General features: G+C 46.3%; 2 long non-coding RNA genes across 3 annotated transcripts in view; both read left to right on the top strand.

Moving 5' to 3' along the window:
• Positions 1-16,109: 16,109 nt before the first annotated feature.
• LOC149859548 (uncharacterized) lies at positions 16,110-44,895 on the top strand. Of its 2 annotated transcripts, XR_016443494.1 has the most exons (4): positions 16,110-16,166; positions 30,478-30,565; positions 38,811-38,987; positions 44,251-44,895. It is a non-coding gene; the product is annotated as an uncharacterized LOC149859548 (long non-coding RNA). The 2 variants fall into 2 exon arrangements; XR_016443493.1 differs by lacking the exon at positions 30,478-30,565 and having other exon boundaries at positions 16,121-16,166.
• A 23,762-nt stretch (positions 44,896-68,657) lies between these two features.
• Positions 68,658-71,881, top strand: part of LOC149859547 (uncharacterized) — a 14,753-nt gene continuing 11,529 nt past the window's right edge. Inside the window, exon 1 of the long non-coding RNA XR_016443545.1 lies at positions 68,658-69,657. This is a non-coding gene — a long non-coding RNA (uncharacterized LOC149859547). The remainder of the gene's footprint in view (positions 69,658-71,881) is intronic.

The following is a 71,881-nucleotide window of genomic DNA, read 5'->3' as shown; positions in this document are numbered from 1 at the left end:
GATAACTATAAAAGCTCTTTCTTATATATATGTATATGAAAGAGCTAAGTTTTTCACATTCCCAAAACACAGCCTTTAAGAACAATGCCAAAAATCATGAGTTTGCAACACTGTGAAAGACCACAGAGAGAACATCCAAATGAGTCCAAGCTTCTTGACTTCAGCTCAGCCAAAGAGAAAATGCCGGGACTTTCATGGGAAGGAACTGGGACCACAAAGGAATGCTCTGAGATTTCTACAGTTCTACCTCCCTGAATTATACAACATTTGGATGCTTTGTTTGGCACTAGGCATTGCAGTTGCTGCTGATCTGAAGACATGACACCTGCTGATCACCTACAGTTACCAAAGGTTTCTGCTGCAGTTGCAGGTGTTTAGCACTGCTAAATATCAGGCCCATGCCTGATTCCAGGGTTTGGACTGTAGTGGCTCTTATGCTGCATGGTTCTTGCCTGCAGCAACTCAGCGAGCCGTGCAGCTGTCTGGTGATGGCCTTTTACACCAGATCAGCCGCACTGCTATAAAGCTGTGCTGAGTGGCATGTGCCTGTTACCCCTGGAGCTACTGTCCATCACTCTCAGAGGAGTTGTGTCGCTATCACCTGGCAAGAAACTCAAGTGTTGCTTATTCTGCAGCAACACTTGCACTTTGCGTTGCTTCAGCTCCAGGTAAGTGATGAAACAGAGGATTTTTCTGAACTAAATGTGAACCAGAAGGATGCTGTCAGTGACCCTTGGGCTGGCTGGTTTGATATCTAGTGCAGTTTGCATTACCCTATTTTACCCATGCCAACGCGTTGATGTTGACAGTGTCTGAAAGTATTACTAGAGTTGTCAAAAGGGGGTTGGAGGCTTTGGCAGCTGACGGGGCAGTTGAGCTTTTGATGTCTGGAGATGTTACTGGATGCAGCTTGAGATTGTGGAATAAGCACATTAGCTGGATGTTGCTGCTGAAATTACCAGTAGTGAAATTCTCAGCAGTGTTTCTGAGGCCATGTTCTATTGTGAATGGGACCAGTGCACACCCTTCTGAATTCTGGTTTCACGCTCTCTGGAAATATGACCACACTGATTTACACTCACTTCTCTTGGAAAAATTCTCCTTCATAACTATGGGTTTATTTCTTGTGGGGGATGAAGGGAAGGACCCCAAATTGAAGGCTGTGGTGGACAACCCAAAATGTATGTTGAACTTGTCTGCTCCTTTGTCCCCTGGAAAAGCTGTAGAACTGTAGGCTTGCTGTGTTTCCTAAGTGCAGAAATTCATAGATTTTAAGGCCAGAATATATATATTAATGTGATCCCTTGTGTATTACAAGGCAGAGACATTACTTGTACTAATCTCTATACCTTGTGTTTTGCTCATGCATGTTTTCCAGAAAGGCACCAGTCTGAGTTTGGAGATATCAAAAGGGGCAGAATCCAGCCCTGCCCTTGGTAGTTGATTCCAAAGGCTAATAACTCTTGCTATTAAAAACCCAGGCCTTATTTCTAATTAGGATTTGTCAGGATTCATCTTCCAGCCACTGCTTCTACCTTCCTCTGCCCCTGAGAAAACCATTTAGTACTTGGTATTTTCTCAAAACCCTTGATGGTATACATATGCTGCAATCAACTTCTGCATCCATCTTCTAACCTTTGACCTCTGGGCATTTCTAGGATTATTGCAATCATGCTAGATAAAATAAAATGCCTATCTTCTGTACAACAGTCAGGGTTATTGCATAGTTGTTTAGTTAGGCAGTCATTGCATTGCCAGATGTCACCCTTTGAAAAGTTGTAGAGTTGTTAGGTTATGGTCTACCATTTCTGGAACAACTAACTGTACAGTCTCCACTTGTCATCAGTCCAGTGAGGGAGCTTCTGTCTGTTTCTGTCCTGACTTTCTGTAAGGTATTTACAGTTGATCTCTGCACACCATGTTTTCTATGGGAGATGGTGTTAAGAAGATGTTAGCAATCTATAGCCCACTATCTGGTTACCAGTAGGAGATCTGTTGGCCTTGAAATACAGAGTAACATTGGGTTGCCTGCTAGTAGGCTGTTAGTTACATCCTGGTGCTATAACTAAAGGGATAGGTGGCAATGGGAATTATAGCCCAGTACTGAGCCACAGTGGCTAATTCAGTTCAGTTCTTGGGATTCCTATTCCTTCCTTGGGATTCCTTGGGAAGACCCACTGGTGACTGGAAGGCTGAGTCTAATAATCAGGGTAATAGTTTGGGAACTGTCCTGCCTACATGTGAGGGAGATCTGGGCTTCCAAACCAAGCCTTTTTACTTTTAATACCAAGAAAAAATACATGAAGAAACTGGGACGAATTTAAGTCATCAGGGCTGGTAAAAGAGCAGCAGCAGCTGGTATGAACAAAGGCAAGAACAGAAGGAATATATTTTGGGGAGTGCAAGGCATTTGTAGATATAGCTGCTGCACCACTGAATATCCTGTTGGGAGGATGGGCACTTTGTCCAGGATTATTCAAAAAGTCATTAGAATAAATGTGTGAGCATGAAATTCTTCCATCTGGCCACAGAGTGGCACCTTTGTTCTACACGGTGCTCAACAGGGCAGTATTTGTTTGGGGCAGGAGTGCAGCTACTTAAAGGAGAATTAGGTAGTTTCTTGGTTGGATTCAGTGTGTGTTCTCCCCAGTCCTAGCTAGTTCTGTACCTGGGGGGTCACAGACAGCTGCAAGATGGAGCGGCATGGGTAGAATTGCCTTGTGTGTTCAGATGGAGATTCACACTAAGAGTTAGATACTGAGTCTGCCTTCAGGAAGGGCTTTAGCAAGTTGGTGTTTACGTGCTCAGAGACGTACCGAGAAACCTGCACACTAAAGGATGGCTAAGCCCAGACTCCTGATTTGCCCTCAGCCCTTATGGATGCTGGGGAAGAAAGGGTCCAAAATAAAATCCCTGGTCCTGAACCACTGCTCACTTTGAGCCTGGTCAAGGAACTAGAAAGGGCCTGTCATTTCCAGTCGAGGCTTAAATGCCTGTGAGGCTTCATGAAAACAGCTGTCCCCTATGAAATTCTCCCCAGCTGGGGGCTGGGATGTGCTGACAATGCTGGAATCCTCAGCTGTGTTTAACTGGAAGCCCAGCTCCTACCATTGATTTGAACAATTACCCTAAACTTAATCCTGATCCAAAGCTAAATCCAGGATCTGCCTGTCCCTGAGCGTTAGCAGACCCACTTAGAAATACTGAGCTGTGAGCACTCAGTGAAACAAATATGTACACTCATGCATTGTTATTGGCTCAGTGGTAGCACCTATGCATCCCATTCACATACCATTGTCCTAGGTGGTATATGGATTGGGACCTAGAAGTACATGTTTACTTACGTGTTCTTTGCTTGCTTGGGGGCACCTATACACTGGCATACCAACTCATTCATAGGTGTGCATCATAGGTTCAGACATTCATATATGTCTGTGTATATATAGACTCATAGGTGTGTGCACACAGAAACATAGACATACATGGATAATATGGACATCAGACATTAATGCACACCTGCCATGCACACACTTGTTCTTTCTTCTGCCCTTTCCTCTGCTTTGCTTATATATGCATCAAAGTACCACATGATCTGCCTTTCTTCCATCTTCATTTCCTTCTTTCTCTCTTGCAATTTAAGAAAAAAAAACTCAGACCTCCTCTATCTGCTCCTATGCACGGTATGTTGGCACCAGGGCTGCTCTGCCTGGGGCAGATTGCAGAAACTCTCATGGCCAGTGGTTTCATCAACTGAACTTTCTCTGTTTCACAGTTGGGATAGCTGGAACAAATCCCCAGTGCTATGGAAAGGCTAGGATGAATTTCAGGGCCCAGTGAAGAATTCCAGACCACTGCTGGTATTAGTAGCGGTAGGGATGCCAGGGTGCTAGACACGGTATGTACATACAACAAAGAAAAGGTCCCAGCCCCAAAACACCTGCCATTTAAGCAGCCATGAAACCTAGTGCTGTCCACCCTCTGCCTTACCCAAGTGCCTAAACCTTGATGCAGAGAGACCCCTTCTAGAGCACACATGGTTCTCTCAGTCGTTTGGCTTGACCTCTCTGCTGAGACTTCCAAAGGAGGTTGGGGGTGGGGGGCAGTGAGGCATGAGCTTTGCTATTGGATCTGTCCTGCTGGACTCTGTTTAAAGGAAACTAACTTAGACATTGAATTCACTTAACACAGACACTCTAGCAACCCTCTCAACTGCTCTCTGCAGCTACCAACTTGGGTGAGACTCACAGCAGCAACCTGGCTCCATTTCTCATTACATTTATTTCCCTGGTGAAGTAGTTTGTCCTCTGATATTTGATATGTGAAGGAATGATCTTTGGTTTATGTACTTTTCTGGAGTAACTTTGCCTTATACGCCAATGCACCCATCAGACCCTAGGGGGCAGCAAAATACTGTGGGAAAACTTACCTTAGACAAACTTTCTGGGTCTCTCCTGCAAATGGAAGTGAAAATGGGTGGGGGGGGGGGGTTATAACTAAGGGTTGTACGGTGAGATTTTGTGCTCCAGGAAGAGGCTGCTTGGGAAGTGGAAAAGCATGGAGTGAAAGACAGATGCCCATTCTCCTGTTAGAGAGAGATCCATAATTTCCAGAACTGAAGATCCTTCAGAGTTTAACAAGAAGGAAACTTAACTTGTTTTATGCTTTAAAAGGGTTTACTGGGTATACATCTAATCCCTTGTGTAACCAACTGGTAGGACTAAGAGAAGTGATGTGGGCAAACCAGACTGTGGCTCTACCACAGGTTCTGTGTGCACAGGGTATTGGACCTCCTGTAGAGATGCTACTATACCTGGCCTTCTGTATGTCAAGCTGTTAGCTGTGCTACAAGTTGGACTTGTTCAACAAGTGCATACTGGTACCAAGTTCCCTGCTGCAAAAAATAATAAAACAGTACACAGTTAGTCATTAACCAAGCTAAAGCTTTGCATATGTTTGCACCTTCTTACGTTTGCCTCTGCCTGTGGCTCTGAAAGTGCTTTTCCAGCATCAAATGAATCCTGCAACAAATCTGAACGAGAGGGAAATAGCCCCCCCCACCCCCACACCTGTTTCATTCCACTTTCTTCCCATCCATGGGGAAGCTGAGGGGTAGAGCGATCAGGTAATTCACCCAATGCTCCTCAGCAAGTCAGTGGCAAAGCCAGAAAAAAATGCAGGAAAAACCAAACAAAAGTAAACACAGATTCAACCATTGCTTTTGTGGATGCTATTTCACCCAGGAGTTCCTGAGGCTGAGAAGGGTGGTCACTGGAGTCTAACCTGGGTATTGACTTAAAGCAGGGGTTGGCAACCTATGTCTTGCACAAGCATACCAAGCAATGTCATCCAGCCTATGAAGCTGGGACTTCAGTGGCAATTCAGAAGGGCAAATCAGTGACATTTAGCAGTGTCCAGGTTGCAAACATGTCAGTGGTGATTTGGTGTCAGGGGAAGTGGTGGCAGCAGTCAGGTCACTATCAGACAAAGCTCATTGTTTCAGCCCACTGCTCCTAAAAGTGGCTGATCCCCTGCCTTAGAGAGCAAAGGCAGGAACCAAGCTGAAAGCCCTGGAGCACAATGGAGCTGATGGATCTGGGAGAGGTGGGAGAGGTGTGAAGAACTTGTTCCTGATGTTGACTCCTGAGCACCCCTTCAAGATACCCAGAGTAGATGAGCCCTTCATCCCATAGCCTACTCTAAAAGATGCATCGTCTTTGCGTGCCTGATTACATAATCCACATTCTCCTCGCCAGTACAAGTGAGATTGTCAGCATGTCTTCACTGGAGAGCTAGGGGAAATGATAGGGGTCAGAGATGGACACGTCCTCTTTATCTATTTATTCTAGCCATCTGGGACCGGGGCTTAGTGCCTAGCTGTGCCACAGCTCCCCTATGTGACCTGACATCTGTCATTTAGTCTACCCTCTACCTCAATTCCTCCTCTGTAAAAAAGGGCTGATATTTAGCTACATTGTCTTGGGTGGGGAGGCTTAGGAGGATCAATCCATGCATGTTGGTAAGAGATGTTCACTCCAGTGACAGTACCAGGAGGCTACCCTAAGTCCTGGGAGCACAGACAAAAAGGGTCTCAAATCAGTGGGCTCCTACAGGACAGGAACACAGATAAAGCTAAGGGAGTACCTCTATAGATTCTCCTGTTTCTGGGCCTTGCCAAGTGTCCCAGGACTTTTGCTCATTGTGGGGTGGTGATCTTTCCCCAGCTTCACTCAGCCCCTCCCCCTGCCATTCAGCCACTTTCCAGTCCCTTCGTATCATTCACTTGGAGATGGCAGTAGCTTTCAATCCCAGCACCTCGTGCGACCCATTGATAGCTAGTAATTTATGTAAATCTCCTAACATATGGATTCTGGGATCAGGAGAAAGGAGCTGTGTGAGATGAGATTAATATGTTTGTACATTTCCTTTCCAAAGAGAGAAGGGCAGGGAAGGCACATTCACTGTAGGTCTCTATTAGCTTCTCTACAGTCCCTGTAGTACAGGGCAACAAACATTATCTTATTACACAGACATGGCTGAATTCTGCTTCCCCATGATCAGAAGGTCAGGAAGTGCAAGGCAACTTTTCCCACCTAGTTTGCAAATACCAGTGGCAGCCAGAATACAAGACAATAGGGTTGGTCTGTTGGCTATCTGTCCCAAATGGAAGGGTATCTAGACAGGCTGGCTTGTGAACTGGGCAGAGGGCTAGCTAAGGTCAGTGATGACTGATCCTTCTTCATTTTCTGCCCCAATTACCTGGAGCTTGGCAAAATACTGTTAGCATTTATTGTACGTGTCTATTTTCTTCTTTATGAAGCTCAGCATCCCCAAGAGCTACATAGACCTAGAAGAGTCAAACATTGACATAACCACTGCATTTAACATCTCCTCTGGCCCAGAGAGATGGCACGAAATGCCAGGGATCTGGGAGAGCTGCTGCCCTTGAGAGTTCTAGCCTGGATGCAAGATAGCCCGTGTCTGATCCCTAGCTCAAGTGTCCTTATCATGGCCCATTCAGACCTGGCCTAGGGCTCTGTGGGACTTCTCTGAGCTTTGGTTAGAAGTCAGTGAAGTTGTGGAAAATGCAACAGGGCAAATCTCAGCAGAGTTTAGCACAGTAGGGGAGACAGAAGATTGTCAATAGATGTAAAATAGTGTCAATCTTGGTGCTAATCAGGATTATCACCACTGAAATAACAGGGTAGCCAGGGAGCTCAGTGCTGGGATGGACAGGGCAAGGGAGCCGCTTCTCCTGAGACTCCTCGGTTTGCTGTTATCTCTCCCGTTCTCAACCCTCACATGTAAATTGCCCCCACTTGTTCTAGGTCAGGCCCTTTACACAGTTGTGTTTTCACCACACTGCCTGCATTACTGCTGTTGGGTTAGTAACTTAAGCCCCAAGGTAAAACAAGATGCACCAGCCATCCCTTTGTGGCCCTGACTCTCAGTTTGTCCTGGGGTTTCTAGGAGAAAGAGTAGTTCCAGGAGTAGCTCCTCAGTCATTAGGCTCTCAGTCTCCTTGAGCAGAACCCCCTAATCCATCCATCCCCTCATGTTTTGGCCTTGGTCTTACAAACCAGATCCAGAATGTAGAGTCCATTCTCTGTGGCCTCTGTGTATGTATAACTATAGTTATACACATGATCTACCATTTCATCTCAGCACACCAAGGATAGCATTTCCTGCCACGCTTATCAGGGTGTGGATAACTTTTCCACATCTCTTGTTTGTTGCAAGCCACCTGATGTGAATGTGGTGGTGGATCTGTGGGGGCAGAAATGAGAACATTTGGGGTGATGTTTGTTTCCAAGATAGACCAAGAGGTCTTGGAGACATCTGAAGCAGAAGAATCCACAGGAGGGAGGGGAGCTGCAGTCTGATTCAGATGTTCCCAAGGAGTTCATATTCCACACCTGACATTTAGAAACCAGGAATCCTGCTGATTTATTGGATTCGATGCAGTGAAGTATATTTCACACTGTGTCATTTATCCTGGCTGTGCCAAATGCACGTATTGTGTGAAATGTCAGACGTATGGGAGCTTTTCTGATCGCTCTTTGAAGCACTGGTTTCTGATACACTTGGGGAAGACTCTCTTCATGGGAGGCTGGGGACATTGGAGCATTTCTCTGTCCACCACAGGCCCTAAAACTAATGGTCTGTTGTGGGGACTGCCAGTGATGGGAACTAGTTGCAGTCCATGGTCCAACCCCAAAAGCACTACACCACTTAGATGGTGGGTTTATAATAGTTGGTGCATAGGATCTCAGGATGCCTATCACCTCTGCTGTACATCCCACCCACTTCTATTCTCCTATGACCATGCACCCTCCATTCTACCTCCAGCCCCTTCCATTTTCCTATAGCCAGGTCCCCTTCTTCCAGCCCTGATATGCCGTTTCTACTGGCCAATATTTATGCCCCATTCCTTCAACATCCAATGGCCCCTTTACTCTTCCATAGCCACATTCCCTCTTCTAGCCCTTTTACCCCTTTCCACTGTCCCATTGTCATGTTCCTTCCTTTCCATGGCCAAATACCCTACTCTCACCTTCCAGGCCCATTACAACTCCACCATGGCAGCCTGTTCCCTTGCTCTTACACTCCCTATCTCCCTTTGACAACACCCAGCTCTGCACTCCTGCCTCTTCCTGTGTCACCTCTAAGATTCCTTCCTTTCTCCCATAACCTCCTCTTCCTGCTGGTCCCATATCTGATCCAGCATCCCACTTACCATTGGGCATATTTTTAATTCTCTGTCTCTTGCTCTCTTTTTTTTATTTTTGCAATAGAAATCTATTGTGTTTTATGTGCCTAGAAAATGAATTTCTGTGTCAGGAGAGGAGAGCAATTACCACAAGCAAGAGAGATCAAATTGGCTCTTTAAAGAGAAAATAAAGTTCAGATCTTATCTGATTAATGAGATTTTTCTCCAAACCTTAACAAATCTTAATTACAATTACTCCAATGGAAGGGGTAAGGCAAAGCTAGGGCTGGGCTATCTAAATAGCTCTGCCCAGCTTGGGTTCATCCCAGTATGAAATCAGCAGGGAACAGGAATGGGGAAACTGCCCTGCTTAAAATCAATAAAGAAGGTTTCCCCGTGGATATCTGACTGCCACTTTCTAAAACAGACCCTTGTGTTGTAGATCCATCCTAGGGACCCTCAGCTGACAGGGACCAGTAAGCTTTTGTGAAGAGAAACAGTTCTCTGATCCTCTAGTCTGCTCCCGTTTCAAACCTATAGACTCATTTGTGCTGGAGACATTTTCATTCAAAGCCTTTGTTTCCAGTAGAAATGGCTTTTATATATACATTCTAAATTTTCTGATCTTTATTTGGAAGGAAAAGGGATGAAAGCAAAGGTTTCCCTCCACACATTTTAAAGACAGAAGGATCCACTTGATCATATAAGCTGACCTCCTATATATAACACAGGCCAGAATTTTCCATTCAGCTACCTATATACTGAGCCTAATAACTTGTGTTTGGTTAATATCACACAAAAAGGCATCCAGTCTTGATCTGCCAACATCAAAAGTGGGGGGGTAGTTTGCTCCAATGTTAATCACTTTCACTACTAACAAAATTTACTTTAATTTTAACGGGAAATTGTCTGATTTCAGCCTTCACCATTGCTTCTTGTAGTCCTTTTCCCTGTTTTGTTAAAGAGCCCTTTAGATCCTCATATTTCCTCTCCAGGAAAGAACTTATAAACTGGAATCAAATTGCCTTTTGCTCTTGGTTGATATACTAAACAAATTAAGCCCCTTGAGTGTCTCACTGCAAGGCATTTCTTCCCAGTTTTGAATAAATATTATGCTCCATCTTACCATGGAAAAGAATGAAAAGTGGTAAAACCAGGGAGAATCCCAAGCTCCCTCCTCCCCTAGTTTTGTTTTCTTCTTTATCAAAAAAAATCAGAATTTTAATTTTTTTCCACAGAACGATGAAAAATATTCCAAAAGTTTTCAAAATATGTTGCGCAAGAGACTTAGCAGTTCATCCCAGCCTGTACCTTAGAAGAAACAATTTGTATTGTGTCATGTTGATGTTATTCATCAAGATGAGGGTAGGCTTTTACTAGACTTTCACATTAGATAGTTCTCTATGACCCTAATTGCAATAAACTAGATGAAGATGAGAATTCAAAAACCTCTTTGCAAATGTAACTTATAGTAGGCAACCCCCCACTGCCTGGCTGCTCGCTTCCTTGCTCCCTTTCCCCATAATATTTGATCTGATCAGATTATAACAAATGAGAATGGGTTGGATTTTTCTGTACATTGAAACTGAGCTGGGTGAGATCCAATGACAGATATAATACAATTTGGAGAGAGTTTGGCTTCTTGGCAGAAGAGGCCTGGGTGCTTTCATTTTAACCTGCTGCTTGTTCATTTCAGTGGCCAAGACTATTCCTAAACAGTTTTCCCCCTGAAGCACCCTAGAGTTTCAAAACTCACCATTTTCTGAAACGGAGCCCTGGAAAGAAAGCAAAGCCCTTAAACATGGGCTTAATTTTAAGTATGTGACTCACTCCCATTGAAGTCAACTGTTCTTAAGCATTTGATTAAAAAAAATAAACCCTTGCTTAAGTGCTTTCCTGGATCAGGGCTCAAATCCTGAGTAAATGTACTAAATAGCTCTTGTCTGAATTCTCAGCATCTATTAGCATTCTAATACTTCCTCCAGGCCAATTAAGGGTACAACAGTAAGCAATCTAGGACACTTATCAAGGCCTTTGGTTTCTCTGGAGAGAATTGTTTTTCATGATATTTGTATAAACAAAGTTAATGAAAGCTTTTTTTGTATATCAAAAGAAAATTTCATTCCTAGCACTGGCAACATCAGACCTTCAAAAATTGAGGGTACAGTCTTAAAACTCATGAGATTTTGAAAATAATATCATTTGGCTTCTGCTCATTTGCCTTCTGATGTTGGTACTTTGGAGGAAGGGATCATATTTTCAACCTCTTCTCTGCATCTGTAAGAGCAAAAAGACTTCCTTTTTTGATGAAAGTTGAGCTCATCATCAGCTGAGAGCACCAGGCAAGAGTTGCGTTCTAGTGGCTGAGGACATCATGAATCCTCTCACTAAAGCTTGCAATAAAAACATGTGAGTTGACATTCCCTCTTCAGTGTTGTTACTCTAAACAGCAGCATTGGGTAAAAGTAGGAAAACCAGGCTGCGTCATTCTACAAACTGAACTAGCCTGGACAACCTCAAGTGTTCAAAAAAATGAATCATTATTAGGTTAGATTATGGATTTGTATAGGATGGCTTAGAGAGGTATGATCCTGCCTTAGGGAGGGGGTTGGACTAGATCTATGGAGGTCCCTTCTGGCTCCACTGTATGATTCTGTGCCCCTCATCCTCCACAATCAGCAAACTGGCTTACAAATCAGGCTATTTTTTAAATGAAGAAATATTGGGGTTACTTTCTTTGCCTGTGTTGTAGCCTTAAGGCACATGACATTTCTATTTCCAGTCATTTTGTTTCAGCTACAAGGAATGAAAGCTTTTTCTTTTAACTAAATGAAAGCTGAGATTTCATATAATCCCATGACTCCAAGACCTGGAAATAACACCAAATATCATCAAATTTGTAATAACAATCACAAAGAATTGGGCAGATGAGTCCAAAAAGTAAATAGGCATCAAAATATCAGTTTTTCACAATGAGAGCTCAAACTTGTAACTAGAATCATGTTGGTCCAAGGGAAATCCCTATATAGCTTGTCTCCTCTGAACAACTGGCTGAGAAGAGGAACCATCACCTCCATTTTGGAAACAGCAAAACTGAGGCAGAGAGAGGATTTGCTACATCTGTCTTCCCCCAAAAATCAGCTTTCCATAACTGGGATGTGTGTCTTCCATGCAAAGCTGATTTATTTTACCTTTTTTTGGCCAGAACTTCATTGCATGGAGGCACAGAAGGACAGAACAGTGTGCTACAAGATGGGTACCATCTCAACACTACATATCCCCATACTCTTGTTATGGGATAAAACTTGCCCCAAACTGGTACCAATTTGAGCATGGCTGTGAAATGGTTAATGCTGGACAGTGCCAGCTCTCCCCTCCCCTTGCTTCTTGGCAGGGACAGAAAAGCTGGCAGCCATCTTGTAGCACATTGTCTTTATGAAAGAGCCACCTCTAGGCATTGATTTGGGAAAAATCTGATTTCTACATTCTGCCTTCCAAAAACAATCCATGTATCTTCTTGGGGCACATGTGGTATGCAAGAAAGTACGGTATACTATTTGCTCCAAGCCACATTGGAAACCAGTGCTTGCACAGGGAATAAGAGCCCAAGTGACCTGGCTCCTTTCCGCTGTCCCCCCTGGTTAGACCACAGTAGCCTGTTCTCTAAACTAGTGTGAACAAAATTAGATTCTAAAAATGAGCTGAGTTTTACTTATATAAGGATCCAATACTGCAAATACCACGGCACGTAGCTCTGTGCCACACACACTCCCACTAACTCCCCTGGAGCATCAGTTAACTTTGATCATGCCTAGGGTGCTTTATATGATGCAGAGGTACCATGCGGTTGTAGATTTAATGGAGTCATCTCCCCCCCCACACACACATGCACATGCACACTTTATCATCTCAATAAATGTAGAAATTTTTGGCTGGATTTTTTTGCTGTTTTGTATTTTTGCAGACTGAAATAGTTCTCCAGCATCATTGCCAGCTCTGATTCCTTTATCCGTATGCCTTATAGATTATTACCATTACACAAAATGCCCAGTGCTGTACAAGACACAAAATATAGACAGCCTCAGCAGTGAAGAGTGTATGATCTAACCAAAACAGACAGACGAGACAGGGCTTCATGAGAAGTAGAGAAGAGTGACAATAAGTGCTGTTTTGTTTTTATAAATGTATTACGAACATTATTGAACTAGAAAGAGACACGTTTTTTTCCTCTCTTTAATAAGGAATGTAACACCACCTCCTCGTCCACTTGATCAGTCATATATTACACTGAAATGTAAAAATGCAGTGTAACATAAGTTTGAGACATGAGGCCTGATCCAGCAACGCACTTAAGCATGTGTTTGTTTCTGAACAACAGGACAATCTAGGCTTGTTGTTTTTACGATGGAAACCTTAGATCGCACTGTAGGTTGAAAGAGGCCCTTTTGTTTATATTCACTGGAAATAAAATTGCTCCTAAATCAGTAAGGAAAAGCCTCATTTTCTTTATCCATTTAACATCCCCATCTGTGGTATGAGATTTGTTAAAAATCAGTAAGAAAAATTGCATGTATCCTTACAAATGAAATAATAATTCTCATTTATCTATAAATTCCCTTTTTACCCTGCAGAATCTACTGACATACATTTACAGGGATGGGCAGGCTCCCACAGATTTTGCACTTCTCAAAATCACATAACTTGAAAGGAAGGTTGTTGACTTTATCTATTTTTTAATAACTAATGTAAAAGAATTCCTGCTTCTCATAGCAATCTTATTTTTTTTAATTTTTGCCTCATGAATTATTTTGAGTAATATTCTATTACTTCTTTTAAAAAAAATCCATTTTTTTAAAGGAGTATGTTTTAAGGAGGGTTTTTCTTTTTCCTATTTTTTTTTCCCTCCTAGTCCCCTCCCCCTCCTCCAACTCCCCCAAAAAAACTTCTGCTGTTTTTTTTTTTAATAGGGGCTTTTGCAATAAGGGGGAAACAAGCTAGATAACCCACTGTACCAAAGAAACTGAAGTTGACTCTAAGAAACCAAAGTAGGAGCTTGATTCAAAGCCCACTGAAGTCAAATGGAGGTACTCCAAGAGTAGAATGATTGTCCAGTGGAATGGTAGAGTACTGGGCTGAGATTCGGGAGGCATGGACTTAATGATACTCACCTACTGTGTAACCTAGAGCAAGCATTGGATCTCCCCTATCCTTCAGATTCCTAGCTGTAAAATGGGGACAATACTCCTATAACTCCTGTACATATGCCCACAGGATATGATCTGTTAATGATTGTGAGGCCCTCTGATCTTACAGTGAAAGCTGTTGGGTATATAGACTTAACTAATCTGTTTCCAAAGGAAAGAAGTTGTCATTTATGGCCATAGGAGGAAGTAAATGATCAGACAAGTGGGATTTTCAATTTGATGGTCTCTCTTTAAGCTTTCGTAACTTTGAAACAGCAAAATCTTTCTTCCTGGGGGATCAACACTGTGCTCTGAAGGCTGTCTCGTCTCTTGATGTAGTGCACTGGAAACTCTCAAAGCCCCCAGTTTGTGTGATTTTTGTTGCAAAACACCCAGCTCCTGTAAACCACAGTAAAGAGATTCCAAGAGTGAGGCATCAAAACAGCAATCACAGCACTCTCAGGCTGTTCTTCCCAGCTCTCTTTCCAAACTAAATTAAACACAGGTGCACACTGGAACATGAGTTGCAACAATAGCAATGCTTGTTTGGTTCCCTGGCATGTTTAGCCAGTAGAAACCAGGAGCTCATGGCTTTCTGGACAGTGTTAACTCAGATAGTTAACTCCGTTTGCTGTATTAACTCATTGCAAAAAACCTCTCTTATGCTAGCATGACCCATTGCTCCACCTTCACATTTGGTTTTGAAATTAAGAGAGTAAAATTTAAAATGTAGGGATAATTTGAGAGAGACTAGAAGGTTTTAGAGGGAGGGGGCATCTCTGTAGTTCATTGTAGTGTTCACAAAATGGTATGTGTATATGTACCAGCTTCTGTGTATGTGTGATTTTGGTTTTATTTGTATGTTTTTGCTCCCTAGTCCTATATTATAATGCAGTGTATCTTGAGCTGCTGCAATTCACCTCTGAGGCACTTGCATTTCAGTGCTGGATGAAGAGATTCATTTACATAGGGTTAAATCAGATCCTCCTGTACACAGAGATCACATGAGGTACAAAGACGAGAGTTGGCTGGTCTGTTGACAACTACAACAGTCCTGACGTGGGGGGCATTTCTGGGTGTAGTGGAGACACACCAGAATGGCTACCATGGGAGAAGTTCTAGCTTGGGCAGCCATAGAGGCGTAGCAAAGTTGCCTGTGGTGGCATTTTGGTTTAAGTATGGTTAAGTAAAGGTCTTAGATTAGAAGAGGCTTTAACACAGGGCTGTTCAAAGGCCAAACCCAGATTTTTAGTGAGCGTAAATAACTGTCTGTTTCTCTTCTATTTGTACAGCTCCAAACAGGGCCCCAGTTTCCTCCTGACAACTGCTGCAGAATTAACCAATGGCAATTCACAAGAGTTGTACTAGTATACAATAATGATCAGTCTGACTGGGCATCTCCTGACCCACCAACCAAGCAACATGCATTGAATGAGCCTTTTGTATGTTTAGTCAGCCTGCGTGATGAGTAAAAACCAGCAATTCCACCTGAACCATAGCCACTCACAAACATGCCCTTGTCTCCCCACAGTGGCTCATCTGCGTATGAATTTAATATGGCAGCCGCAGCCTCCATTAGGCTTCTCAAGCTGTAGATGGGACTGCAGGAAGCTTGTGTTCTAATCCCAGCTCTGCCAGTGATCTGCTGTGTGGCCTTGAGCAAGTCACTTTACCCTCTCCTACCTCGTTTCTGCTTTGTCTATTTTGATTATCAGCACTTTGGGGTAGGGACTCCTGGTTGCTACTGAAGTGCAGATAATAACATAATTACCAGTTACAATACCTCATCCTTGAGCTCAGCCAGCAGAAGTCTGTGCTTTTAGTGTGACACAGCTGTACAGCTGATGACCCGAGCGAGGCTGCTTACGTACGCCGTCGCTTGTTAAACAGCTGGGCTGGTTTGGTTGGTGCGTGGCTTCTCCAGTGCTGCACCGACTGTGGCACCAGCCCCTAAATAGCCCCAGCTTCTCTGTGGCTGCTTTGATGTTTCAGTCAGGGTCATTTTCCTGTCTTTCTTCCCTGGACAAGCTACCTTCCTAGAGTTCTTGCCCGTGCCCGGTTTCATTGCCATCACATTCTTCTCCTGAAACTGATACAGCTGTTTTAATTAGTGGGGTTTTCGTTTTCCACCCGGAGGAGCCTCCCACCCTTCAAAGCCCAACTTTCAAATATTAACTCTCCTAAATGCCCGCTTTCCCCTCCCCTCCCCTGTTTGCTCTGTAAATTATGTCCAGTCTTTACTTACAACGAGAAGGTGCCTGGCATGATAAATTCAGGTTAGTATCTCACTCCCCCTTTCTCGTGTGTGTGTGTGTGTGTATGTGTATATGTGTGTGTGTAAAGAATGAACAAAATAAAATTGGATCAAGCCATAAATTACCTTTCAGTCTCCTGGTGTCATAAATTGCCTGGGGAAGGCTCCATTTTTTACTTTTCTTTCAACTAAACAAGATAATTAATGTAAGAAAAAAGAGAGGGGAAGCCACCCCTAAGCACCCTTTGCCTTGATGTTGCTCAAGGAAAGTTCAAGGTTGCATGAGGAGAGGGGTCCCAGAGCTTCAAGCTGAGGGAAATGGCTGAAGGCTGAGTGTTTTCATTTTAGCTGGGAGGTGGGAGGGATCCGAACGTGGGCTGTGACCTATTTAATAAAATGCCCAGGAGAAAGGGGGGTGTCGGGGGTGGTGGTGGAAGGAGGTGGTACTGGGAGGGGGGAGGGGAGAAGGAGACACCAGTGACCCCGGGGCTAGGGGGAGGCTGTCACAAGATGAAAGTGGCCCTTCTTCCATTCCTTTCCCACTTAGTGCTGTCAGCACTTTTTAATGTCAAACTTTGTGAGTGATCGTTGGGGAGCTGGGCTAGTTTCTGTCTAAACTTTCCCAGGACTCCCGCCTGATGAATGCCTTGCTTGGACGCGAGGGCGGAGGCCAGTGTGGGTGGGCTCCAAGACTCTTGGGGGCCTGGCACTGGTGTGACCGGGGGGCTACCTTTCAAGACTTTCCTTTCATCTAAAGCTTGTAGTGTGACCTTCCCTCTCCACCCTGCCACCCTCTATCCTCACCATCCCATGCCAAGAGCAGTTCCCCCTCAGCTGACCCAAGTTTTGCCACAACCAAGCTAAGGAAGACAGAGGTTCCCATCCATACCCAGCAAAGGTCCGGAGACTTGATTCCTAGTGACAAGAGCACTGGCTTGAGCTTCAAGAGACTGGGATTCCTTTCCTAGCTCTACTTCTGGGTGGCCTGGGGCAAGTCACTTTTTTGCCTCAGTTTCCTCCTCTGTAAAATGGGGATAATGATACTGGCCTCTTTGTAAAGCATTTGGAGTGTTACTGAAGAACAGTGCTATCATCCAAAAACTAGATATCATCCAAAAACTCCTATTATGGATCAGGACTTCTTGATGCTAGGTGCTGTACAAGCACAGAACAAACATACAATTCTGCCCTAGAAAACGTCTCATCAAACTTAATCCAAGGCTATAGGACTCCTCTTATTAGCAGGGAAACATTGTTCTGTGGAAGAAAAAAAGCTCAGAGCATGTGTCAAAGAGAACAACAAAGTTACTTAGGAAAGGCAGCTGGCCAAGCAAGGAGTGTCTGTAGCCATACAACATCCCCAGAGCAGGTAGGTATGGTATGCATGACCACAGGTTCAGCGTGCAACTGGGTATTCCTGTGGGTTCAATGTTTTTATGTTTGAGAATTGGTATTCTGAGTCATATTTAGTGTATACGTGTATGACTGATTGTATAGTTGTATGGCATAGTGTTGGGTGTGAGGTGCTGGGTGTACAGCACCTCAGCTGGAATAGCGCACACACTATTAGATGTAAATGTTTTCTCTATACTTGTGAATATAGCAGGGGCAGAACATAAGAAACTCTGTGTGACATCAGGTGCATGTATTTTCTATGTGTGCTGTGCTTGTCTCTTGCAAGTCAGTTCAAGGCTCTTGTTGGTGTGCATGTGTATTGGGTCAGATGTAGTCTGTGTGCAGTCAGGGGATATTGAGTGGGCACTAGCTCAGCAGATGAAGAATGGTGTAGTACAGGGGTTTTCAACCTTTTTTAAGGAGTGTAACCTTTCTGGTGGTGGTGGCTAGATGCAGAGCTGGGCAGGGGGGCTTACACGCAGCGGCAGAACAGGGTGGTGGGTGGTGGCGCTCTATCCCTGCCTGCCCGCACGTACTCCCCAGCACCTTCCAAATACTCCTGGGGGTACGCGTACCCTCAGTTGGCAACCCCTGATCTAGTACTTAGGTCACTAGCATAGATTTGCCTTTCCACTGACTTCCTGTGTGACTTTGGGCAATCACATAAGTCCAGCACTGATAAGGGGCAATATTACTTATGAGTTACGCACTGTAGTACCTACCTCCCCAACCCAAACCTGGGTTTGACATCTGGTGAGGTTCGGCACCTCAGCTTGGCAATCCAAAAAAGGGAGAGGGGGAGTAGGCTCAGCCAGTAGGAGATACCAAGCCCTGTGCCATATATGAACTCCTGACCTCTGGGAATTAGGTTCCTGAGTTGTAGCTGCAAGGCAAGTGGTTCCACCCCACTCCTGCATTGGAGCCTCAGTTCTCTCCTGAGGGTAGGTACCTACAAATGTCTTCCTAAAGAACTGAGTGAGGTTCACTGTTTTCCTCTTAAAACACCAGTGTGATGGCACTGCCACCCATCTTTTATGTAAGAAAAGGGTAGGCCTTGCACCCTTCTATTGAAGTGCGAGATTCATGACAAGCAGTAAGCCTTCTTCTGTGGCCTGGGGGTATGGTACTCAGCTGGGAAATAGGTGTCTTGGATTCTAGTCCCAGAGTTATTTCCCTTTTCTTCCCTCAATCCAGTGACTGTCTCAGTGCACAAATAGTCCCTGGAGCAGGATCTGGAACCCAGAACTAAGTCATTTTTATGGATCTGGCCTGTAGCCTCTCAAGACCTTGGATCCCCAGCTACAATACAGGAGCAAGCATTCATCATGGAGCACTAGAAAGATGAATGCATTAAAGACCATGAGGAGTTCAAACACTCTGGTGACAGGGCCCTGGTATGCGCCAGGTATAGATAGGTGGCTGTTACATACATCCATAGTACCAGGTGAAAGTGTGCTCAGTATGAGGATGTCTTAATAGTTTTCCTTTTTCAAGCCCAGTTGTTGGTAATTGTATTTGGTTCCAACAAAACATGATTAGCTCACACTAAAATAGCAATGAAGCAAGGTAACAGGGCTGACCCTAGTTTACCAACTTGAGTTCAGCCCCCAGGTTCCCCATAGGCTCAAATACCTCTTTCTTCTGCAGTGTAAACATTCCTAAGGTCTCCACTAGCTTTGCTCTGGGGAAGCAGGCAGGCATAGTGTGCTTAAGCTGTGGCATTAATGGAACAAGTTCCCTATACTCCTGTTTTATAGCTGTGCAAAATCCAGTGTCTGATCTTTGTGGCTTGTTTGAACCTGTATGTCTGAAGCTTGAACCCCCTTCTTGGAACCGTGGATCTGGAGCGAGGAAAAGGAGACAAAAACGGACCTCTTTCTATCGCTGTCAGTGTCTCAAGTGTTCTCAGGATGCCCATGCAGGAGTGTCTGTATTTGAGGGTAGCAGTTGGCACACCTGTTCACAGTGGCTTTGCTGCTTAAGGTGAAAGGTTATTTTCCAAACACTCAGCACTCTTTCTGCTCATGCATCCTGCATGCATGTACTGACTGTGTGTGTGTGCGTGTGCGTTCATTGTGGATCACCTGGATGCCGTGTATGTGCATATTCATTATGTCACCTAGATGCAGATTGTTCCTTGTCTGTATGTACAATTTGCACTCACAACATGATACGACTGTGCTGCTGCTTCACAGTGTGTGCACTTGGTGTGTGCTGTGCGCTCAGGGGCGAGCATGGCTGTGTGTTCTGTGTGTGCTCTCTGCTCAGGGGTGTATCTGTGCTGTGTGGTTTCTCTGCTGTGTGTTCTGCCTGGCTCTGCCTGGCTTAAGCACCTTTCGAATACATTGGGCACAGCTCATTGAATCCTTTAACAATCTGACTCCTGTCTTCCTCTTTTTCCCCCCATAGTCAATTTCTCATCTAAGAAGCAGAGAAAATACAGATCCCTTCCCCCTGCTGCTTCCCTGCCATTGCTGGGGTCTAACCCCTGATCCTGCTGCTGGGGACCCTGGCACAGTCTCATAGCTCCCCCCAGAGGAAAAAAAAAAGGATTTGGTTGGGTTTTTTTTTCCCTTTAATGTTCTCTGATTGTGATGATTTTCCAAAACTCAGCAATTCCCTGCTCCCGTACCCCTCGCATGGAGAGAACTAGTTAATGGGCCATTAACTAGAGGAGGGGAGCACTGTAGCAGCTGCAAGCAAAAAGAACACCACCAAACAACAAGAGAAGTTTCAGGGCAAAAGCCCTGGAGACACAGACATTAAAGACTTGGCCATCAGCATGGAAATCAGGTGAACTCATGGTTAGAGTGGAAATTTATCTAGGCATGAGTCTTGAAACCCTGTGGAATATGCTGTGTACTGTCCTCCCAGCCCATTTATGCATACTGATGGGTAGCACAGCAGCAGAAGCGTGGAGGGTAGTACACTGGGCCATAGCAAGAGAACCTTGCACTTCTGTGCCTCATCTCTCTTCCATACTTTGCTTATTCTCTCCCTGCTCTGCCCCAGGAAGATTGCAAACTCCCTGGGGCAGAGACTAGCTCTCACTTAGGGGCTATATGATCTTAATTGGGGCCTTCAGACCCACCTAAAATAAGAACAACAATAGTGCTTAGTCCTCCTTCCCCCACTTCTGCTCTGCCAAGCATTTAGGCATGAATTTAAACAAATCGTTTGTCCTATTAAATGTTCCTGGGATTATTCACATGGCCAAACTGAAGCACGTGCACTTGTGCTTTGACACATCAAGTAGCTATTTTACAGCATGTAAAACTAAGCTCCTTGGGGCAGGGATTCTGATTTATTCAATATTTAGAAAGCACCTGAGCACTTCTGAAGCACCTTGTATTACTGTAAGGCTGTGAGTTTCAACAGGGGTGCTACATAATATTACCACTATTAGCACCTCCACATGATTCACAAGATAAACCCAGAGATTTTAAATAGGAGTCCAGAGTGTCAAAAATATTCTAGCCTGTTTTGGTCTTCCTGACCAAAACATGGAATTGCTCTACTATTTTCCCATAGTCAAAGAAAAAATGAAAGGCAAGAGTTGGCATTTTCCAAGGGCTAAGTCTAACAAGAGGTGTCTCAAAGTCTATAAAATGTTAAGAACATGTGTATTAAGTATCATTTGTATTGCAGTAGCAGGCAGAAATTTTAGAGATGGATCAGAGCTGCAGTGTGTTGGGCATTGTGTACAAATGTACACATACATTGCAAACAAATGCATACCAATAAAAAGTTTGCCCCTATTCCTAAAGGTTTACACTCAGAGTAACATGAATACCAGGACTTATCAACATTTCTGCATCAGATCTTTTTTTTTTTTTGGGGGGGGGGAGTTCACAGAAAATTGTTTTTTTCAGCCAAATAAGAATTTTTCTAGAAAGTTGAGATTTCCATTTTTTGTCAGAAGCCTCAAGCCCAGAAAATATTTTTGTCAAAATTGTGTGTGTGTGCGCGTGCATTTGTGTATGTGTGGAGTCATTTCTGACCAGCTGTAATTGATGATAACAAGTGATATAAATAACGCCGGTCAATGTCCCTACAGAAATCAATAGGAATCACAGATGTTGAGCAGGAGTCGAAGGTGCCCAGGGACAGGTGGTTGACTGATGACAGTGTCTTGAGTTGAGACTGGAAGAGATGGGCTCAGCTCCTCTGCTAGCTAAATAAGCATTACAAAACCACGATTCACCAGTTAAAGACAAGCAATGAAGGGCTGTCCTAGTGATCTTTTAATAGCAGTAATTATAGCATGAAGAAGGGATGGTGCTAAATTTTATGCACAGATGTGGAACTGAAGAAATCTGGGTTCTACTCCTGGTTCAGCCACAGACCCACTGCATAATCCTAGACACATCATTTACTTGTTGTGCCTCAGTTTCTTTATTCTTAAGTGTTATGATATGGATTTACTTTACAGCAGAGGACAGCTGCAAAGCTAAATCCACTAATGACTGTAAAATGCTTTGAGATCTTCACATAGAATGAGGATATGAACGTATGAGATTAGCTAACACACATTCTCTTTAAATTAGGCGCTTTCAGCCACCACTGTAGAAAAATAGAATCTTAGAAAATTAGGGTCAGATGGGACCTCAGGAGGTCATCTACCCCCTGCTCAAAGCATGACCATCCCCAACTAGATCATCCCAGCCAAAGCTTTGTCTGGCCAGGTCTCCATCTCCAAGGATGGAGAGTCCACAACCTCTTTGGGTAACCAGTTCCAGTGTTTTATTACCCTCCTAGCGAGAAAATTCTTCCTAATATCTAACCTAAACTTCCTTTGCTGCAACTTGAGAGCATTGCTCCATGTTCTGTCATCTACCACCACTGACAGCAGCTTTAAATTCATCCTTTTTTAAACCCCCTCTTCAGGTAATTGATGGCTACTATTAAATCCCCTCTCAGTTTTCTCTTCTCCCAACTAAATAAACCCAGTTTTCTCAGCATCTTCTCAGAAGTCAGGTGTCACAGCCCCCTCACCATATTTGTTGCCCTCCACTGGCCTGTTTCCAATTTATCCACATCCTTTCTATAGTGGGGGGCCCAGAACTGAACACAGTACTCCAGATGTGGCTTCACCAATGAAACCAAACCAAACAAACAAAACAATGATGCTAAAAGAATCATAATGATGCTTAGAAGTAGTACGCCATATTATTCTGAAGTGAGACAGAAGGTGGGTAAGAGTAGTTAAACACACAAAAAAGATCATACTAAAGTTAAGGTTGCACATATAACCTTAATTCTGGCCCTCTAAAACCGTTATTACAGTGGAATCATTAAGTTGGAAGGCAACTTCAGGATTATCCAGTCCAACCCCCTATACAGATGCAGGATGTGCTATTTCTGAATCACCCCAGTTGCCTGTTCAGCTTCTTCTTGGAAACATCCAGTGAAAGAAATTCCACAACTTCCCAGAGCAGCTTGGTCCACCACCTGGCTGTTCCTACAGTTATGAGATTTTTCTTGATATTTAATCTAAACCTGCTCTGGTGCAGTTAAAAACTATTGCCTTGTGACCTGGACTGTATTGTTCTCCCTCTTCTTATGGTAGTTTTTCAGATATTTGGAAACTGTTATCTTGTTCCACACCTCCCCTTTATCTCCTTTTCTCCAGCCTAAATGTCCCTAATTCTCTCCCTTTCTATGTCAGCACATTTGTTTTTACTTCCTAGGTGTAGCTCCTTGCATATGTCTTTGTTAAATTTTATGTTACTTCTATAGACCAAGTCTCCAATCAAGATCCTTGTTAAATTCTAATCTTATCATCCAAAGTGTTTGCAAGCCTATCTAATTTTGTGTCATCTTCAGACTTGATCAGTAAAGTCTCTATTCCTGAATCCACATCATTAATAGAAATGTTAAACAGCACCAGACCCAGAAGAGACCCCTATGGAATCCCCTGTGAGACCTCCTGCCTCCTGCCATCGATTTATAGTTACTCTTTGCTTGTGGTTATTCAGCCAATTATGTGTCCACCTAATGATAATTCTATCCAGCCCATTTTTCCCATTTACATATGAGAATGCCCCTTCTTATTGTCTTTAACATTTTCTCACTGATTCAATCTCATTTTTCATCTTTGCATTTCTGATTTTGTCCTACAAGTTCGAGTTGTTGGTGTAAAATACAGTGTTTAATGTCATGAGTGCACACCTTTTCTCAGACGGTATTTAGGGTTTGTCTACACCAGTGGCAGATTCTGCTGAGGACAGGGCCAAGGATACCCCACCCACCTGCACCCCCTGGTCTAGCTGACGTACTCAAAGTGCGGAAGTTGGTGTTCTGGGCTTCTCGTCAGCAGCTGCTCTCAGGCACACTGTAGACTGAAAACTTGAGACTGAGTGCAGAAGCACAAGCTGAGAGCACTGTATTTCCAGTTTGTAGTGTACTTGTTAGGTAGGGCATGGGCATGGGCATGGACAAGGTGTCCTCAACCTCTTCCTTACCAGGATCTATCAGAGGTGAAAGCAAGCCTATAATAGATCATTGTGTAATGTGGTATAGAAGAATTAGTAGGAGTATTAGTAGGAGCATTGCCAGCAGATTGAGGGAAGTAATTAGTCCCCGCTCTTCAGCACTGGTGAGGCCACATCTGGAGTATTGTGTTCAGTTTTGGGGTCCCACTATAAAAAAGATGTGGACAAGTTGGAGACAGTCCAGCAGAAAGCAACAAAAATGGTTCAGGGACTGGGGCACATGACTTTATGAGGAAAGGCTGAGGGAACTGGATTTATTTAGTTTGGAGAAGAGAAGACTGAACAGGGATTTGATAGCAGCCTTTACCTGAAGGGCGGTTCCAAAGAGGATGGAGCTGGATTGCTTTCAGTGGTGACAGATGACAGAATAAGGAGCAATGGTCTCAAATTGCAGCAAAGGGGGTTTAGGTTAAATATTGGGAAACAACTTTCTCACTAGTAGGGTGAAGCCCTGGATCAAGTTACCTAGAGAGGTGGTGCAGTCCCCGTCCTTGGGATTTTTAAGGCCTGGGCTGACAAAGCCTTGGTTGGAATTATCTAGTTGGGGCTGGTCCTGCTTTGCGCAGGGGGTTTGACTAGATGATCTCCTGAGTCCCGTCCAACCCTAATTTTCTGTCATTCTAAGAAGCACTGCACACCATGGCAAAAAAAGTGCTGGAGTTTACAGGGGTTGGAAATTAAATGACAACATTCACTGCCACTTGATGTCTCTGTGCTTCAGTTCTCCATCTGTTAAATGATCCTTCATTCCCCTTATTTTTGTCTTGCCTGTTTAGACTGTAAACTCTTCAGGGTAGGGACTGTTTCTTGCTATGCGAATGTACAGTGCAAAACACAATAGATTCCCAGGATATCTGGGGTCCTTGAGCATTACTGTACTACAGATAATAATAATAACAACTGCAGCAGCTCTTTCAATGACTACATCTGTCTTTAACATACCCTATTGCAAATTCATTCACTATATCATACAGTTAAACAATTTGCACCTAGCAACACACACTAGCATGTCAGTTTATGAGGGGAAAAATCAGTTTTAATTTACTTGAACTTGTACAATTAGAAATATTTTATTACTTTTAGATCATTTGCAAACATACATAAATTCTATGCATAAATTCTTACTCATTATATAATTCATTCAATAATATTTTAAAGAAAATACATCCAATGCCTGAAGAAAGTAGTATTTATTAGGGCTATTTGACAATAGGTCACAAGAAAAAATATAAATTATTTACACTTGTATGGAAAAGAAACATAGTCAAATGAGAAATCATTAAAATACATTCTGTTATTAAAATACTTTATATGTATTTCTCTAAGACGTAGTTTGTGCATTATTGTACAACAATAAATTACTATTAAGAGGCATCACTGTCTGTGTAAGAAAAAATAATCTGGTTAAATGTATTACATGTTGGTGCTGAGGAAAATCATTAAAAAATATATTGTAGACAGAAGAGAATTTACCAGATAGTCTGTCAATAAAAAAAACACTGGATCTTTATGATGCTGGAATTTAACAGATCTGGTAGAAAAAGACAAAGCCAGTTTTATAAAAATATTGACATTTTCAAGGTTTTTACATTTCAAATTGTATGAGTTTCATTTTGTGGTGTTTTTACCCAATACTTTATTTAAAAAATGTTTTCCAAAAAGTTTAATTGAACAAACACTGGAATTTTCAGCAAAATACAAATTTCTGTATATTTTGTGTGAACATGTAAAGGGAGAAAAAGAGAACTGTTATGCAAAAATGAAACATTTTGACTATGCTGATTTTTTTTCCCATGACAACATATATTTTGAAGAAAGGCTACTTTCAATGAGAGAGCTTTTTTTTTTCCAGCTATAAAATTCAATAAATAATATCTTTGCACAATGTTCAACAAAGTTCGTACATGCATGTATTTAAACTTGTGGCAGAACTTGCAATGTATTCGTTGAAGAGTAGCATGTGACCACACAATTAAAGGTACGTTGTATAAACCCACAAGGGCAGAGTTAAGGTTAAACATCAACTTATTTTTGTTACTTCCTACTTTCTGAGAGGCCAAAGGCTGGCACCAGCATAGATTTTTGCATTTGATTTCCCAAGTGGTTTAAAAAGAAAAAAAAAGTAAAACAAGGAAAACCTCAAAAAAGTAGCTGTGTGGCTTTGATGTTTGTTTGGGAAAAAGGTATGCAAATATGTACCTAATGAGTATTTAAAGCAAGAAGCAACATAAAGCTACCCCATTTTAAAGGGAAAAAACAGTAGTCTTCCTGCTCACTTGTTATTGTCTCTCTGAGCTGGGGGTAGTGGTAAGACACCTCTATGCCACATGTATTGATACTGGAAAAAGACTCTTCTGCAGGTATATTTCATTGTGCAGTTGATACAGTTGATCTTTGTTGTATGCATCATGGATGACATTTTCAGAGCTGATGGCAAGATTTAGCCATGGAATTAAGAGTTGTGTAGCTAGGTGGCTTTGGAAGTGAAAGCCTATAGATGCAAATTACTCTGGATGACTGGGTAACAGAAATATGCATGTATGCTGCGCACCTGCTTTGCATTCAGTGTTAGCCTGCACAGTACCAATAACTTTGTTGTCCTCTGTTATGTGTGACTGTGTCTGCTTGTACCAGAGTGCACATAGCTGCTCTAGATCTGCACACTCATCATGTTTACGCAGCTGAATTACTACTGTGCACATAGATTTAGGATGTTAATTATGCACTCACTATGTGGAAAGACCCTGAGTACGTGTCACATGCTCATTGGTTTTGTGCAGCTGTGCCACAGAACATAGAGGTCTTGCATGTTAATTACACACTTGGTGAGTGTGTAGCTGTGTTACAATGGAGAGATCTCGAATATTTGTTGCACACTCAGCTGTGTCACTGCACACACAGCTCTGACGTGTTAGTCGCACACTTGATGGGTTTCAAAGACTTTGCCAGACAGCTTATGCATGCAGTTGTGTTAGTGTGTGCAGGTATGGCAGGCTTGTGACCCACTCCGTGGGTTTTATAGACTCTGTGTGTGCCTTCCTGAGCACAGATCTGAGACTACAGCCAGCCGCTGAACTCCAGCAGTAACAAACAGCCCCATTAATGCAGTGTCACAGATTTCATTAGGGCGTCAGTCCCAACCAACATGGCTATAAATCAGGGAGATTGTACAAGGGCTTCCAGGCTCTGGTTTCAAGGGCCACATAGCCAGAGACTCATAACACTCAGGAGGAAATGATCATGAATATTATTTAAAAAATCAGAAATGTATATTAGAAAATCTCTGAGCTTATCAGATGGAGTGAGGTTGGGTAATAGCTGTTATTTATACTGCTTGTGCAGAGTGATAAAGTGGTGCTTTATGACCTGTGTTTTATCACTTAGAATAAGAGTCATGTGACTCCATTAAGGTTCCTTCTGTAGAAATGAAAAAGGGTAAATTAATGTGTTTTTTTATTGTTAAATATTTGCACTCTCCTAAACCCAGTTTTTATTTTCTCTATTTAAGAAGTATCATATACTCACAAATAAGTTTAAGTTTTGATTGATGTAGAGGTGGGGAGAGAATTCCATTTATGTCAAAGTCTCTCTGGAGTGAATAGCCTCCCACAAAGTAGTGTCTATCAGCAGGGCGAGGGAAGGCAGCACAGTCAGCAGTTAGACCAGGACAGTAAGTCTCTTTGGCTTTCCTAGCCTACCGTCCTCTTGACAAACTAGTTTGAATCTGACAGCATCATCAAGTCTCTGTACCACTTTGGGGGAAAAGGGATTCAAAGAGAATTGTATTGGAAGGATTGTTGCTCAGGGCTTCCTGTATCTGAACCAGATCAGATCTTGCAATGTCCAAAGGCTGTCTAATAGTACCCAGCACAGGAGAGACTGCCACATGTGACTATATGTAAGGTGTGAGCAAAGGCTGTGAGGCAACATGTGGATTTGAAATCTTCTCGTTGCAAAAAAGGGGTGCCTAGTGGATGTGATGGGGACACATACATGTCAATGGAATAGGACTACGGCAGTGCTGCTGATAGGAACTTGCTAAAGATGGCTTCCTGGAGTTAAGAGTTCTGCTGGTTATGGGTTCCCACTGAGAGAGTTTGACAGGGAAGAGGAGTCAGAGAGCTGGGAATGTGAGTACCTGGAGAAGGCTGAAGTCATAGGATGCAGATTGCTGTTGCTGTTAAGCAGTAGCCATTCAGACAGTGCCAAACAGGCCACAATCCCTCCCATATAGCGCTTCAAATCTGACAGGAAGTGAGCAGGTGGGAGCTGTGGGAAGCCCAGAAGAAGGAACATGAAGAGGAAGGTCCATTTGGTTTAGTTCAATTCTCAAGAGTCACATGGAGAAGAACTGATGGATGAGTTCAGAGTTGACAATGGGCTGGTTGCCCCTCTGCAAAGAGGTTGAGTAGGGCCAGCCTTTCCTCACCCTTGTGGAACCCACTCAGATGTGGTTCTTCTACACTCTTGCAGCAGATGTATAGTGCTTTGAGATTGCGATACAATGTCCTTACTCAACAATTCATAAATCAAGGCAGCAATGTGGAAAGTCAAATGACTAGAAGGACAGTTGGGTCAAGTGTTTATGGAAGTGGGGCCAGAGTCAGCAACAAACAAAAGGTACCAGCATTGTAGCCCACATTTTTACTGGGAGAGGAAGAGCTTTACAGGACCTCATGGGTTCAAGCTGAATATATTGAAGGCTGATCACATTGACACATGCCAAGCAGCATAAAATGATTTAGGCTCATTTTGCTGTGCTCATAGCTAACCTATGTATTCAGGGACTTATTTAATACTTTCAGTGCAATGCCACTTAGAAGCCCCAGTCACTACATTACATGAGAGGCTGTACAATCTCAGACCAGAAAGCTGGTCCCTTCCTCAAACAGTTCAGTCTCTGGCTGTTACCCACATCAATCCACCCTTGCTCCTCTTCTGTTGTTTATTACACTTACTTGTCACTCATCTTGTTTCTAATGCATGCTTGGCTTAATTCAGAGCATGTCTCCCACATCCTGGCTGACTGCCTTAACTGCTCTTCGGTAAAAGGGCAGAACTACCACCAGGATAATGACCTCCGCCTTGTTGCTTTTTGTGGTAGCAGTGACTGAGTTATTAAGGTACTGGAATAAAAAGCCATTGGCATCTCTTTGCAAAGATTCCAGCACTGTTGGCTATGGATTTTGTAGTATAGTGCTGTTGGTACAGCTGATGGTATGGAACATTAGTGTATTGACTGAATTCAAAGGCCACTCTAACTTTGTTGAAAGAACTAGGTATATTTAGTCTGAAGAAAAGGAGATTAAGGAGGGAGGCATGTTAGCCGTTCTCAGTGTTTGAAATAGTTCCATAAAGATGATGGAGAGAAAGTCTTCTGTGCCACATTCTATCAGGTCAAAGAACTCTTGGTCGTAGCAGAGTTTCAGGGTCCCAGTTGCAGCTGGGAGATGCTAATCATTGTACAGGGACAGAATTGAGAGTTTCTGCTCCTCAGATCTTATAGTCCAGGCATGTTAAGTGATTTGTGCAAGGACACAGCTGGTCAGTGGCAGAGCTGGGAGTAGACCACCTGACTCCCAAGTCTACACTTAAACCCTGCCATCTACAGCTTCTTCTTATTACCCTGACAAAAACATTACACTCTTAAAATCTCTGGTGAGTATGTCAGTTGTGCTCTATGGTGTTTTTTCCTGTGACTGATCAGTCCTTGGGTATTTGTGTTTTTCTTACCAGATCCCATGTGCGTGATGCTATATTTACAGAACTCAGGCATCAGTGCTTGATTTTAAGCAGTGGTGTCAGGCTGCAGGATTTATTTTGATGTCTAGCCCTCGCAGCATAGCACTTACTTGGCTTATCACAGTCATTCCCCATCATGGGCACATGATAATTGTCTCTAGAGGAAGTGAGGAGAAGGCTTATTAATTTGTGCACTCAGGAAGGGTTGTAAATCACTAAGTGTTTCCAGCGATAAAATTGGCTAAATAAATTAAAAGAAGCACTAATGACCCAAACAGAGCTTTGCGGTAGCTGTAGAGTGGCACATCTTAGAGCTACACTCAGCTACTCATCTGGCCCTCATGGGAATGCATCAGTGTATCTCCAACACCCACCTCCTTGCCTTCTACTTCCCATGGAAATGACCTGACTTGTCCCCAGCACCCTCTAGGGTCCATTCTCTTTTCCCAAAGGTTACTTTGGTGTGTCCTCAACACCAGCCCTGGCACCTCATGCATAGCACTGGAGTGTTTCAGTTTTTCCCCTCACCAATCCCAGACCTTCCTGTGTCCATTGTGGGTAGTCCTACCCTCCACATTCTGTAATGGCTGTAGTTTTTACATTTCTGTTAACTTTCTTTTTGAACCCATGAGACATTAAAGTTAATTTTACTAGTTCTGTGACACTGATCAGCATGTTCAACCCAGTTTTCTTCTGTTACAGATGGAAAATACAGTCAAGAAGCCCAATCAGTACTGCACTTGTTCCCAGTAGCAGAGAATTTGAGGATATGTAGTATTAATGACACAAAGTAAGGAAATCTGATCCAAAACACTGAATGGTTAATAAAGAAAGTACGTTAGCAAATGACCCTATCATTTTCACTGTCCATTGTAGGGCCAGGAAATCTGTCAGTAAGGTACAAATTCTTGACTTTAAAAAAACTGACTTCAATAAGCTAAGGATTTTAGTGAGTGATGCCCTACAGGATCATGGACCACCAGGAAAGAGTGTGGATGAAGAACGGTCATTCCTCAAGGACATGATCTTCGGTGCACAGAAGTTATCCATACCAGTATGCAAAAAGGTGGCACAAGCCCCAGGAGGCCATCTTGGCTCAATAGAAGCCGCAGATCTTTTGAAAAAGAAAAGGGAGGCTTACCAGTGATGGAAGCTAGGGATAGGCCACACGGAGAACTGCATAAGATTGGCCCACACCTGTAGGGGGCAGATTAGAAAAGCAAAGGCAGTGACCAAATTCAGGTTAGCAACTGAAATCAAGGACAATAAGAAGTCCTTCTATAGGTACGTAGGTAACTGGAGGAAAACCAGTGGAAATGTGGGACCACTGCTCAATGCATCTGCACATTTGATCACCGACACCAAGGAGAAAATTGAACTCTGGAACAAGTACTTCACATTTGTATTCCACCAGTCTAAAAGTGATAGCCTGCCAAATACAAATATGAAACAGAATAGTCACAGTAGTGATGATCACCTACCAACAGTCAATGTAGAGCTGGTGAAAGAACAGTGAGAGAGGCTGGATTCCTATAAGTCTCTATCAGAGAGTGCTGAATGAACTAGCCAAAGTTATTGCAGGACCACTGGTTAACTTCTTTGAGAATTCATGGCACTCAGGAGAGGTCCCAGAAGACTGGAAGAGGGCCAGTGTTGTGCCCATCTTCAAGAAGAGGAGGAGAGAGGACCCAGGGAACTACAGGTCCATCAGCCTGACCTCAATCCCAGGAAAAATCCTCAATGTTTCTCAAGGAGTCCATATGCGATAAGCTAGTAGAAGACAAAATTCTGACTGACAGCCAGCATGGTTTTGTTGCGGGTAGATCATGTCTGACTAACCTCATCTCCTTCTATGACCAGGTTACTCACCACTTGGATAAGGGAGATGAGGTTGATGTCATTTACTTGGACTATAGAAAGGCTTTTAACTTGGTGTCCCATGAGGTTCTCGAGGTAAAACTAGGGGCTCAAGAATTTAACGGTCAAGTGGGTTGGCAACTGGCTGCGGGGTCGGACCCAGACAATACTAGCAGAATACTGTGTCGACCTGGTGGAAGGTAGTCAGTAGGATCCCCCAGGGTTCAGTATTTGGACCAGGGCTTTTCAACATCTTCATCAATGATCTAGATGTGGGGGTGAAAAGCACACTGGCAAAGTTTGCTGGTGACACTACGCTGTGGGGAAATGTGGCCTTGCATCAGGGTAGGCTGACAATCCAAGTGAACCTAGACAGATTAGTTAGATGGGCGGACCGGAACCAGATGCTGTTCGACACTGAAAAGTATAAAGTGCTCCATCTGAGGAGGGAAAATCTGCAACAAACTTACAGGTTCAGTGGTGCTACATGAGCAAGCACTACACCCGAAAGAGACCTGGGGGTCATAATTGGCCATAAAATGAAAATGAGCCACCAGTGTGATGCTACATTTAGCAGAGCAAACAATACGCTGGCATGCATCAACCAAGGCATCTCAAGCAAAACTAAGTTTATTCTCCCGCTCTACTTGGCATTGGTGAGGCTGCAGCTGGAGTACTGCATCCAGTTCTGGGAGCCACACTCCAAGAAGGATGTGGAGAAGCTTGAGAGAGTCCAGAGAAGAGCCACTTGTATGATTAGAGGCCTGAAGAGCAAGCCATATGAGGAAAGGCTGACAGATAAGGGACTGTTCAGCCTAGAAAAGGGAAGACTTTGTGGGGATTTGATGGCAGCTTACAAAATATCAGGAGTGAGAATCAGAGGCTCGGTGAACAACTATTCACCAAAGTGCCCCAGGGGAAAACCACGAGCAACAGTCATAAACTCCTAGAAGAAGGTTTCAGACTAGATACAAGGAAAAGCTTCTTCACGGTTTGTGTGACCAGACTCTGCAATAGACTCTCAGTGGAAGTGATACAGGCACCTACCCTGGAGATCTTCAAAAGGAGACTGGATGCACACCTTGCTGGGGTTATTTGACCCCACCAGTCTTTCTTGTCCAGAGCAGGGGGGCTGGACCTGATGATCTCATGAGGTCCCTTCCAGCCCTAAACTTCTGTGAATCTGTGAAGTGAAGACATTCAGAAGCCCACAGTGCTGAAAAAGCCACTCAACATCTGTATGATGTCTTTCACCTAAACATTTCCCAAAGCCTATCATAAACTATATAATACCAAATATATCCAGCACTACTAAAGTACAGCCACCTCTAAGGGGAAGAATGGGGCACCCAGGAAGGCACACAGTTGTGGAGGTGAGACAAAAGATGCTCTGTTTACTGTATAGATAGAAAAATCTGCCCTTCAGTATTTGCCTGGAAAAGATACAGTCATTGGGTATATCTACCATGCTCTGGGGGTCGGGGAAAGGGATGCTTTAATTAGAGCAACTCTGAGAGGAGCTGTAATTAAAGTGCCTGCAGCGTCTGGTGTATCAGTGTCCCCATGCTTCAAAATTGTGGTGGGGGCATGTTGAACTAAAGCTCATTGAACAAGCTTTAGTTCAAGCACCCCCATTGCCATTTTGAAGCACAGGGACACTGATACATGAGACACGGAGACTGGCTGGAGTGAGCTAATTACACACTCCAGCAGACTTGATTTAATCAAGTGTGCTCAGATGCACTGTAATTAAAGCGCATTGGAATAGTCTCCTGGAACGTCTACAAGCCCCATTTTGGCTTTATGGCCTCTGTCATGTCAATGGTCAAAAGAATCAAAACACCATTAGGGCTTAGAGCAGGGACAGACAAAATCTAGCCCACAGGCTGGATTGGCCCTGCAGCAGACTCCGTTCCCCACCAGCCTCTGCATCGGTCACTGAGGCTGATTTCCATGGAGACCCAAGGAGCTGCAGGCAGGGACAACCTGGGGCCAGGGTTTTCATGGACACTGGCCCCAGCAGCCCTGGCAGGGCATGCAGCTGGGTGGGGAGCTTCTCCAGGGCTAAAATCTTGTGGTGGTGACAGTGTGGTCTGGAGCCAGGGCAGAGCTGTGATGTTGCCTGCACTCCCCAGGCAGGGGCATGCAAGCAGCAGATCACAGCTCTGCCCCAGCTCCGAATCATGCTGTCACCACTGCAAGATCCTAGCTCCAGCCCCAGAGCAGCTCCCTGCCCAGTTATGGACCTTACCAGTGCCCTGGGCCAGTTTCCATGGAAACCCTGGGCCCATGCTGTCATGGAACTCCCACTACTGGCTTAGCTTGACCAATGGGAGCTCTGAAGTGAGTTGAGGAGCAGTGGGCAGGTTGCAAGCCCTTGTCTTCCTTACTAGGACTGCACTGTCTGACAGCTCCAGCAGAATGACCAGACTGCTGTATGTTCTACATGGTAGTGTTCCTAAATGAGATTTTCCAAGAAATCCAACTACTAAGATGATTGAAGACAAGTCAACAGTGTCACTTAGTTCGGCTTCCGGATGAAGACACTAACAAAACAGACCGGTTCTATGCCTGTTAGGCAGGAGCTGCTAATGGCTTGTTCCTGGGTAGCAGAGGCCTGCTATTCTATAAGAGTCATCCTTTCATAGGGCACAGACAGAAGAGCAGCTCCCTGTTGCAATTCATAGTGCTTTGCAGGAAGTGCTATAAATTACAACAATCCCTTGGGCCTAACAGATATCAGCTGTTGGTCCAGGAGTTGGTGATTCTCCATAACAATGCCACTCCCCGCTCCTAGCCCAGATGCTGTTTTCAGAATTGGGGGTGGGGGGGAAAGGAGCAGAGGAAGCTTATTCTTGGGGTTCCCCAGCCAGCGCTGGAGGGTGAGGTGGGTGGATTGAAGCCCTCCTCTCTGCTTCAGCAGGGCTCCAATCCACCCAACCCACCCTCCTGTGCCAGCTGAAAAAACTCTAGACCAAAATCCCTCCACTCCCTTTCCCTACTCATGTTCTGAAAACAGTGACAGGTTGAGAGCTCCACAGTTGCAAGTGATAGATGTGCTCCATTTCGGAGTGTGTTCATCTGAACCTTCATGTAGTGAGGGTTCAGATTTTCATGGCATCAGGCCCTTTTAAAGTGATCTGCAGCCATGCACTTCTGTTTGGCCATGGCTGTAGACCACTTTCTGGGGCCAGATTAGGTGAAAATTGTCACTTCTGTCTGTGCCCATAGATGTCCATTCTTTGGGGGCTCTACCAAGAGATGCTGAGTATAATTGGAGATCTTCCTTTGGAGTCTGCAGCAGGAATGTCTGGGTCTTGCTTAGCTGCCCACCACCTTGCTGCTGCTACTCCCTGCAGATGGATGGCTGAAAGTGTCTTGCATTGCACCCTCTGCCAGTGGACTCGCTGTTGCTGGGGGAGCCTTATGGAAAAACTCTGTTGGAGGGACCTCCAGTAGATCCAAGGGTGAACAAAGGTTGTTATGGCATCCTGATTCATGTCCTCAGTGGGGTCAGATAATGCCAGACAGTCAGAGATCATAAGTAAAAGAATCCACTTCTAGATGGTGAATATTTGAAAGGTGGCCATAAAGAGTGCTTGTACATGTGACACTATTACCATGCACATATGACAAAAATGTCATGTTGTGTGGCTTAATGGTGTCAAGCTGTACACATGCAGGACTTTTGGGGGGTTTAAATGAGTTTGCATCATTGCAAACTAAACTACATCCAGATGTAGTTTAGTTTGTAACAGTGAGTTGTAGCTATTAGTCAGCTCGCCCCCCGCTCTCCTCTCCAGCCATGGGAGAGGCAGGCAGGCTCCACAGAAGAAAAGGATCAGGCCTCTTGCTGCTTTTGCCTTCAGCAGGCGGCTGTTGAAGGCAGAAGCAGCCAGGGGTCTGGTCCCCGCCCCCTTTTTTGGCAGAGCCTACCCACCTTTCCCGAGGTGGCGGAGCTGCCAGCAGGCCAAGTGACCCCTGAGCTGTGGGGGGCCCTGGTCCTTCCCTCTGCAGAAGCGGTGCCCCCCAGGGCTGCCCAGGTGGGCCAGTAGTGGGCTGGGTGCTGCTTCAGCTCAGAGTCAGGGAAGAGCTGGATCAGGCCAGGTGTTGCCTCTGAGCTGGAACAGCACCTGGCCCGCTAGCAGCCCACCTGGGCAGCCCTGGGGGGTACTGCCATTGTGTAGGGAAGGACCAGGGCCTCCCAAAGCTCAGGGGCTGCTTGACCCACAGGCAGATTGGCTCCATCGAGGGGCAGAAAATAAAAGGTCATGCCCCTCACTGTAACAGTGATCGAAGTCTCTAAATTGAAATGGTGGGTTTCAGTTAAAAACCCAGAGTTTCAGTTTAGGAGGCAAAGAACGCAACCAGACTAAACTCCCCTTACATGTACAAGCGCCCAAAGGAAAGCGATCTGATCTTCATTGCCACAGAGATCATGAAGCAGCGGGTTCAAACCATAGCAAAGAAAAGGAAAGATTTCCTTACTGTCAAGCAGGAGGACAGTGGAACAAGCTGCCTAGGGAAGTTGTTGGAATCTATTTGTCTGACGTTCCTCCCTGCCAGACTGTGGTTTCTCAGGGCCTGAACAACTAGCCTCCTAAGCTTGTGAAAGCTGGCCTTCCTAAAGTTGAGGACTTGCGTATTGCTGACTTGCCAGCTTTGTGGTGAATAGAGAAAGTGATCAGCTTGTGGCCACTGTCTCCCAGCTTCCTTTTATTCTCAGGTTCTGACTAGATCATCCCCTTTGGCCAGTACCAGGTCCAGCAGTGCCTTGCCCCTTGTTGGTCCATAGACTTCTTGAGACAAATAAAGCTCTTCAATGCTTGTGAGGAAGCATTGCAACTGATCAGATTTGGCAGAGTGCTCTTCCCATGAGATGCCAGGGTAGTTACCCATGACAACTATGCACTGAGAGCATGCAGCCTCAGCCGGTTCCCTGGCAAACTCATGGTCAAGTTATTGCTCTTGATTAGGAGGGCTGTAGTAGGGCTGTGCAAAGCTTCAGTCCCTGATTCGATTCGGCGGAGATTTGGCCCGAATCTCCGAATCTGAATTGAATCGGGAGATGCTTTAATCTCTCCAAACCGAATTGGAAACCTCCAAATCCGTTTGGAAAGATTCGGACATAGACACAGCTTTAAATGTTTTTTCTATATACCTCAAGGTACCAGGTGTGGCTCGTGAAGGCTGAGATGCTGGGGTGGATGGAGCGTCCCACAGGAGCATGGGGCTCCCCAGCACACTCGGCAGCGGACCTAGAAGTGGACCAGAAGCACTTCAGGTCCACTTCTGGGTCTGCCAGGGAGTGCACGGGGGGTCCCCCTGTCCTCCCCCCACTCAGTGACTGGTGCCTCCTGGGTCTGGGAGGGGCACCTGGGTTCCCCCTGCAGCCAATCGCCAAGCCGGGGGGGCACAGGTGGGCCCCCCAGCATGCTTCCCAGTGGACCTGAAAGTGGACCAGAAGTATTTCCAGTCCACTTCCAGGTTCACTGCCATGCATGCTCCATGCTCCGGTGGGCCAGATCGAATCAGGGACAGTGATCCAAATCAACAAATCGAATCACTGTTCCTGATTCGGCCTGAATCAGAATCTGAATCAAATATGGCCCATTTCACACACCCCTAGTCTGTAGTAGACTCCTAGTGTTATATCCCCTTCCCCATGTTCCCCACTTATTCTTACCCAGAGGGTCTCAAGTCGCCCTCCTTGGTTGCCAGTCTCCATCTGTAGGGAAGTATATTGCTCTTTCACACAGAGAGCTATACCCCTGCCTTTTCTTGTAACATGATCTCTCCTGTACAGGGTATAGCCATCTACACCTGTGGTCTAGTCATACGTGGAGTCCCACCAGGCATGCAGCAAATTGTCCTGGGTAACTGTAGGGGAGGCTGGAGCTAGCACCTGTGCTAGCCTCAGCAGTATTACCTGGTATCCTGGTGCAGCAGGGGTGCAGATCTGGCAGCATGGAGCCTGGCCAGCAGCCAGAGCATTGCTCTGGATGGCCAGCCTTCCATTTGTTCCGGCTACTTCTGCACTTTTTTCCCTGAGCTTTTCTTTGCTACTGGCATTTCCCAGTAGCAAATTTTACCACCATTCTGCAAATTTGCAGTGCGATGCACATTTTCATGTTCCCTGCATGCAGTTTTTGGTGCCACAGAGCAGTTTGTGGTGCCACAAACAGCACAGCCCTGCATGTGGGGACCTGCCCCTGAAGTCCCTTCCAGCCCTACAGTTGGATGTCTCAAGGCCAGGACAATGGAACACAGGGCAGTTCTCATCCAGACTTTCCAGCTGCGAAGCTTCAATTCAGGTTTTTCTCCCATGATCGCAGATTCTCTCCAATTCCCTAAAATGAATTTAATGCTGCTGAACAGTGCCACCATTTTGATAGCCCCTGAGACTTAAGGCTGCTGATGATCTACATGCAGGATCAATTTAGGAAATGGTGCTGAAGGCTTTTCTTCCTCAGCTGCCTTGCCTTTGTTTCAATCTTCTCCTGGCACTGAGTTCAGAGGAATAACTGGGTGTCCATTTAGCCCCTAGTGTCTCTGCTGAGATTCTAGCAAGTGGGCTCACAATGACGGGGACACCTCTTGTTCACTAAGGACTGGACTGAAAGCACCTGCTTGTTTCGCACGGGTCACTGAGCAGACATCAGATGATAACAAAATCGGTTTCTGCCAGCGTCAGGCTGGATGTGAACCAGTGCCCTAGAGGTGAAAGAATCTGTCTCATATTACTCAGCCCCTTCAGACACTTTGTGCTCTTGATCCAAATTCTATCTTTTAATAAGATCCCAGAATCCTCTGAGCAACAAAGGGGAGTTTTTTTAAGCTGATCAAAACTGTAACCCAGACACCCCAAACTGGGGCCACCAACTTGGCCCGAAAACCAAAAGGGCCTTTTCTTTCCTCTTTGTTTGATGCATAATCATCATCATCACCACCAGAGTATTGGCTTAAAGTGAGTGACATACCACTCAATCCTGATTAGAGCTAGTCAAGATTTTTCAAGGATATATTATTTTTGTTTGAAAAATGGCTTTGATGAGGCTTTTGTGAAAAATTGTTTAAGAAGCTTTTCATGATTTTTTTCTCAACATTTTCACTTTTTGTTTATAGTGTTCCATAATTTTTCCTTCTTTCTTATTTGATCTTCTTTTCCTTTCTCCCAGCTATTGGCAAGAATTGACATGCATATTTTCAAAATTAATGGAGGAGAGAGGGATAAATAAAAAGAAAATGAGGAGAAACAAGATAGAAAAATATAGGTGAAAACATTAACGGAAAGAAACAATGAAAAACTTCTGAGACAAACAAAAACGGTGCTTCCATTTGGAACTATGTTAAATGTAAGTGACTTGAAAATATTGTACTTCTTGTAGTTTTGTGTTGGAAAATTGTTGTTTTATTTTCTAAGTAGCCCTGCTCCAAATTTTTTGTCTGATTAATTGAAGCCTTGAACTACAAGACTGAACGAAGAAGCATTGAAATTGGGTTGACCTGAAAGTCTAAACTCAGCCGGAAGAAATCCTGGATGGTATTTGAGGTGTGAGGGTTGGAATGGAATTTGCTTAGGCAGAAGAACACTTGCATGTCTGTATTTTGGATCTTTTCTCAGCATAGGGAAGGGGGTGTCTTGCCATCTCCAGGGGTCGGGAATAGTGCATGCATTGGGAGGACCTATTATATTATTTTTCTTCCACCTTAATGAACTCCTCTCATGTCCACCTCTGATCAGTGAAGTATGACAGAGGGTGATTGAAGGCCAGTCTCCCAGGAAATGAAGTTTGTTCACACACTCCAAGTATGCCGGCCCTAGTGCTGCCTGCCACTGATTTATAGAACCAAAAATTCCTTCCTCCGGTAACAATAACTGTCTTAAACTCCAGACCCCTCTCCCTCACAGAACCTCCAGACAGGGCAGGCTGAGCTCCCAGGGCCCAGAGGGGAAGGGAGGCATCCAGTGTATATATCCATCAACGCAACTCAGGTTTCAAAGGAATATAGGACCCCACAGGGTTAGGCTGGCTAAGGATAAGGGAGTGGAGGAGCTCGGCATCACCTTACAGCACCCCCTTCTAGAAAAGGTAAAGGCTGGAGCAATTGTGAGCTTTTAGGCTAGGGACAGAAATTGGTATAAGTGATCAGAAACCGGTTCAAATCTGCAACTCAACAGAAGTTCAGGGCACATGAACTGCTTTCAAAATGGCCAAAACAGGTTTAAGATGAACCTGGATGGATGTAGCATCAGACTTAAGTGATTTAGGTTATATCAGTTTATTGAACGTCTGTCCCAGATCCATTCCAGATTCAAGTTAACTCACAGTCCCCCAGAATCCCAGAATGCTTTGCAACTCCCCCCCCCCCATAGGTGATCTAGTTTCGGCCCCAGCTGTCTGCTCCCACCAGCAAGGAGGTGTACTCTAGCACTTCCCAGCTTCTGACCTGGGCTGGAAATGCAGCATGTGGCTGCATTTCTGGAATCAAAAGTGGATGTCTGTTTACTTGCTTATCAGTTAAATCTATACAGCTTAGACTAACCTGCAAAGATTGAATCAATTCAACCTCTGGCTTTTTGACTGTCTGTACTTAGCCTTATAGACTGGTCCTTTACCACTCTATGCAGTGCCTCCTGCTGGGGAGAGGCTGGGAGTAGAATAGCTCCCGGGTCTTTTCACAGTGGGAACTGCAGTTCTGCAGTCAATAGCACCTCTCGCTGGGAAGGACCTATCAGATACCTATTTGTTGGAGCCTTTCCTGTCCTTTCACACTGTTGTTGGTTTTAATTCTTGAAGGAAAATAATTCTCATTTCCCTTGAACTTGCTCTTCCCTAGTACTGTGTGGCACTCAGAAACCTTTGCTCTGGCTGCAATGCTGGTCTCCACTATTGAGTGGACTGCGTGGATATTCAGGAGGCTGCTCAGCTTTTGGGCTGCGAAAACTAACTCCTGCCACACACAGAGTGGTGTTTTAGGCTTTTAGATCCCCAGGTTTAATGCTCACACCTGATGACTCCCCAGGAGGTAAGGGAGGCATGGTGTTAGAGACTGTTTCTCTGAGCAAAGAGGAAAGGTTGAGACCTTTTAAGAAAGGACAGTTTGTAACTCCCACTTTTGAGGCAAGTCCCTGCAAGAAACCAGCTTGTTTAGTTACCTTTTATCATTTACTTATTAACTGCCTGCTTTAGCTCTCATTTGAAGTTGCTGACCTGTTGTTCCTACACAGGGAAATTAGCTGTGAGACAATGATCTGCAGAGGGTGAGGGGAAGCCAAGAAGTAGCTTGTGCTGGGGGAACATTCTTGAAGAGGGGGGTCATAAAGGAGGATAGATGTTTATGAGGATTGGGTCATTTGGAAGCTCAGCTAATCACTAGGCCTTCTGTCAAAGGCCATCCAGCTCCGAATTACTTTCCTGTCACTTGTTGCTCCTACAGAGCCAGCCTTAGGGTGGCCCAGGGTGCCATGGTCATGGGGCTGCCCACACACACACACACAATGTACAGACATGGGTGGCACAAGCGACAGATAGTGGGGCCTGCTTGGGGTGTTGCTTGGGACCCTGTGTGACACGGCTGGGGGGGGAGTGGGCCTCAGTGGGTGGGGTGGGCTCCCTGAGATTCTGTGCACGGGGGCAGGACCAGCACCTGCTCCCACCTGGGTGGGATCAGGGGGACCAGGCAGTGCATGCCGGCAGCCCCACGCTGGGGCCAGTGGCCCGCAGAGGTTCCACGGGGCTGCCGCCAGCAACCCCTGCCACTGGCAGACACCCTGCCCAGCTCCCCAGTCCATCAGATGGAGCCCACCTGTGGCAGGGCACAAGCACTCATGACTTGGGGATGGGGGAAAGGAAGCGGGAGAGGCACTGGGGTGGAGGATGCCAAAATACAAGTTTTCCCAGGGCACCATTTTCCTTAAGACCACCTCTGCCCTCCTGGGAGATAGCTTGTCTCTGCTTACCCACCCCTGCCTCGTCCTTCCCTACAGCACCTCCTAGGAGCTGACTTCATAGCCACTCAGATAAAGGTGGCAGCTGGACAGAAGTGAAAACAAGACATGATCTCCCAGGACATTTTCTGTGATTTCCATCCCTGCTATTCTTCTGCAGCTGACAGGATGTTAAGCCAACCTGCTCTCTGATGTAAACCTGTGCTGGCTCTGAAGAAGTAGCAGGATACTTGTGCTTCTGGACTCAGAAATAGGACAGCTGGGTTCTCTTTCTGAGCACTGCTTTGGAGCATTAGACATGTTTTGTGTCTCAGTTTCCTCTCCTCAGTTTCTTTATGGGGCAGTTACTATGGGTCTGTGTAGCACAAGAAGGCTCTGGTCTCAGTTGGGTCATCTGTGTCCAGCGGTAATACAAGTAATCCACCAGTGTCAGTGAAGTTACTCTGGATTTACAGAGGTGGAACTCAGCTCACAATCTGGCCCAGTGTAAGTAAATTCAGTTGCTGTAAAAGAAACTGGTCTGCTAGGTCAGTGGTTCTCAGCCTTTTTAGACTCTGAGCCTCCATCTTGTAACTTTTATGAACCGAGCAGCACCCCATTTCAAAAACTAATTTCTGTTACCTTTTTGCACTGGATGGTTGGGGAAGTGGGGAGGGAGGAGGAAAAGCTGGGCAAGGATAGGCTCATGCTTACCTGGAAGTACCCTAGTTGAGAATCACTGCACTAGGGCTGGAGATTTCCTGGCTTCATTTGTCAGTGGAAAGTAAATCGCTGCCTGGCTGAGGGATAGCATGCAGAGGTGTCTGTGCTAAAAACACTGCCTGCAGAGAGAAGGGTTTCAGGGACACCTTTCAATTTAGGTCCTTACACTGCAGTTGCATTTAAAATAAAAGTTGACAAAACCTGATCTGGTTTTGCAGGACTGCAGCCTTACTCTAAAGGGAAAACCATTTCAAAGGCTTAATTTTGCAAAATGCCTAGCACTTTAACCTTGACCTAACAACCCTCACCATAAAGAAATTTTTCCTAATGTCTAATTGAAATCAGCTCACTATCAGTTTATAGCTGTTGTTCCTAGTAACCTCAAGAGATGCCCTGGTAAACAGAATATCCCCTGTTCCTTGCTGTCCCCACTGATGAATTTGTAGATGGCTACAAGAGCCCCTCTCAGCCTCCTTTTGTGGAGGCTGAAGAGATTCTGGTCCCTCAATCTCTGCTCGTAGGATCTTACCTATATGCCCATAACCATACAAGTAGTCCTCTTCTTGACCCTCTCAAAATTATCCACATCCCTCTTGAAGTCCAGTGCCCAGAACTGGATGCTTACTCCAGCTGTGGTCTTACCAATGCTGCATACAGGGGAAGCATCACATTCTTAGACCTGCTCGTGATGCACTTTCTAATGCATGAAAGAGTGGAATTAGCTTTACTTATCACTTCGTCACATTGATGACTCATGTTCATTTTGGAGTCAATTAGGACTCCGAGATCCCTTTTCTGCTGCTGTGCTGCTTAGAAAGTCACCTCCCAGCCTGTAGGTGTGTTGGTGATTTTTTTTTCCCTAGATGCAGCGCTTTGCACTTATCCCTATTAAACTGCATCCTGTTCTGTTCAGTCCACATTCCCAACCTGTCCAAATCTGCCTGAATCCACTCCCTGCCCTCCAGTGTTTTTACTTTGTCCCATAATTTGGTGTTGTCCACGAATTTAGACAGAGTGCTTTCCACGACCTCATCCAAGTCACTGATGAAGATATTGAACAGCACTGGTCCAAGGACTGAACCCTGGGGAACTCCAGTGCCCACATTTTTCCAGGTTGAAAACGACCCCTCCACCACCCTCTGGGTGCACCGCATAAGCCTCCAAGGGAGGTGGTGCTCTTCCCTGCCTTGGAGGTCTTTAAGAGGTGACTAGACAAGCACCTGGCTGGGGCCATCTGACCCCAGTGCTGTTTCCTGCCTAGGGCAAGGGGGTCCGACTTGATGATCTACTGAGGTCCCTTCTGACCCTAAAACTCTATGAAATCTATAAAGACACTTAACCATGCACTGAACTTTTTATGCTACATTCTTAGATCATGCCCAGAGGGCAACTTGCAAGCTCAGGTCTATATTGATTTGGGACAGGAGCGTTTGAATATTGCACAACATTGTCCAGCCCTCGGATCCAGAATGTATCAGTTTCTTTGGGATTCACTTCTTTGGTGCTTGTTGTTTGATGGAATCCTAGCAGAGAAGTTTGATAGCAGGAATATTTGTGGAACCAATATTCCAAGATATTTTTAAAAGTTAAATAATGAATGTTTGTCAAAAATGATTTTTTTCATTTGTAAATCAGTAGATTCTTGCCAGAGACCTAACTTTAAAAGTGATATACATCCTAACAGGGACTAACAGTAGAGAATATGACCTCTGAACCCAGTCAGAGCTAACAGACACAGTTTGAATCATTCATAAGAATGTATTCAGCCAAACTTTGTAAATAAGAAATAGATGGGAGGGAATTGTCAGCTGATTGTAAACCATTAGTAAGGCTAACTTCACGGGAAAAGGAGTCGCTGTGAATTGTTGAGATCAGCACTATCCTTTCCCAGCACCATTTGCTTGAAGTAAAATGAACCGTATACAAAAACTAAAACTGACTAGCTGAGTTTTTTCCTTTTCCAGGAGAAGTGCAAAAGCAAACAGCGTCAGTGGAGAAAGATTACTTTGATTTTTTTATATCCTGACACTTGTAATCACGCATGAAAGAAGGGATGAGATGACAAGAAAGGCTTTGGATAAGAGATCTGAGCAGGAGTAACTTCTGTCCAAAGCCAAAAGACTCATACCAATGTGGCCTCTCTTGGCATACATAGGTCATAAAGCAGATTGTATAACAAGAGAGAAAACAAAGAAGACACAGAGAAAAATGGCCACTTGGATCTTCCACTGCATGTCCTAGCAGTCTGTGAGGTGGGACTCTTAACAGGTTATCAGTAGTGGGAAACTTCATCTTTGTGTCAAAAATCCAAAACCTGGGGGTTTAGAAAGCACCTGAAAAAGTAAAGAATTAAAAATTAATCCTGAAAATCATATTTTCCTAATGAACATTTATTTTCCTAGGAACAGTTATCATCTGTGAAAATGTTTAGTCAAAATTCTAATGTTCACTTCAAATGAAGCCCTAACCGTGACTGTTAATACCCCAGTATCCTCTTGGGCCATATCAGATCTGGGGCCCCATCGCAAAAGAACCAGACACTTTGTATGCAACTTGCCTGAGGTCATGCAGCAGAGGAAAGTCTTCACTGCAGTTACCTCAGGGGATCAGCTGCCAGATATGAGCGTCCACACTGCAAAGTCATGCCCAAGATTGTATCTCGCATCTGGAATGTATCCCACAGTCCTTTGTGCTTCAGTAAACTCAGCGGCTCTGTGATTCTTTCCCAGCGAATTGCAGAACTCTTCTGCCCTTCTGGGTTCATGGGAGGAAATGTAGGAGGAAGACGATCAGCCCTTGAATGATCTAGGCTAGTGGAACCAACCTTTTTTGGAAAGGGTCCCACAAAGTGTGACTCCAGTCCCCTTCCTCTGCCTGATCTGTTGCTCTGCTTTCTGCATCTTGCCCTGTGCTTTCTGCCTGATCTCTTGTTCTGCTTTCTGCTCCCTGCCCTAACTGTTGCTGTATCCCTCCCTCATCTGCCATGGGAGGCATTCAGAGGTTGTCCTTGCCACTTGTAAAATGTGTGCTGTGGGTTGGCCACTCCTGATAAAGGTTGTTTCCACACCATATCGGGGGTGGGCTGCCAGCCTATGTGGAAGTTTAGGGTGTGTGTAGATGAAATGGGAGCCCTAAATTGAAGCGGTGGGTTTTAAAAAACACCACTTCAATTTAGGGCTGATTAAACCCCTGTGGCATGCCCACACCCCGCTGATTTACCTGCCTCTCCAGGGGGGAGGGGAGAGCGAACTGCCAGTGGACAGAGCAGTTCCTGGGCTGTGGGGGGAGCTGGTGCTTCCCTTTGTGGCAGTGGGCCCTCCTCCACCCCCTGGGCAGCACCTGCCTGCTGGCACCCTGCTCAAAGGAGTTTTAGTTTGCTGCGCCCCAAGTAATTTAAGGTGCATTACACCGCCAAATTTCCTACACTGGCTGGAATTAACAGGCAATATGCTGCCAAGACATGCAAAAACCAACACCATAAAAGCAGTGCAGAAGCATCTAGCCCACTTTAAAGTGTTGTGTACACATGCCCCTCATTTCATGTACGTATGTTTTTAGTTTGGTTTTAGCCTGTAGGCCTGGACAGGCCAGTTAGCATAGCTTGAAAACCCCACTAAATTAATGGGATAACTTCCTATGCAGATAGAAATGTAACCCTTCTGCCAAGCACCAGTCAGCAGCAAGAAGTGCTGGGTTCACATTTAGGGTATCAATGAATTATACCAGCGCGGGGGAGTTTCAGCCCAGTGGCTGCTGCTGCAAGTGCGGGGAGCAAAGGAACATCCAGAAGGCTGCAGCTGCGCTGGGAACAGCCCCACAGAAGCTGCACGCTGCCTGGGGGCTGGGCTGGCAGGAGCATGGTGTGGGCTGCCTCCAGGGCTGGACACAGGCATGGGTGAACTGGGTGGCCACCTGAAGCCCAGATAAAAAGGGGGCTGAAAGTGGTAATTTTTTTTCCCATTATCCAATTATTATTATCATTATCTCTGGTGAAAGGGGGCCTGATACCAAAAGTTCACCTGGGGCCACCAGGAGTCTAGGTACAGTGCTGGCTGCCCCAGTGGGACCGGGTGGGGCTTGACCCCATGTGGAGCGCTGCAGGGGCAGCTGTGGGCCAGGTCCAGTCAGTTGGTGAGCCGGATCCGGCCCACGGGCCGTATTTTGCCCAGCCCTGCCCTAGCAGGTTCTCCACCCCAAACCAGCCTAGCTGACCTTATATCCTTTAGCATGATATCATCTGAGTCTTGTTCAGTCAGGGAGTGCCCCATTCCATTCTCTCTCTTAACCAATCTGCTGGAAGAAGTCTTGGCTCCCCCTGGCCAATCAGGCCAGAGGATTTTACATATCACACCCAGATATAAGGCTCCGGCTTCCCATGTAAAGAGCACATGGCCAGAACAACAGCGGCCATCTTGCCCACAAGGCATGTTTTCTCCTCAGCAACAGGTCAAAGGAGAAAAGGAGAAGGGGGAAAAAAAGGCAAATATAAAAAAAAAACCCTCAATACACAGGTGCCAAAGGTGCACACACTGTGATACACAGCACAAGTATGTGTGGGTGGTACAGAATATTACCCCAAATTAACTATGCAGTGAGGGCATGCCCCAGGTCTGTGACAGAGCGAGGAATGAACCCAAGTCTCCTCAGGCCTGGGCTGTCTGTGTGTCCAGGGGAGGGTATGTCCAGGGGGGGTCTGCAGTCCAGGTGAGCATTATTCCCTGCAGTTTGTTCTCCAATGCAGTTTTTTAAAACCTCCAAATGATGGGATTTCCAACCTTGAAAGTGGTCATGTTTCTGCAGGCTGATTTCACCACCAAATAGTTTTCCCTAACGTTCCCTTCCTTAATTTTATGCTGTTACTTCTTGTGATAACCCTTTGCCCTTTCCCAAACCGAATCTCCTGCCATTATATTCTGCCCATATTACTCAGCTTTCCAGGCCCCTTTGCAGCAATTTTTACAGTGCCTTTTAGCTGGGACTACATCCTAATCACCGTTACACTGGATTAGTTATTGCCAGGACTACATTTGTTTTTCTATTCATTGAAAAACTGATGCTACGCTTACTTTTCTTGTGTCTTCTGGTGTTGGCCAGGTTCACTGTCACTTCACCTACTGATTACCTGTAGGGGATAGGTTTGCTAAGTGGTCTGTCATGAGGAGGGGCTGATTTGTATGTATTCAGACCTTACATCTCTGCTCTTTTCCAGTAGCCATTTTTGGTCTTTGTTACTTCCTAAAGCTCTGGCAGAAAACTACAGAGATAGGACTGAGATGTGACTACTGTACTAGTAAGAACGTAAAACTGAAATAATGATTGGAAGATAAATACTGTTGATTATAACATTGTGATGTTATAACCGCACTTTCAGGACAGAATAGGATGGTGTAAAATTGCTAAATCACTCCAAAGGGACAGGGACTGCCCTGGAGGGAGGGAGGGTAGCAAGGTTGCTGATTCAGCCAGGGGAATCTGGACTGAGAAGCATGCCATACAGTACAATGCTGACTCACTCCAAGGGATGCGGCCCAGGAAGGGAAACTGCTGACTCAATCCAAGGGATCTGGACTAAGATGTACTTACTGGAAATAAAAAAGGTAGAGTACTGATTAGTTTGGAGACACATCGCCTGAGCAGGGAAATCTGAGGTCTCGTTGCTGTCCCATCGCAAGCAGGAGAAACCACAGTGTGAGGAAGCCTTCCGTGTGTGTGTGTGTGTGTGTGTGTGTGTGTGTGTGTAAAAGTAAAAGCAGACTCCCCAAATGAAAAGCAGACTCCCCAAGTGAAAAACAGACTCCCCAAGTGACCAGGAAACATGTGAGCGTGCGCATATAAGTAGAAGGAGACTCCCTCGTGACCAGGGACTGAGTGAACTGGGACAGCACACAGGAAATTTTGCAAGTAGCTTGCTGGGAGCAAGAGGAAGAAAATGAAGATGAAGACGAGCCACGAACTAGGCATCAGATTCTGCTCAGGGAAGGTAAGTGAGCCAGGGCTGTCTATGTGCTTGGCTTGCTAAGTGTTTGTTTGGTGGACTGTGTTTGACCATGTGCTCTGAGCTTCTGGGAGAGCTGCTAGCTGGGTGATTTGCTGCCTGTGTCTGACAAAAGCCCTAACAAGGGGCAGAGCCAGTCCAAGCCCAGGAGGGTATAAATGGAGACTCTGAATAAACAGGAGAGGCAAACAGGGCAGGTTGCAAGCAGTTTGCAAGTCATTTCATAGGTAAGTTTGCCACCCCACTTCCCTTGGAAGGAGAGGATTTAAGGTAAGTTCTTTCTTTAATTAAGAGTAACTATACTACACACGTTTAGAGTAAGTGGTAGGGCTGTGCAAAGCTATGGGTGCTGATTGAATTTGGTGGAGTTTCAGCCCCATTCGGCGGCTGAATCTCCGAATCTGAATCGAATTAGGAGACCAATAAAAAGGTCCTAATCAATTTGAAGCTCTCCAAATTGATTAGGAAAAGATTCTGAGATCTTCGGAGATTCATAGTTTTCATAGTTTCATAGTTGGTAGGGTCGGAAGGGACCTGAGCAGATCATCAAGTCCGACCCCCTGCCATGGCAGGAAAAAGTACTGGGGTCAAACGACCCCATGATTGTCAAGCCTTGTCTTAAAGATCCCAGGGTAGGAGCCAGCACCACTTCGCTTGGAAGTTGGTTCCAGATCCTAGCCTCCCTGACAGTGAAGTAGCGCCTCCTGATGTCTAATTTGAATTTACCCTCTACCAGCTTGTGACCGTTATTCCTAGTCACTCCTGGTAGTGCTTGGGGGAATAGGGACTCCCCCAATGTGTGATGGCCCCCTCTGACTAGTTTGTAACAGGCCACTAGATCCCCCCTCAGCCGTCTCTTGTGGAGGCTGAACAGGTTCAGGTTCAGGTCCCATAGTCTGTCTTTATAGTCCCGTAGCCTGTCTTTGTAGTCTCGTAGCCTGTCCTCCTAAGGGTTAGGGAATGGGTCCAGAAATGATTCCAGGTCTGGGTTAGGGTTAGGCTGAGTGCTAGGGTTAGGGAACGGGTCCAGAAATAAGTCCAGGTCCAGGTTAAGGGTAGGCCTAGTGTTAGGGTTACTGCAAGGGTCCATTCAGGCAGTCCCTGCTTGCTGCCACAGGGAGCTGGATCCAGACTCCATGCTGATAAGGGGACAGGGGAGGAGACCATGGGAGCAGGGGAGGGGACCATGGGGGGACCCTTGCCTGGTCCCCCAGCCCCGCCATGGCTGCCCCACCTGGCCCCAGCTCCCAGCCCTTTAAAAAAAAGCCCCCACTCACCAGCTACTGCTGGGCGGGGGGGCCATCCCCGCTGTCCCCTACTGCCCCACGCTGTGGGGGGGGGCTCTTCCATGAGCCCCCATTCCCTGCCCACTCTCCCAGCCCCCCCATGGCTGCCCTGCCTGGCCCAGCTCCCAGTTCTTTAAAAAATAAAAATAAAAAAAAGGCCCCACTCACCAGCAGCTGTAGTGGCTGTTGGGGCTTCTGGGGGCTTGTGGCAGAGCCCCCCATGCAGTGTGGGGCAGTGGGAGGCAGCAGGGATCTCCCCTTGCCTGGCAGGAGCCAGTGAGTCTGGAGCTTTTTTTTTTTTTTTAACAGAGCTGAGAGCTAGGGCTGGGCGGGGCAGCTATGGAAGGGCTGGGAGGGTAGGCAGGGGCTGGGGCCTGTCCGATTTGGAGATTTGGCTGATTCAAGAGCAGCCAAATCTCCAAATCAGATTCGGCCAGATCGATTTGGGACAGTGATTCAAATCACCAAATCGAATCACTGTCCCCCAAATCAGCCAAATCCGAAGTGAGTACTAGCCACTTTGCACAGGCCTAGTAAGTAGCCAGTACTCAGGAGTTAGACCAATACTTAAGCCCCTGCTTTAACTAGAGTCCAGAGCAAAGAGGAGTTTGCTGGGAAACTCCATCACTTTCCTTCACTGTAAGCTTGATGACCAAGAACCAGCAAACAGGCCAGCTTACAGGGGAGTTTGCTAGGAAAGGTCTGCTTGGAGAGAGGGGCAGGAAGTATTTGGTGGCAGATTAAGAGACCCAGAGAGATGGCTGAAGGACATCACAATGCTAGAACTGCCACTGCCAGCTCTTGCACTTGTCAGGCATCTGTCCAGGTAGAACTGATCACTGTCGAGGCTTCCCCCAGGTTCTGGTTTGGTGCTGTGGAGACTGCAGCTTGCAGGTTCCTTCCAGTGACAGCTGGGGTGGGGAAGGAGGGAAGGCAGGAGAGCACCCGCAATGTGAGTGATGCCTCCTGGTGCAGGCAAGAGAGTTACAGGAGGAGGTGGTGAGTTCATTGATTTGATGCTGGAGAAGACCTGTAGGACCAAAGAGGAAGGGCCACCAGAGGTGATGTTAGAGAAGAAACAGAACATAGACTCCCAGGAAGATGGAAGCTGGAAATGTGTGACCTCTTGCAGCAAGCAGAAGTCTTCATCTCCACATGTAGCAGTTTGCATGGAGAACAGTTATAGAGCCTTAGCAACAGAGGAGCAGGAACAGGAGCATGTTCCATTGGTGGAAGAGGCTGGACCAGGTGTCCCTAAGGTTGGGAGGATTGATTCCACTGTCAGCAGGCGGAAGTAACAGGTTGTGATTATAGGTGGTGAAAGGCCGGGGCTAACAGGGCTTAGCCTCCCACAAACGTGGGGCAGCAGTGGCAGCAGGTAGGGCCATAGGGCAGCCTGGGCATGGGCTGCAGACAGCTGCATCGGGGGGGAGTGGCATGCACAGACAGACACAGAGCTGCAGCCTGTAGGAGGCTGGCAGCATGTAGTGCACTGTGCACCACAGCGGGTAAGTCTGTCATGGGGAAGGGGCATGGGAGAGCAGATTGATGCCCCTGTGGTGAGGGATGGAGAGGGGCAGGGGTGAATGGGGCCCCAGGGCTGGGGTAGGTTGTGGGACACTCAGAGCCTGGGCAGCTTATCCAGGGGGACAGGGAGGCTCATGCCACTGTGCGCACCCTGGTGGAGAACCGGGGGGCACGAGCCCTCCAGATCTGTGTGTGGGGCAGAGGCGGGCTACTGCTGCAGGGCCCTGCACTCCACTGCTACTGCCTTGGGAGTGGAGTGATGCCATGTGCCTGCTGCTGTTGGGCAGGCAGGGGATGGGGTACACTCAGCCTGTAGCAGGCATGTGGCATTTCACCACTCTGTGGCAGCGGGGTGCAGAGCCCAGCTTGCAGTGGCAGCCTGCCTCCGTCCCATGCACAGATCCAGGGTGCATGTCCCCTACGGGCCTCCACCAGGGTGTGCACAGCAATAGGAGCTGCCCTAGACAAGCATCCTATAACCCACCCTGGCCCTTTGGCTTCCTTCACCCCAGCCCAGGGATGGGCAAAATACGGCCTGTGGGCTGGATCTGGCCTGCCAAGCCATTCCATCTGGCCTGCGGGGACCCTAAAAAATGTAATAAATTAATATTTATTTGCTCCTGACAGCCTGTCAAAGATGACAGGAGCCAGGGGCAGTAGGACCAGGGGGAGCCCGCAGCAGGACCAATCAGCTCATCCCCCACACATACCCCGCCCCACCCCCAGCCATTTCCCTGACTTCCTGCCCCCGCACTGCTCCAGCACCACGTGGCTCCCCGTACATCTCCGGACCAGAGCATGGGACTGCACTGGTACCCCAGGGCCAGTAGCAGAAGGGGTGTATGTGTGTAGAGGTGGGAGAGGGGCAGAGTGTGTGTGTGTATGTGTTCATAGGCAAATCCCACATGCACACCCCACCATACACATGCAACTACATACACCCTTGCACTGCCATACACACAGACCCGCACACCCACACCCCCTCACACACCCCAACCACCATCCCCCCACCCCATACCAGCCCAGCTGGGCTGACTTCCCATCCCCAGCCTGATTGCAGTGCTGGGGAGAGGAACTGAGCCCGGGCTCAGTTCCCTTCCGCTGTGCTGTGATTGGCTTCTTGCAGCCGGGTGGTGAGAGATGGGGAGAGCCAGGACTGCTCTCCTGGCTGCTGCTGTGAGCACAGCCTTGGTTCTCCCCTGTCTTCTATCACCTCGCTGCTGGCTTCAAAACTCAAAATGTTTTGAAACTTTTGAAACATTTCAACTAGCCTCATTTTGTTTCGGGGCTATTTCTAAGCCCTTTGTTTCAATTCTATTTCGCTGTTTTGAGCTCAAAATGAGTCATAAGAGTGTTGAATTGAAGCAGCCTGTGAAATTTTGCACAGCCCTACTAGGTTTGTGGAGGAATGGAGATGAAAGCCCTGAGGTAAGTGGGGAAGCGGGTGACCTAGAGCAGTGGTCTCCAAAGTGGGGTGCAGGAAGAAAATATTAGAACTTCTATTTATATTTATATAAATATACATATATTGGGGGTGCACACTCAAAAATTTTTTACTGATAGAGGTGCGCGATCAAAAAAGTTTGGAGACCACTGGCCTAGAGGAAGCATGAGCAGGAGAGGACAATGGAGAGGTCTTTTAATTCTTCCTGAGAAAGTAGGGCAATCAGTTTGTTACTTTACATGTCTGTACACGAATGCACAGAGCCTGGGAAATAAGCAGGAAGAATTGGAAGTCCTTGTACAGTCACGGCACTGTAACGTGATTGGAATAATAGGGACTTGGTGGTAGTTTGCATGCCTGGAGCACTGTCATGAATGGATGTAAAGTTAAACTGTTCAGGAAAGACAGGCAGAGGAGAAGTCTGTCTTTATGAAATACTTATTTGATTGCTCAGAGGTACAGTAGGAAATCAGAGATAGGCCTGTTGAAAGTCTGCATTAGGGTCAGAGAGTGATGTCGTGGTGGGTGTCTGCTTTAGACCACCAGACCAGGAGGAAGTGGTGGGTGAGGTTTTTTTCAAACAGAAGAAGTTTCCCAAACATGGGCCTTAGTTCTCATGGGGGGTTTCAGTCACTGACATCTGGGGGGCAATACAGCAGTGTGCTGGCAATCCAGGAAGTTTTTGGAGCATGTTGGGTACAACTTGGTGCAAGTCCTGGAGCGGCCAACTAGGGGCCATGCTCTCTTTGATGTGCTGCTTACACACAGGGAAGAATTGATGGGGAATGTAGTATAGTGGATGGCAACTTGGGCAGCAGAAACTATGCGATGATTGAGTTCAGGATCCTGAGGAAAGGAAGGAAGGAGAGCAGCAGAATATGGACACTGAACATTAGAAAGTTCACTGAACTTTACTTCCTCAGGAAACCGATGGGCAAGATCCCCTGGGAGGCCAGTCTGAAGGGGAAAGGAGCCCAGGAGAGCAGGTTGTATTTTAAAAAATCCTTACTGAGGGTGCAGGAACAAACCATCCTGATGTGCAGGAAGACTAGCAAGTATAGCAGAAAGCCAACTTGGCTTAGCAAGAAACTCTTCAGTGAGCTAAAATTTCATAGACATTAGGGCTGGAAGGGACCTCGGGAGATCATCGAGTCCAGCCCCCTGCCCAAAGGGCAGGAAGTCAGCTGGGGTCATAGGATCCCAGCAAGATAAGCATCCAATTTACTCTTGAAGGTGTTCAATGTAGGCGCTTGAACCACCTCCGCTGGCAGACTGTTCCAGACCTTGGGGGCTCGGACAGGAAAGAAATTCTTCCTTATGTCCAGCCTGAAACGGTCTTGCAGGAGTTTGTGACCGTTCGACCTCGTCATCCCTTGGGGCGCTCTGGTGAACAAACGTTCCCCCAGATCCTGGTGGTCACCCCTGATAAACTTATAGGTGGCCATCAGATCACCCCTGAACCTGCGCTTTTCCAGGCTAAAGAGTCCCATGGCTCTCAGCCTGTCATCGTAAGATCTGTTTTCCTGACCTCTGACCATGCGCGTGGCTCTCCTCTGGACTCTCTCAAGCTTCTCCACATCCTTTTTGAATTGTGGAGCCCAAAACTGGACGCAGTACTCCAGCTGCGGCCTCACTAAGGCCGAGTACAAGGGGAGAATGACGTCCCGGGATTTGCTCGAGAAGCATCTATGGATGCACGCCAGCGTTTTGGTCGCTTTACTAGCCGCAGCATCGCATTGGAGGCTCATGTTCATCTTGTGGTCAGTGATGACCCCCAAGTCTTTTTCTTCTGTAGTGCTAACCAACGTAGCACTGCCGAGCCTATAAGGATGCTGCAGGTTTTTCCTCCCAAGGTGGAGAACCTTGCATTTTTCAGTGTTAAAATGCAACAAGGAATCTTGTAAGACATGGGCAGACAATTATTTTGGGCAGAGGACCGCTTACTGAGTTTTGGCAAGCCACTGAGGGCCACATGACAGGCAGCCAGGGGCAGATAAATATTAATTTTCTGAAGTTTGGGGCAGGGGGAGGGGCTGCTGACAGCATTTTGCCCACCTCTGTTATAAGAAGTGGAAACTTGGACAGACAGCTAGGGAGGAGTATAAGCATATTGCTCAGGCATGCAGGGATGAAGTCAGGAAGGTCAAAGCATAGTTGAAGTTGCAGCTAGCAAGGGACATGAAAGATAACAGGAAAGGTTTCTACAAGTATGTCATCAACATGAGGAGGATCAGGGAACATGTGGGTCCCTTACTGATTGGGGGAGGCAACCTAGTGATGCTTAGTGACAGATGATGTGGAAAAGGCTGAAGTACTCAATGCCTTTTTTACCTCAGTCTTCACAGACAATGTCAGCTCCCAGACTACTGCACCTGGCAGCACAGTCTGGAGGAGGTGAGTAGCTGAAAATGGCAAAAGAACAGGTTAGGTACTATTTGAAAAAGCTGTAGAAGTCTATGGAGCTGGATGCAATGCACCCAAGGGTGCTGAGATGGCTGATGTGATTGCAGAGCCACTGGCCATTATCTTTGAAAACTTGTGGTGACTGGGAGAGGTCCCAGAGAATTGGAACAGAGCAAATATAGTGCCTATCTTTAAGAAAGAAAAGGAAGATATGGGAAACTACAGACTGGTCAGCCTCACCTCAGTCCATTTCTAAGCACTTCCTAAAGTGATTAGGAACAGTCCACATGGGTTCATCAAGGGGAAGTAATGCCTGACCAACCTGATTACCTTTTATGATGAGTTGACTGGCTCAGTGGATGCGGGGAGAGCAGTGGATGTAATATACTTTGACTTTAGCAAGGCTTTTGATACGGTCTCCCACAATATTCTCGCAAGCAAGCTATGGGTTTTCTGTAAGCTGAACAGAAAACTGGCTGGATTGTCAGGCTCAAAGGGTAGTAATCAATGGCTTGCTGTCTAGTTGGCAGCTGGTATCAAGTGGATTGCCCCAGGGGTCGGTACTGTGGCCAGTTTTGTTCAATATCTTCATCAACGACCTGAAAGATGGAATGGAGTGCACCATGAGCAAGTTTGCAGATGACACCAGGCTGGGGGCGGTTGTAGATATGCTGGAGGATAGGGCTAGGATTCAGAGAGATCTCAGAAAATTAAAGGATTGGACCAAAAGAAATCTCACAGGATTCAATAAGGACAAGTGGAAAGTCCTGCACTTAAGGCAGAACAATCCCATGTACCAGTACAGGCTGGGAGCTGACTGGCTAAGCAGCAGCTCTGTAGAAAAGGACCTGGGGGTTACAGTGGATGAGAAGCTGAATATGAGCCAACAGTGTGTCCTTGATGCAAAGAAAGCTAACAGCATACTGGTTGTGTTAGTAGGATTGCTGCCGGCAGATCAAGAAAAGTGGATAATTCTCCTCTATTCAGCACTGGTGAGGCCACACCTGGAGTACTGTGTCCAGTTTTGAGTCCCCACTACAGAAGGGATGTGGATGAGCTGAAGAGAGTCCAGTGGAGGGCAGTGAAAATGGTGAGGGGGACTGGGGCACATGATATATGAGAAGCAGCTGAGGGAACTGGGCTTATTTAGTCTGGAGAAGAGAAGACTGAAAGGAGATAACAGCCTTAAACTACCTAAAGGACAGTTCCAAAGAGGATGAATCTAGACTGTTTTCAGTGGCAGCAGACAACAGAACAAGAAGCAACGATCTCAAGTTGCAGCAAGGGAAGTTTAGGTTAGATATTAGGAAGAATTTTCTCACTAGGAAGGTAGTAAAACACTGGAACAGACTATCCAGAGAGGTTGTGGAAGTTTCTTCCTTGGGAGGTTTCAAAACCCAGCTGGACAAAGTTTTGGCTGGGATGATCTAGTTGAGGCTGGTCCTGCTTTGACTAGGGGGTTGGACTAGATGACCTCCTGAGGTCCCTTCTAACTCCCATTTTCTGATTCTATGTGCATGCGTGTGTGCTTGCCACTATTTCCCATGGTCTCATCCAAATGAGGAGGGGCCCATCTCTTGCAAGAAAGCCAGCTCAGCTCTGCTTGACTAGCTACACCTGCTGCTGCTGTGTCCTTTCCCCTGGGTACTATGTTCATTAGCTGTGAGGCCTTTGTTTTATGGGTACCCTCCCACCCTGCTTCTCTCTGGCTTAATGACAGACCCATTAAAGAGACACCAATAAAGCAGTGGTGCAGGAGCAGCATGTGGGGCCTATGCAGGGCTGATACATTGGGTAACAGGATCTTGCCCCCTGTGGAGTCCATATTTCATGTGCTGGAATGGGGGTGAGGGGAGGAGTGGAAGGGGACAGGTAGCAGAGTCCCCCTCATGGCCATTCCTGAATGGATCACTGCTCAACAGGAGGTCTGGCTTGGAGCAAACACCACAGCCAGTGCCTGAGGTTTGCTGCATAGACTCCATCTCAGTGGTTTGTGTTCTTTTCCCCTACGGCCACCGCCTCCCAGGAAGGAGGAACAAGACTTTTTTTAATGAGGGAAGGATTAACAGGCCAATAAGACTCAGCAGTGAAAGAGCTGTCTCTGTGGGGCCATCAGCGGGACACAGGGTAATTGGATTGGATTCTGGCGAGTGTTTTGAATCAGTTCTGATGCAGCCCTGGCAGGTCACTCCGAAGGGAGCATGTGGCTCTCCCAGCACACAGAGCCAGACCATGAAGGAGGGGGATCAGTCAGCTCATTAATGGATTAGAGTATTTGTTCTCCTCAAAACTTTTGTTGCTAAAACACTTGGCGCAGCACTTTCTGGTGCCCAAAGGACTTAAAGAATTTGTTAGATCCTCTTCTCCATTCTAGCAAGGGGCTGAGCTTTCCCTCCTCTCCCAAACCTACCTCCTCCCTTACCTTGGTTTCTGCAACTTGCTGCTAAAATCACAGCTTCTGTTTCCCTCTTTTGCCTTGGCGGGTTTCTTTCTCCTGAAGATGCCGCGAGAGCAGGTGAACCACATTCAACCAATTGTTAGGGTGTACTCTTCCCTCAGTGGAAACCCAGAACCAATGGTGCAGCCTGCTGTTAGGGGGCACTCAGCTGCTGAGGCTGCTCATCTTTGCCCTGAGAGCCATTGAAGGTCCCATGGAGGCTTTTTGCAGGTTTGCAGAGCAGAATCACATTTCACATAGTGGACAACCAAAGCATAGCTTGAGACTAGCCTTGAGGTAAGCAACCTGAAGTGTAGGCATGATTCTGTTACCCACTCTGGGCATGGAAGTTCCTCATGATAGGAACAGGGAGATGTCTGCACGTCCCTGGAGGGCAATCCTCCTGCCCTCTGTGTTCAAGGCTGCCATGCTTTGTGCAGCTCCAGGCATGAGACAACTTTATGCCTATGCTAATTTATGTATTTAGGTATTCATAAACTTAAGAACAATGAAAGTGGATTTAGCACTAGTGAAAGATGTTGGCCTGGTTGGCCTCGGAGAAGGAAACGGGTAAGGCTATGAAAGAAGACCTGAAGATGCATACAATGGGGCCCTGTCCATGGTGGACGCACTGGGACAGGAAGGGAAGGCAGAGCAAAAAACCTTGGACAAAGCTCTCTACTTGGAGGCAATTTCAAGGGAATGGGTGGAAGACTTACAGTGCTCCACTGGGCTGGGGGATAGAAGGAAAACAACCAATACAGTCCCACAGAGCCATCCTTCCCCTCAATAGATCCATGGCCAAAGCCCACAGCAAGTTGCAGAGGAGGTTCTGGATATGGTTGGGCCTTGAGTAGGGTGACCAGGCTTGTAAAGGTGCAGGAAGAGGAGACCTGGCATAGTGAAGGTCTCTCTGCGCTTGTTATTCTCCATAGGCATCTCAGGATAAATAATACCTGTGCCCTATGCACACCGTGCTACATAAAGGCAAGGTAATAACACTCAAGGGTTTTTATCCCTGGGTCACAAAACCTTTTCCAGAGGTGAGTACCTACCACTTATCCTACTCTAGGGGAAAAAAGATGGGGGAAAAAGACTCCAGAGAGAGACACCTGGTAATACAGCAAGTCTGTGGCAGAACCAGGAGGACACAGGTTTCCAAAATTCCAGTTTCTTGTCCTACCTCCTTGGGCACTCTCCATCCCACCTGCAATACTGCAGCAATTGAAAGGAGAGGACCTTAGACATCTTAGTGAGGGAGGTAGGGAGTGAGTAAGACTGGCAATGCACAGCAGGGCTCCTTCTATGTTTTGCCCTTCTGAGCCCTTCCTCTGGCCTGCAGGGGCTCTTTAAGTGGGTTTATCTGTACAGGGGGCAGCAATTCCTGAATAACTCTGAGTGTGAACAAACTCTTCACTGAATTCTCTACTGGAGGATTCTCTAGTTCATTTGCTGACCGGGCCATTATCCCTCAAATCTGTGCTTACCAACCCACAACATAGATATGGGTCTCCCTACTGGGATGATTGCCACATATATATTTGTACAGGGAAAAGCTTAGCAGAACAGGGCCAAATTCATCCCCAGTGTAAGTCAACTGAAGTCCAGGCTGTTGTATCAGGGTTGAATGTGGCTTAAAGTTCTGTGTGTGGGTAGGGAAGGGGGGTGGCTAATTGGTTCTATGGAGCAGCAAATGCAAGGGAGTTTGGGAAATGCTGCCTGGCTTCTACTGTAAGTCACACTCCCACTAGCCGTCTATGCTGAGCAAGAGTTTCCGTGGGGAAGTGAGTGTGTGGGTGGGGGGAATTGGGAGGGAGGGGGAAGTTGGTGGCTGTGGCGGCAGGGGAGGGAGAGAGGGTTATAGGGAAAATAAATGAGACTCCCCTGAAATTAATTGTTGGAAGGGAGTGCCCCACTCGGCTGTGAATTTTGAAATGATTATTGGATTTGCAGGCGGCCAGGGAGCAGAGCGGGTCGGGTGCGCGATTAATATCTTATTGATAGCGGATTAAAAGAGTGAGATCAAATCTTTAACTGAGTGAAGATGCAGTTTATCAATTTGTCACAAAAAATGTAGCAATCAGAAGCGGAGAACATCGGGGCGGCTTGTGGATCGATCTGTGTCAGCGCCTCACAGCGGGGCTCCACAGTGAGGTAGACTTCCCCCAGGTACTTGGGCCACTGAAGGAAATGGACCTGGTGCCGTGAATAGACCGAATTTGGGGACAGAGTGATGGGCAAGCCTGTAGTGCCAGGAGGGGAGCAGATTCTGGGACAGGTCTGTGATGCTGGGGAAGCACAAGATTTGTGGACATGGTCTCAGGTGCCACAAAGGATGCAGAATTCTGGAACAGGTTGTCTAGGATAGGCCTGTGGGGTCTGCACACCCTCAACTCCTTGCTATGGTGGTAGGTCCTCAGAGTCAAGAGGGTAGATAGAGTCCTTCTAGGCATGGTGTGTTTGCCTAGTCAGACCACAGTGCTGGCTATCAATATTCCTACGTTCTTTTCCCAGATCTGCCTCTGACTCTCTGTGTGATCTTAGACTTGTTACTTAAGTCAAAGCTGGGCCTTGATTTTTATGTGCTGCAGTTGCTTGGGATCCAGCTTGCTATCCAGTACCTCTCTGTGCCTCAGTTTCCCCATTTTACAAAAGGGGAAGTTAATATTTAGCTGCCATGCACAACGTAACACTCATTATCTATTTCTAAATGTTGTGAGGCCCTGGATGGATGGAGGCAGTATCCAACCACTTGCCAAAACTACTGTGAACAAAAACATCCCAAATACAAAGTTAATTTGTTTAATCAGTCACTGTGCTGGCAGCTCTCATGATTTTTGTTGCCTGTTTTGCTATATTTGATATTTTTCTTAAAGGCACATCTCTTGGACTCATGTCATTATGTGAAGAATTCTGGCTTTTACTTTATAAAAAAACTATATCTGAGTCTCATGGTAATAGAGCTATACTTGGGAAAGTAACTCCTAAAGGCTAAAAAAACACAGGAAGCCAAAAGGAAAAAAAAGGGGGAAAAAAGCCTAATTCATTATTTTTTAATTTCACATCTTTAAGCTAAATTCTTGATTCATGGTATGGGGCCTGAAGCATGATTTTTGAATGCTCAGAGTAGAAAAAAGCAATGGCAAACTTTAATAAGTGACTCAGTGCATGATCAGCTGTGATATCTCTTGTAGCAAAGGGTTGCACCAGACTTCAGTCGCCAGTTGCAATTTAACTTTTTTTTATTGCCAACTTAAACTTTTTATTACCACTGTTCTGACCTAGGGAACAAGCCATGAGAATTAGGAGCCTCTGATGGCCTCCAAGCACTCTTTTCCTCCATTAGGCCTCTGCAAAAGATATGGTACATCTGTTTGTTGCCCTGTAGGTCTGTTGAACACCCGGGAGGTCTCTGGCACTCCTGTGAAAGGCACTTAATGCAATCTTTGAAGGCTAGGATGTTACTATTGGGCTTGCAGAGCTGCTGTGAGGGGCATTATTATTCATCGCTGTACCATGTGTAGACTGAACAAGAGGTTCAGTCCAAGGAAGTCACAGACTCAGCAGACAAGACAGACAAAGAACAGGAACAGAAAAGAAAAAGTACTGATATATCAAAGCGGTGATTGTATTAGGCTACCTGCACCTGATCTTGGAAGCTAAGTCTTGAGCCTCTGTACATCTTGGATAGTGATTACTGTGGCATCCTGGCTGCTGCAGATGCAAGCCAAGCAGTCCTGGTCACACTTGGGGAGTACCAGACCCTTGAAACAAAATGAGTGGCAAAGCTTCATTCAGCGCCTTTAGCTGTTGGAAGAGACAGAAGAACCAGACTTGCTTGGCTTCCTATCCCAGGTGCTACCATACTGCCCATAACTAGAGTTCTAGACCTTCTATATGGGATTTTGTATGTCTATGAGGTCTCTGAGGCTATGGGACTTGATAAGGCACACCATGCTGCTGGTAGGACCTGTGTGATAGCCTGTGCCTGTAACTTCTAGCATGGCCAGATAAACCAAACTAAAGGTCCTGCGTTCCACTAGAACAAAGTATCATTCAGGATGGATTTTGGTAGTGTTACCTGAATGAGACCTAATGAAACTTTCTTTCCTAATTGATACAGACTTGATTAATCACTTGTGTTGTACCTCTACAGCAGATGGGGAAAGGTGACCTGATACCCACTCCCACCCACACCAACAAGCTTACTGCAGAAATGAGTATGTATGTTAAAGAATACGCCAGCAAATGTATTGCATTATGTAGGCCCCTTGCATTGCATGCGTGCATATTATCTTGTGCCAGAGAACGGTATCAAGCCATTGTCTGAGGCATCCCCTCCTTGATCTCTTACATGCAAGGCATGTGGACAAGATACTCCTGCGAGTGAGTCCACAATGTAAAGGAAGCTATTGATTTCTGCTCCTTACCCATTTGTATTGACTTCTGTTGCCCAGCTGAGGTGACACTGGGGGGAGTTCTCATGAAAGCAACTGGCTGGGTGTTGTTATCTACAAAGCACAAGGGATCCATCTCTTGAGATGGGTTGGCATATGCACCTGGATATTGGCTTTGGAGGAGCTCCTGCACCTCTCCATTAACTGTAAGGACTATGATAGAAAGGCTTAGTCTGAGCACCTGCCCTGGTTTTGGTCTGGGACTTCTGGCTGTCTGCTGCCTGCCCCAAACTCTCTCTCTGTCCACCTAATCCTTTTTGTCATATTCCTAAATACGTTTGTGCAATCCAAACCTGGGCCTGATATGACAGTTAGCTTACCCATTACCAGCACCTTCACAGATGTTAAGGCTACAGACTTCAAGGCCAGAAGGAAACATTTGGACCATCCAGCCTGACCTCCTACATAGCAGAGGTCTGAGAATTGCACCTAGTGGGGAGTCTTGTATCCAGCCCAACAGTTTCTTGTTGACCTACAGCATAAGCTCTTCCTTGGACAGTTTGCATCTAGGACTACATTAGCTGTGATCTGTGCAGAGAACCTCCTGCTGGGATGACGTGGGATTGCAATAATTGTGCACTTCCCTCTACAGCCAGGGGTACTATAATAGCTTTTACTGAGGGCCTTGTTGCACAGGACAGTTAATATAACTCAGGAAGTTTTCTGAGCAGTCCCATGCTAATGTTTACTATGATCTAAATAGAGAACTTAGTGCACACGGGAGTCTTGAACCAGCTCTGCTGCCATCCTGCTGCTGAGGCCAAAAATCAGCTAATTTTCAGTCTTAACTTGGGGACCCACCAGAACAGTCCCACACCCCCTACCTGCCACCACACTGAGTCCTGCACAAAGGCAGAGAGCACAGTGAGACCCAAAACCCAGTGCAGAGGCAGGGAGTAGTAGAGCCCAGGTCCTACAGTGCTCCCTGCCTCTGCACCCAGTCCCAGGACCCAGTGGTACAGAGCATGGCAGGACCTGAGACCCAGCATGGAGGCAGAGAGCAGCAGAGTCCCAGACATCCCACTGTACCATGGTGAGGCTTTGACTGACAAACAGCTGATCACCAGTCCCAGACCTCCCAGCACATCAGAGTCTTAAATTCCCTCTAGTGCAATAGGAGGGCTGGGGCTGATAATCAGCTACCGGTTGCTCAAAGCCCCTCACCACACTGGAGTCTTAAATCCACTCTGGTTCCATGAGGGGGCTTTAACTGACAGAAAGCCGGTTCTTAGTCCCAGCCCTCTGCTAGTCTGATCGTATTACCTCTGTGGAGCAGTCAGGCGTTAGCTCAACACGTGTTAGGTAACAGGATCTGGAAATATTCCACCAGAAAAGTCCTAATTTTGCTATGGTACGATGGCACTTAGCATGTATCTAACGTGTTTTCCTGCTTGGATGTTTGGATGCTAGCAGTTTAAGTGCAGTTAATGTGCTAAGTGTAATGTGTAACAATCCCTTGAGAGAAGCTGGCACTACAGTTACTGTAATGTCTGACCTACAGCAAAAGATATGGCCACTCATATAACTGAAAGCTCCTTATAGGTATGGTTCCTTCTGCTCGGAGAGGCTGGGACTGGAGTAACTGTGAACACCTACCTCTAGAACTCCTATATCCCTTTCCTCCAGCAGTGCCTAATGGAAGAGATTGGCACTGAAGCAGCTATTAGATCTGTGCAATGCTTTGGTCGCTGATTTGATTTGGAGGAGATTCGGCCCGATTTGGTGGCCAGATCTCCAAATCTGAATCGAATCCGGGGACCAGTTAAAAGGTCCGAATTGATTTGGAGAGCTTCAGTAATTTTGGCAGTCCCTGGTCGCTGCAGCAGGGAGCTGGAGCCAGACTTGGAGCTGGTAAGTAGGGGGTGGGGGAGGGGAGGTTGGAGGAGAGAATAGGGGAACATGGGGGGACCCCTGCCAGGCCCTATCCCCTGCCTGCTCCCACCCCAGCTCCTGGTGCTTTAAAAAAAGCCCCCACTCACCAGGTGCTGTCCAGCGGGGGTGGGGAGGGTGGTCCCTGCTGCCCCCCACTTCCCCATGCTGCATGGGGAGCTCTGCCACGAGCCCCCAACCCCCCCCCCCCACTCTCCCAGCACCCCCACTCTCCCAGCACTGGCCTTTTAAGAACCACCCCCCAAAAAAACCCTGGACTCACCAGCTCCTGCAGTGGCATCAGGGCCTCAATGACTTGGGGCTTTTTTTTTCAAAGTGCCAGGAGCTGGGGCAGGAGAGGCAGCCACTGCTGGGGTTGGGAGAGCGGGTGGGGGGACTATTTGATGTCCGCAGTGTTACAGTGAGGACCGTTGGGAACTGTGGGCCGCCGCTGGATGGCGGCCGGCGGTATGTAAAGTCCTCTGGACCCTGTGCAGGAGTCCAGAGATGGTCCAGAAGTTGCTGCCCCCGGCTGGTGGCGAATTCAAGCTGGCCGCCACTGCTGCTGCATTGGGCAACCGGCACCCTGAAGACATCAACAGATAAAAACAATGGACGGGGGTATCCTCTTGGCGTTTCGCAGTTCTTCACAGTTAAAAGGATAAAAGCCTAAAAACCACATGCTGGGGCCGCCACTGGGTTGGGCGACCAGCACCTTAAAAACACCAATAAATTACGGGGGACAACAAAAGAGAAAACAGGGCGTACACATACAGGCTCATAGGGCCAAAACAAGTGCTCCCCGGCGGGACACAGAGCAGAGTACCCCGGACAGCGCCCACTGGCTCGCAAACTTGGAGAGCTCGCCGGCGGCTGCTGCCCAGTGGTACTCCGCCTGCAGACGCGCGCGAAGAACACCAAGGAAAAACGCCCTAAGGTCACCTGGAGCCTTCTTCCTGGATAGCCAGATGACAAACTTGGCCAGAGTCAGGAGGAGGTGGACCAGGAGGTCCCGGGCCTTGGTGGGGCAATGAATGGAGTGTGAGGCTGTGTGATTCAGAGATTCGGCTGATTTCGGCAGCAGCTGAATCGCCAAATCAGATTTAGCCGAATAGAATCAGGACAGTGATTCGAACCAACGAATCAAATCACTGCCCCCTGAATTGGCCAAATCTGAATCCAAAGCCAATAGCTGCTTTGCACAGGCCTAGTAGCTATGAACACTGCACCTCTATTATACTCTCTGCATCTTGTGCTAGGAGAGACTGGACCAGAGTAGCTGAGCAGCCCACATCTATTTTACCCTTCCCTACAAACCCTCCTGCTGAGTGAGACTGGGATTGGAGTAGCTGTAACTATGAACACCCCATAAGCTGGGCTTCTTTGGCCTGCAAAAAACAGAGTAGAATGTAGGGAAGGAGAAGGAGAGAAATTCTTCAAGGAAGAAAAAGAATAAATGAAAAAAGGAAAGGTGGAAGAGCGGAGAGGCATGCTGAGTGCACAAGAGAGGAAGGAAAGAAAGAAAAGTGGAGGGAGAGGAGGGGAGGGGAGGGAGAGGAACCCTCAAGATGACATTTCTGATGCTCTTTCTGTGCACTATTGTGTAAACATGTTGAAAGCCATAGAGAGCTTTTGTTTTGGAAAGAGCCCCAAATTAATTCTGATGTAGTAGGCTGCCCTTCAACAAGCCCGGGGGCTCTTGTTCTTTTCTAGGAGCCTTTTATAGTATCCACTCCCAGAAAGAACAGGACTCAGCAGACACTCCTCCCTACCCCCACCTCCTTCAGCCCAAGATCAAAGGTAACATCTCTTAGCAATCCTGGGAGAGACCCTCCTTCCAGAGAGGGGGTAACGGCAGTGCCCAACCCCCACATAACCCCATCCCACCAACCAAAGCCACATTTGAAGAATATCGTGCTTTCAATCTTCCCTTAAGACCAAGCCACTCATGGCTGTCATATGACTCATGCAGCACTTCCTAGGAAAGGGCTTTGGGGATAATTAACACATTCAGGAGCATCGCTGGAGTGGAAAGGCCAGGACAGTATTTGTCCAGCCAAGGGGACTGGGGAGGTGACCCAAAAGAGTCTGGTATTTCCCTTCCTCCCCCTCGAGTTATAAACTCTCCCCATTATCTTAGCACCACCTCTTGGCTGTCTGGCTTAGTCTTTTTTACATCCAGACAAGGCCTTACCCCCACATCCCTCCAGTCCTGGGCAGCTTTCATTCACCTGACCCTAGGTGCCCTCTCAAGGGGCAAATGAAGTTTAACTATAGAAAAAAATATTGACACAAGAGAATGAAAATAGCTGAGTCAGTTGCCTTCTGTACAGACACAAGGATGGGACTCTCCAGGGTAATACGGGCAAATATGCTACCCTTCTACACCAGGGGGTACGATGGCTGAGGGGGTTTCTGTGACCCCCATGCCGGAGCATTGCTCTGGAAGGATGAGGGGAGCAGTGGGGGCTCTGCCGCTCCTTGTCCTTTCATCCCCTCCCAGTTCTGCTCCGCAGACCCTCTCATTGTCCATCCTCTGAATGGAAGACTTTGCTGCTGTATTTCTGTCTTTTAATTAGGGCTTCTACTCCCGCCAGGCTGTTCATGGGCTGTTTGCCTGTCTTGGACACTTTTCTTTATCTCTTACTCCCTCTTTTAAAGTCTTCTACACAATTTAACACTCTTTCTCTCTCTCCTACACTCACTCTCTCTCTATCTCTCTCTGGTTTCCGGCAGGATGGAGCAATGACAAGAGGAAGATAAAAGAAGCCAACCAAATGAGCCTCAGAGGCCCACAACATCCAAACTGCAAGGGCCATGGTGAGGCTGCCAACAGGGGACAAAGCAGAGATGTTCAGAGCTAAGTTCCTGTTCTTGTTGAATCTCTATGGTATTGAGAGCTGCGTGTGGGTTCAGCTACATTATGAAAATAAAGCCAGCTGGGAAATCTAGGGCTCTAGCTACAAACTTCCCCAGAACAAAGAATTGTTCAGCTCATAAAGTATGGCCAGCATTCATGATTTTATAGCCTATCTCATTTGCTTTGCTTCTTAAGATGCCAGTTCTTGAAGCCAGGTGATTATGACAAGGTTTCATCTTCGATTTAAAACACAAAGTTTCTGGACCTCATGGTTGCAGGAAAAAAAAGAAATGCACAGTGCCCATAGCCTCACATTTGATTAGGCCAGTACCAGAGATCATCCTTTAAACAAACTCACCATTGTTGAGTATTTAGAGTTGGTCACTATATAAAGATAAGAGGGAGCTTGGAAATTCAGAGACCGACCCACATTTTTTTCTGTAGTTCAAGGCTACTGGTATCCAGAGCTATCATCTGAGTCTTATTTTATATAAACTCTTGTCAGTAGATCAAATAGAAGTAAGGAGCAAAATACAGAAGTTCCTGGGTGATGTTTCATGGCCTCCATTATGCAGCAGGTCACTCTGGAGGATCAGAACATTCTTTAAAACATGACTTTAAAAATCCACGAATCAATAAACCTGCACTTGTGAGTTCTCTATTACCCATATTCTGTTTGCTTTCTTTTATTTAATTTTCTTCCTAACATTCAGCACCATCTCTCTGGGATTTCAGTTATGCCTGGGTTCTTTGTCAGAGATCTGATCCAGCCCAGAAAAATATATGCCTTGGTTTTTCTCCCATTTGCAATACCCAGATGATAGTGTTGGGCATTTCTCTTTTCAGTGAACTCGACAAAACAGTCTTTTACCTTCTAACAAAACATCATCCTCACTCAGCATTACTATCTTTCTAAAATAGCCATGATGATATTAGTGAAAGAGGGTCTCTCTCTCCTCTTTCTAACATGTCATTTCAAAACTTACTGCAATAGCCCTATCTGAGAAGGGGGCCTTAGACACTACAGACATGTAGGAAGAGGTAGTTCCTACCTAGAAGAGCACACAATCTAAATGGGCAAGACTGTCAGGCTGGGGATCAGGCAAGAGAAAGGTCCAAAGTTACTGTTAGTAGTTCAGGGCTTCAAATCCTGCTATCAGGTGGTGGGCAAAAAGCAGGAGTCTATCATCTGGCTCAGGGATAGGCAGAATTGAGCAGGCCCTCAAGTGACTCATCAGCTTCCTGCTTCCTGGGTAGCATGTACTAATGGGCATCAAGGACAGGATAGTCAGTCAGGCTGTAGGCTTGTGGGGATGTCATTCTACTGCAAGTATGGGATCATCCTTCTTAGTGGTAAAGGATGCTCCTTTCATATGCAGGGTGAGGGTGAATCATCACAAAGACAAACATGAAGTGACTTGTCCAGGATTGCAGCCAGGGATATCATCTGTGTCGCATGAACCATGCCTCTTCAACTATCTTAAGGGCTTTAGGTAGTATGCAGGGCTTACGCTGACCCTCTACAGAGAGTAGAACTTCACTCTTAGTGTCCATATCTCCACCTCTACATATGTCTTTGGTTTAGCTTAAGCCGGTGGTGGAGATTCTCAAAACCTCACAGTTGAGGCATCTACACAAGATGCTATAAGAGTAGTAGACTAATTCTACTGCACATTAGCACATCACAGCAAAAGCTGTGTTATTGAGCTAATGCACAGTATAATTAATCTACTGTGCATTAGCATCACTTAAAAGACGTGTATTGGTGCTACTGCACAGTAGCACCAATTACCGTGCATTAAGTTAGTACCTGTTATTACCAGTACTAGAATTAATGCATGGTAATTATGGCACATTAATGCACATGTAGATGAGCCCAGTGCTGCCTTAGGTCTGCTCCTACTGGAGCCAATGGGAGTTTTAGCATTAGATTCAATAGGAGCAAAGCTAAGCCAGCATGGAGGGCTTTTCTACATTAATTCATCTCCTCCAGCTCTCTCGGTTAAGTGGCCATTCTGATCTCCCTTCAGCAGCCTCTCCTGTTCCAAGGATTCCTCAGATTCAGAGGTCTGCACTGGAAGGGCATGGCCTAAAGCTCAATTGCTTGCTACTGCCCTTGTTTAGAAAAACATATATCTATATTTAGTCACATACAATATTCACCTTTTTAAAAAATGATCTACTAGAAATCAGGATGCATGTCGTAAATGAGGATATGTGGGGACCAGCGGGCCTAATCATGTGGGGGCTGAGCTGCCAGGTTCTTCGTCTCTAGGTGGGAAGCCAGTTGCAATTGCTGACTCAACTAAAGGCTTGATCCTACTGGAGACAAATGTCTGGCTCCTCTTAAGTTGGTTAGGCCTTAGCTGACTTGGCAGGAGCTACTGGCAGCCTCCCAGATCAAGAAGAGGGGCTGGGCAGTTTGGGTCAGCCAGCCATGCCTGCCAAGACAGTTGAGGGCCAATCCTGATGTATACCAATTGCCTGATCCCTCTGCTTGAGCTGGGTGGGCAGCCAGCAGTACCTGCCATGCCATGCAGCTAGGGCATTAAAGAAGTAGCCACAGCTTTTTGCTGCCTCCTTACTGCAGCTGCCTGTGTTTTTCCTGTGAAAATACTTGCTGGCATTTTCAAGAAAAATGTTTTTTCTTCATTCCACCTTCCAAAAACAAGGTGTATGTCCTATTCAGGGGTGTGTGGTAAAAGAGAAGCTATGGGGGTAGGGTTTCTTCTGGACTGGCATGATTCTGCAGGGGTACCTGTCACCTCAGCCACCTCCAGTTTGTCATCTTCCAATGAAAAGCATTGTATGCCACCAACACTTGATGTGTGCCCAAGCTGACAATTTGCCTCTCAGGTGCTAAGTTTTCCTCTGCACAGGAGCAGAGATATGCGAGCTCTAGCCTGACTTTCCTCTCTCATCTGCCTATGGGGCTGGACAGAAGCCAAACTGGTGTCCAGCAAAAATAAGAGCAGCATCTGGGTATTTCTAAACTCAGCCTGTTTTTTCAACAGTTCCAGGAGGGCATTATGTGGTGAGGCTTACTAGAAGACAGTGGGATCCAGCCCAGCCTTGACATGTCCCCTCCTCCAGGTACAGACAGTGCCCATCCTCCAGGTACAGACAGTGCTAAGCCTGCTGGGTCTTTGAACTAAGGGTCTGATCTCTAATATGGCCCTGAAGCAGTTGGAACAATTCCAAACTTGTGCTTAAACAGATCCCATATTTCTATGATGTCGCCTTGCTGAGCAACAGCCACCTCAACTCACTAACAACTTCTACCAGCCTGTGGTTTCTGGACAAAATCTGGGTCAGGCAGGAGCATGTGATAGTTATATTAACAGTACTAGTACACAGTCTGACACTGCAGGGGCTTCTGGGAATATCTGTGCTCCAGGAGAGGAGTCTGTGGAAGAGATTAACTTTGACTACCCTGGGGCAGGAAGAGATCATTGGACACGTAGGCAACTGCCAGAGGTTGGGGGAAGATTTAATTCCATGGCATGAATTCTTATAGTTTCATAATTTCATAGTTTGTAGGGTCAGAAGGGACCTGAGCAGATCATCAAATCCGACCCTCTGCCATGGCAGGAAAGAGTAGTGGGGTCAAACGACCCCAGCAAGGTGTTCGTCTAGCCTCCTTTTAAAGACCCCCAGGGTAGGAGCCAGCACCACTTCTCTTGGAAGTTGGTTCCAGATCCTAGCCGCCCTGACAGTGAAGTTGCGCCTCCTGATGTCTAACCTAAACCTACCCTCTGCCAGCTTGTGACCGTTATGCCTAGTCACTCCTGGTAGTGCTCGGGGGAACAGGGACTCCCCCAATGCCTCCCCCAACTAGTTTGTAACAGGCCACTAGATCCCCCCTCAGCCTTCTCTTGTGGAGGCTGAACAGGTTCAGGTCCCGTAGCCTCTCCTCATAGGGCCTGCCCTGCTGCCCCCTGATCATGCGGGTGGCCTCCTCTGGACCCTCTCCATGTTGTCCACATCCCTCCTGAAGTGCGGCGCCCAGAGCTGGACGCAATACTCCAGCTGCGGCCTGACCAGTGCTGCGTAGAGGGGGAGGATCACCTCCCTGGACCTGCTCAAGATGCATCTGTGGATGCATGACAAGGTGCGGTTGGCCTTCCTTACTGCCTCCCCACACTGCCGGCCCATGTTCATCTCGGCATCAATGACGACTCCAAGATCCTTTTCTGCCTCTGCACTGACGAGAAGGGAGTTCCCCAACCTGTAGGTATGGTGCCGGTTATTCCTCCCCAGGTGCAGCACCTTGCACTTGTCAGTATTGAAACCCATCCTGTTCTCATCCTCTCACCCCTGTAGCCTGTCCAGGTCCAATTGCAGACTATTCCTCCCTTCTAGCATGCTCACATCTTAGTGTCATCTGCGAATTTGAACAGGGTGCTTTTTACCCCCTCATCCAAGTTGCTGATGAAGATGTTGAACAGTTTGGGCCCAAGGACTGAGCCCTGGGGGACCCCACTGCCCACATCCCTCAGGTCGAAAATGACCCATCTACTACCACTCTCTAGGTGCGCCTCTCCAGCCAGTTAGCAACCCATTTGACTGTGTAGGTATCGACACCACAGTCTCCTAGTTTTTTAATGAGAACGGGGTGAGAGACAGTGTCAAAGGCCTTTCTAAAGTCCAGAAAGGGTATGTTCACCGCGACACCTGCATCCAAGGATTTTGTGACCTGGTCATAGAAGGGATGGGATCCTACATGGGATCCTTCTGGATCAGTAGCTGGGACACAGTGGACAGCTAATAGGGCAGAGGAGCGGTCTCTCCAGTTAAGACAAGCATCAGCAACCCTGAGAGGATCTACTCCTGACTTGCTGCCTGAAGTAGATAGTGTGGTTTGGATGTTTCCACTTCTTCTGATGCAATCTGTTTCCCTGTGCGCACGAGAGGAGCGCTGCTCAATAGGAATGACCCATGATACCAGGTTAATTCTGTTTACAAAAGAATAAATATTATAGTGGTGTCTTATAAAAGAGAATCAATAGCTTCCCTTTGCTGGGTGATCCCTTCATGTCTTCGAAAATCGATTCCCCACCCCCACCGCTGCACAGCTATCTGTTTTTCGGGGTGACGGGGGGGTCAGGCGATTATCGAAGTATATGTGAATTTACAATATTAACGACTCACTATGGTGTGTCCGCAGGTTCACGGTGAATTAATTATCTGTTTAAGAAGCCATGAAGAAATCAATCAATGAAAATTTCTCACTCTTTTGAGAGCGAGGGAGCTTGTCAATTTTTTTCTTACATGCATCACATTTAAAGGGACAAGGACTTAAATTCTGAGGACTGCT

Source organism: Crocodylus siamensis, chromosome 7 (assembly GCF_052110815.1).
Source record: "Crocodylus siamensis isolate JL-2025a chromosome 7, ASM5211081v1, whole genome shotgun sequence".
Lineage (NCBI taxonomy): Eukaryota > Metazoa > Chordata > Crocodylia > Crocodylidae > Crocodylus > Crocodylus siamensis.
This window is presented reverse-complemented; position numbering and strand designations above follow the sequence as displayed.